Source organism: Calidris pugnax, unplaced genomic scaffold, assembly GCF_001431845.1.
Source record: "Calidris pugnax isolate Ruff unplaced genomic scaffold, ASM143184v1 scaffold39, whole genome shotgun sequence".
Classification (NCBI taxonomy): Eukaryota; Metazoa; Chordata; class Aves; order Charadriiformes; family Scolopacidae; genus Calidris; species Calidris pugnax.
The window spans coordinates 5,569,706-5,641,794 of NW_015090828.1; the positions used below are offsets into that span (position 1 = coordinate 5,569,706).

At 39.9% G+C, this 72,089-nt stretch overlaps 1 protein-coding gene across 1 annotated transcript; it reads right to left on the reverse strand.

Moving 5' to 3' along the window:
* Positions 1-27,838: 27,838 nt before the first annotated feature.
* Positions 27,839-48,000, reverse strand: TMEM26 (transmembrane protein 26). The gene is made up of 7 exons (XM_014940383.1): positions 47,669-48,000; positions 44,400-44,478; positions 38,167-38,280; positions 35,320-35,540; positions 34,210-34,286; positions 31,168-31,606; positions 27,839-31,112 (listed from the first exon to the last, which is right to left on the reverse strand). The coding sequence occupies exons 1-6, from the start codon at positions 47,857-47,859 to the stop codon at positions 31,191-31,193; spliced, it is 1,098 nt and encodes a 365-aa protein (XP_014795869.1). The 5' UTR covers positions 47,860-48,000; the 3' UTR covers positions 27,839-31,112; positions 31,168-31,190.
* Positions 48,001-72,089: the final 24,089 nt, after the last annotated feature.

Consider the following 72,089-nt stretch of genomic DNA (forward strand, 5'->3'; position numbering starts at 1 on the left):
TCGGAGTAGTGTTAAAGCAGCCCCTCTCAGGGTGAATGCCCTGAGAGGGCATCATCATGCCCTGCGAGCAATTCATTCATTACTAAAAGTAATAGGTCTCCTGTTGTGGAACTGGCTGCAGGACTGCATGTTCGCATGAAGATCTGCTTAGAGACAGCAATTGTGCCAGTTTCTCACACAGAGAGAAGGGGAGGGGAAGATACCTAACATGTGTGAATGCTCTACAAGTAGCATATGTTTTATATCTTGGGTTTAGGATGATGAATGCATTCTTTTGTGTGTGTTAGCAGGATTTTGTTTTCGACACGTGGTATATGGTATCTCAAATGTTACATCATTGGATGTAAAAACACTGTATACTGACAACTAGGATCACAAACTTGGTATGTGTGATGATGGTCTCAATTATAATAATTACATATATATTACATATATGTAGAACATACATAATCATGGCAGTCCCTTGATCAAATTTTCATGCAATTTTGCAAGATTTTTTTCTCTTCTAGGAACTATATCCTTATGCAAAATATAACTGCTCTGTTTTTTTTGTCAGCCCTGTTAGTGAGGCCAGGATAAATAATACATTACTAATTCAGTGTTCCTCCACGCACCCAGAATCTGAAAGAGCTGAAAACAGTGTTGCTGATAATGTAGATAGTAACATTAGTTCCTGATTATTTTATCATTACTTTAATAGCATGTGGAGCCATTATGCCAGATAGCTGATACAATTTTGAGTGTGGTTTAAAGAGCAGTAAAACACTATCATTCTGTTTTATTCAGGTATGAAGAAGTACTACTATCATGAGACTGCTCTTTACCTTCTCACTGCTGCCTTCAAACCAGGGCAGCAAGTTAATCAGCAGCCCCTGCGGCACCCGCACTGCCTGCCCTGCCAGGTAACTGGCTACAGGGACAGTGCTTTGTACAGGGTGGTTACAGTTCCCAGTGCCATCTAGTGGTGCTCTTCCTGAAAATAATTGGAGAAAGGGACATTGAAAGAAATTTAATTTTCCTGTATAATTTTCCACTAGCTTGGTGGATTCTTCCTATGTGAAATGGTTAAGAAACTGTAATAGGTATTGGTCTAAGCTCAGGGGCAGACTCAAAAAGCCTCCCTTTTATACCCATGCATGTTCCTCTGCGCTTGCATGGGCTCCAGGGTGGCACTGGGATTAGGGAAAGGCTGAAGGAATGGGAAATTGGAGGGATCAGAAACATCTCAGAGTGCCTCAGGGGATTTTTAATTTCTGCACAATGCTATGGTGTTTCCATATACCGTCTTTCCATCCTTGTCCTGTTCTTTGTTAGGGGCTAGAAGATAAGCTAGCTGAAAAAAAAGGCTGAGGGCTGCCTATTTTCCTTTACCAGAAAATTTTAATGAATTCATTTTACCCGATGAAGCAAACAGCAAGAAAAGCCCTATTCTTTTGCGCCTGCTCTTACCCCTCCCTCCCACCCATTCTGCCAAGGCCTCTCTTAAAAGCTCCCTTTTATATCTCACAGGCATATGTTTCAATTTTCACTTGCTGGGTGTGATATTTGGTAACATATGGATGAGTCATATTAATAACTTATTGAATCAAAACATAAACTGTCCTCAATCATTGCTGTAGCCTTTATTCTTGTGGTAGCACCTGTCCAGTCTTAATCACGCTGTACTGTTTACTGCACCTGGGCTTTTCTCAAATGCGTTAGACCTAGAAACCTCATCAGTTCTAGCTCCAGCAGGAATATCTCTCCACTCTTGATTTCCTGAAGTGAATTTTCAATTTAGGCCAAGAAAGGGCTATGAAAATCCTTTAACACAAACCATCTGATAAGTCTCTTTTTAGAGCAACAAGCAATGAAAACTGTGGGACCAATTTAAGTAATATTTTTACTTTCAAAATAAAATATTGGCAAAATATAATATAAATGTTAAGAAAACAAACACTGAAACTGTGTGTCAACACAGTCACAGCTGCTATAAGCAATATGAGAGTATTACTCTGCTGAAAATTTCTATAGTTTTCCAAGCCATAGAACACTGTGAAATCTGTCTCCAAATGAGACCAGAGTCAACTCATCTCATATGACCAAGTCAGAAGTCCTATCCTACACTAAAGTCTATATTTTCGCCTGCATAAAATCCTCCTACCAGAATACAGTGATTCCCAGATGTTGTTCACAATGAGATCTCAGCTTCTTCTAAGTCTCCCCTCACTGTTTCATGGCCAAGATGGCACAGAGCTGCTTCTCCAGTAGGAAAAACTAGATTCAATGATGCATTCCTGCAGGTGTAATAAGAGCAAAGTTCATTTTCTCCAGAAACACTTGACTTTTGTTGGATTATGAATTCCCGAACTGTCCAAGAAAACATCCTTACTCCATGTCCCCATTTTGGTTACTTTCTTCCTAGCTGACCAGATTGTTCTCGTGAGAAGCTGTACAGGAAGCCCTACAGCTCTTGTCCCTGGCAATGCTGAGAGAACGGTAGGAGCCAGGTGTTTTGATGCATTAATGCTTACAGATATATTGCATGTGATTTTCCACCAACATGTGTATATCAAATCAAATATTCTAGGACAGATTAAAGTATATAAGAGGATATATGAGCCATTTGAGAACCTAGAGAGGCAACCAACCCTTTTGGTAACAGAGAGACTCCTAACCCTGAGAGTCAGCTGGGAGTGTGATTCACAGCTGACAAATCAAAAAGGCCCAGGAGAAAGAAAGGAGAGATCAGACATGGTATTGTTTAGATGAAGGAAGCTGCTTTCCTGAGAGCAACAGGATGACACTTCTCTTGGGTATCAAAGAGACAGTGGAGATTATTGCTTTCTGATTTTTTTTGCAGGGTGGAGTTGCCATGTTCTTTTATTTGGTGATGATTTGCACACAAAGTAATCTATGGTACACATCATCCTGCTGGCAAGAGGCAGAGCCAGCATGGTTCTGTACAGGTTGGGTAACTTTGCTCAGTGGCTGTTTACTAGCTGCGCCAAACTTAACATGTAACAGTCCATTCTAACCAGGATTAATATTTACTTTGCTTCTGTTTCCCTTTTTCAATGTTTTATTTGAAGAGATTTTTTTTTTTCTTTTAGCTGTTCTAAAGCTTTGTTAAGCTGTGGGAGGTGGTCATTGTAGTATCTTGTTGAAATATTCCTGGGAATATCTTTTAAGACAAATTCTTATTACATTAATTTCTACTGGATTGAATTTTCTTTGCATTTTGTACTACCAGAACCAGTTCTTGTTTTTATAATGATATTGCTACAGTTCAGGACATACAGCCAATGGAGATTTGTTTAGATTTTCATGTTTAGGGTTTTCTTTAGAGCTTTCATTGACACAAAAGGAAGAGGAACAATTTCTTGGTGGGCAGCAAAGCCATTTCATTTCAGAATAGGGTAGTCTTAGCCTTAGTCTGAGAACTGCAATCTTTCCCAAGGAGGAATATATTGCCTTTTTTGTGTGTGGAAGTGCACTCAGCCCTGACATTGGATTATCTTTTAGTGCAGCAGACATCTAAACCTGTTGCTAATTTAACAGTACTAGACAAATTAGTCTCATCTTTATCCTGCAAAACAAGTCACTACAGATATTTATATCTCTTTAAAAAAAATCTGGTTTTATGGGAAAACCCCCACTCCTTTTTCTCCTTTTTGACCTCTCTCCTTTGAGCTTACTCTTCCATGATAAAATGTTGAGTGCAGAACATTCAGGCAACTGATGTGGTAGAATAAAAGTTCAAGAAGGAGGATCCCCTATTTAGGTAGTAAGAAGGCACAGCTAGTATGCTTTCTTCACCGAGGAAGCCTTTTATTTATGGCCTATATACCAATGATATAAAAAAGCCCCAAAGGAAAACAAAAAAAAAAACCCATATAAGGTTTATTTCCTAAATACTGAAATGAAGCCCAAATTTCCTCTGACTAGGCTTCTGGAGTATTCTAGAAACATCAATAGGAAGGAGTACTAAGATGCTATCAAAGGAGATCACTAAGATAAGTGCTTACAAGCAAGTGCTTATAAGGGCACTATAGCAAGTGCTGTGGGTTAACCCCAGTAGACAGCTAAGCCCCACACAGCCACTCGCTCACTCTCCCACAGTGTGGTGGGGGAGAGAATCAGAAGGATAAAAGTGAGAAAACTTGTGGGTTGACATAAAGACAGTTTAGTAAGTAAAGCAAAAGCTACACACACAAGCAAAGCAAAATAGGGAATTTTTTCACGACTTCCCAGCAGCAGGCAGATATTTAGCCATTTTCAGGAAAACAGAACTTTGTCACACGAAATGGTTGCTTGGGAAGACAAATGCCATAACTCTGATTGAGTTTTTTCCCCAGCTTTTAATGCTGAAAGTGACATCGTTTGGTATTGGATATCCCTTTGGTCAGTTGGGGTCAGCTGTCCCAGCTGTGTCCCCTCCGAACTTCTTGTGCACCCTCAACCTACTCAGTGGCCAGGGCAGTGTGAGAAACAGAAAAAACCTTGATGCTGTGCAGTTACTGCTCAGCAATAACTAAATCTTCAGTCTGTTATCAACACAGGTTTGGTCACAAATTGAAAACATAGCACCATATGGGCTGCTATGAAGAAAATTAACTCTATCCCATCCAAAACCAGTACAGCAAAGTTTGTGATCACCTATCAGAGAATCAATCTGGATGTCATTCTGAACAGAGAATGATGGAGTTGGTTTGGAAACCAAAGGATCATCCAGGGGCACCACAGAGCCAGTTTCTGGAAGGATTACTGCTGCGGTCCTGCTGTGTACCAAAGCTCCAGCTGGAAAGGAGTTAGCCCAGGGCTAAAACCCAGTACATGTAAATCATTCTTGAATACCATAACCAAACAGCATTGCCCCACGTAGGAGATTAATCCAGCCTATCATCTGCAAAGGAATAACCAAACTGAATCTAGAAGGTGATGTGCTGTCATAGCAAAAGTTTAATCTGTAATGATGAGGTCATTCCAGAGTGACTACAGCAGGTACTGATGGGATCTGAACCTCTAAGTGACAAGTAGGTTTCAAGTAATCATTTCAGTGGGCTGGTTTCAGTCATATTCACTCCAAAAAGTCCTTTCAGAAGGCTCAATTCTCAAGGCCAAATGCAGCATCTGAAAGCAAAGTTTTAAAATGCCTTTTTTTATTATTTTTATCTAGCACAGACTGGTTCATGAAGAAAGAAATTATGTGCTTTCCCTGGGCTCTCTTGATGTAGAATTTTATTCTGTAGCAGAGATTGTGGTTATCGGTGCCTGTTGCTGAGGATGTTCATTAGATATTATCAGTTTCAAATACAGGAAACAACCTTTGCTCCTACTTATTTTTGTGGGGAAAAAACCTGATAGCACATTATGATTGCTAGTCATCAGTACTCTTTTCTGACAGTTTGGTCATGTGGCACATCTTAAAGAGATGCTTTTGCTTAAAGGACAATTCAAGTATATATATCCAAGTGTGACCTATGGCATGGTGGAAAATAAACAAGAATTCAGAAAAGAGGTAGGACTTTCTGATTTGTGTTATTCCTGAAAGCTGTATGTATAATTAATAGTTTTTAAGGGATTGTGTTGGTTTATTACATTTTTTTCCTAACATAATAGATAAATTGCCTAGAAGTTAAGAGGAAGATTCTATCAAGTGGTGATGTGAATGCAGATATTAAGTGATGCAGTACTGCCAAATTAATTTTGTGTTTAAAACACTTTTACACTTTTTAAGAGTTTGTATCTTCTGGTATCTGTGCTGGCAGTTTGAAAAAGAGAACAAAAAGATGATAAAAGATAATAAAAATTAGAACAGCCTCTACTGTTCTTGTTTATTGTGCTAAGGGTACTAATGAATTAATGTTAGACATAATGATTTTACATTTAGAAGGTGACTTGCTGCAGTTTCAAAATCAGCCTTTCCTGTTAAGTTGGATCTCTTGTCAGTTTATTTAATCTGTACCGTAAAAAACAGCAGTAACAACCAACAGGGTGTGGATTAGAAAGTGGTGTTTCCCAAAAGCCTTGGAAAATACTGCCAAAGCCTGAAACTCAATACACATCTTAGAGCATATAACTGTGCTTAGGCAATGAAGCCTTCAGTATTATTCAGGAGACCTGACACTTTTTTTTTGTGTTTGGTTTTTGAAATGTCAGTGTTTTGTGCATAATTAGTAAATTAACAAGTTTCTAAATTGTGCTTATTTGTTCCATTCACTTTAGCCTATTTGCTGAGAAATCATTGAACTGGGTAGAGAGTTAAGTTTATGGAAGCTTTCATGAAACAACTTTCCTTCAAAGCCTGTGGTAACACTGTTGATTGTCCTAAATGGCATTTAGCTCCTTTGGCCAGTCTGTCTTCTTTTGCGGATATAACATGAGATGTATAACAAACAAAGCAGAAATTCGGATTGAGAGCAGCCCTGAGGAAGAGGGCTTGGGGGTGTTGGGTGAGAAGCTCGGTGTGATCCAGCAATGTATGCTGGCAGCCCAGAGACCAACCACATCCTGGGCTGCATCAAAAAAAGTGTGGCCAGCAGGTCAAGGGAGGTGATTCTGGCCCTCTACTCTGCTCTCGTGAGACCCCACCTAGAGTACTATGTCCAGCTCTGGGGTCCCCAACAGAAGGAGAACATGGACCTGTTGGAGCAAGTCCAGAGGAGGGACACAAAGGTGTTCAGAGGGCTGGAGCACTTGTCCTATGAAGACAGGCTGACAGAGTTGGGATTGTTTGGCCCGGAGAAAAGGCGGCTCTGGGGAGATTCTTATAGCAGCCTTCCAGTACCTGAAGGGGGGCTATGGGAGAGATGGGGAGGGACTCTTTACCAGGGAGTGTAGTGATAGGACGAGGGGTAACGGTTTTAAACTGAAAGAGGGGAGATTTAGATTAGCTATTAGGAGGAAATTCTTTACTGTGAGGGTGGTGAGGCACTGGAACAGGTTGCCCAGGGAAGCTGTGGATGCCCCATCCCTGGAAGTGTTCAAGGCCAGGCTGGATGGGGCTTTGAACAGCCTGGTCTGGTGGGAGGTGTTCCTGCCCATGGCAGAGGGGTTTGGAACTTGATGATCTTTAAGGTCCCTTCCAACTCTAACCATTCTATGACTTATGTAATGTACACCTAGAAATATTTCCATGTGGAGAGCATGGGGTTTGTCCTAACACCCAGAATAAAGACTGTTACTTTAGGTGTCCCTGCATGTCCCATCTGTTTTCACCTGAGCCTTCACACATATTTTTATGGTCCATTCATTTCTCCCCAGAGTGATGAATGGGAATCAATAGCAAACCCTTTCTCTGTTTAATAGATTTCATCAGACAGTATAAATTTACTCACAAATGAATATCTCATAGAAACTGTTTGGGTTTCAGGAAACTTGGACCAAACTACGAGTTTTCTGCACAAAATGCTGTGTAGCAGCTGCCTTGCTTTTGATACTGGGAACTTTCTGGTGGTCTGATATCTTTGCTCCAAGGAGCCTCATAACCAGGGGTCATGATCTTGTCTTCGTATGGAATACTCTGAGAGCCTCAGCTCAGTGAGGACTCTGAGGATTTCTAGGCAATTCTTACCACAGTATGGGAAAGGAGCTAAAAAGTTCCTTATATCCAAATGTCCTGAGTTGCTCCTAGCAGCGTAGGGAACCCCTGGAGATGGACAAACACATCCTTTTTTCCCCCACATTAAAAAAATAAATTCAGTGTGAATATTTTTCCACACTAAAATGTTACTTTTAAGACTTTTTTGTGTCCACAGGAATCTTTGAAATGTCAAACTTTCTTACTCAGCTGACATTAAGACTTGGGAGAGTTTTAAGCTCTAGTGGGTATGGTTAAGAAATAACACATTCTCAGCACTGAGACATGATAATCTATGCTTTTCAGAGACTCTTGTCTTGTCCGGACCCTCCCACTCCTTGATGCTTATTTATAAGGGCCCACACTAAATAACAACTATCTTTCATCTTCCATGACACAAGCTGTCTTTTTACAGCTGGGAAACTGAGGCCCAAGAGGAATGTCATTTGCAATGACATGTCTTCAGAAAGCTTTCTGGAAAGCCTGGCAGTATCTTGAACTGATCTGACTCACGATGCCTTCCACTTGCTCTTCCACCCACGCTCCAAAAAATAAAGAGTCCTCCCTCTCTCAAAGGAATAATGCTGGTAAAAGTTGTAAACAAAATACTCTACCTTGTATTCCTTTCTTTCTTTTTCCGTAGCTAATCTCTGGAGCCTTTTAGTGGCTCCGTATTCCCATCACTTAAGTCCTGGGCACATGGAAAATTTCTCACTGTTCTAAGGAGGAAGAGATGGGAGGAAGTTGCAACCACATTCTCACTGTTAGAATGAAGGAACTCTGTCTTTGGCCAGGTTCTTTTTACCTTCTTTCCAATTCTGGATTATGTTTTTTTCTCAGAAGCTTGCCTTTGAGTGCAACTGGCAGGAGTTTTTGCGTTCTGGTTCCTTGCCAAGGTAGGAGTCTCAGCGTACAGCCATGCTCTCAGACCTCGGGGTCTAACAGCCTGTGCTAAGCTTATGATTTGTGCCCTCCTGCGTCCAGCTCTGTGGCACTGCTATGCAGTCAGGTTAAGAAAGGTGAGAGTATAGTCCTGTAACACAAGCAGAGCATTTAAACATGGGGTTCTTTTGTCTTTTTATTGTATTCATAAAAATGTTCAAGTGAAGGTACAATAAAAAAGAAGAGTGGCTTTATTAAAAGCGAAAAAAATAAGTTTGTAAAGTTGTTCCAAAATCTCCCTAGGATTCACCAAATGATTGGAAGGCAAAGGATTAAAATAAATGTGAAAATAGCTGAAATTCAGAGCTACTTATAAGATACAGACAGAAAAGTACTTCTATGCATCAAAAGAATAAAATGTCCATTTTCTTTGCTGGGAAATGTGCTGTGGTTTGGTGTTCAGATAGTACCTGATCTGGACCAGCTGTTGGGTGATGCAGTGGCTTGAAACACAGACCTGAGCAAAGTGTAACAGCTCCATGGAGATTCTGTGACAATAAGATAAGTGAGGAGCCAAGACTCTCTTGATTCTTCCCCACATGGAGCTTAGCCCTTGGGTGGTGGAACTGTTGGAAGAACTGACTTGCTTTTCCTGTGTATTGATTTCCATCCTAAAGGTGGTAGAAATCATAAGACTCATTGCTTCAGGTTTTGGTGCTCGAGTGTCAAACATGCTGTGAGTTGTAAGAGAAGCATATGCAACTGCTCTTGCCACTTTGGAGCTATCAGTACCTATCAGTGGAGCTCATGTCAGAGGTTTCCCCTTGGTGTCTGCACTAATAGGATCTCTCTCCTTTAGCTTGCTGTTTGTTTTCATGAAACTTGTAGGAATTTTTCTGTTCAATTGATGCTACTGTGCCAGGTTTGATTAACAGTGGCTACTGGGTGTCCAAGTTATTAGGGGGAGAAAATGGTGGCAGCAATGGACAGACATGCAAACATTTGCATAGGGTGATCACTCAAGTCTTGTTTTCTCATGTGTTCTTTTTCCTTTTTCTAAAGCCAAAATGTTTCTAAACTTGGCATGAATTTCTGAAGAGTTGGCCTGAAACTTCAATTTCTTTGTCAAATCGACTATTAAAAGATTTTCTTCCAGTTCCATCCAATAGCCTTGGTTACTTCTCATCGCAGGCTGGTAAACATTTTGATGAGTAGTGGCTCTTTTTTATTCCACCACCCAGACATACAGCTCATGTTATGCTATAATTCAAAGAGCCTTTTGTATCTCAGAATGGAGGCAAGGGTATCAAGACAGCAGGTATCCTAGGAGAAGACTAAGTGTCAACTTCTGTGCCTCATGCAATTTTAAAAAAAAGTTATTTTATTTACTTGGAAGAGACATATAGTTGGGCATGACAATAAAGAAATAGGACAAATAATTTGTTGAGTTACAAAAAAATCTACATCAAGCTCACAAATGTATAGTGAAAACAAGACCCTCCTTTGTTTTTTCTTATAATATGTGAACTTGATATTAAATTGAATCAATGTGGACCCAATAAAAGGAAATACTGCTTTTATTCAGTGTCTGGTAAGTCTATTTAATTCATTGTCAAGGAAGGTTACTAAGAGTAATACTGTAGCTGGATAGTATAAAAGGGCTGAATAATTTTATGACCAATAACATTTCTAAGTCCTTAAGCTATATGAAATCTCATGCTTCAAAAAGTACACTGATAGCAAACCACTCTTCACCACTCTTTTTTTCCTCTACATCAATGGCTAGATTTTGGTTTCAAGGTGCTTTCTGCAGTAAAGAACTAATAAGACAGGATTACAGGATGAATTGCTGAAAGTAACTTGGTAGTTCCATAGTTCCTGTCTATTGCGTGCAAAAGTGTTTAGTTTGAGAGACTGTGAATTCTGTCCTACATATAATAGTAAAAGAAGGATAAAAAGTCTTTTTTTGTTGTTTTTAATTCAGACATTTTAACATTGTTAGTTTCAGCTTCAGTGTTGTATCAAGGTTTGTAAGGGGTCTAAATAAGCTTCTCACCTGTAATATATATGCACTCCTCTTTTGAACTACAATGACAATTTCATCTTGCCCCAAGAATTCCAGTTCTCCAAGACATGATTTGTAGCTTATTTGACATGAAATAAAAATGGAATGCTTTTGTCGTGCTTCTCACACAGCCCCTTTCAGATTAATTCAAGAAGAGAAATACACTTTAGTGGGTTTCTTATTTTTACCAACTTCTAAAAAGTTTCAGTTCATCTTAAGACTTCCACTTCAGTCAATCTTAAGTCACTTCTTATGCATTCTTAGGTGTACTAGACTTCTAAATTCTTCTTTTCATTCTAAATAGCATTTTAAACACATGGCACTTGATTTTGCTATTGTAATATTGTCATTGGGGTTCTCATGTCCAGCCGTGAAGGAATGTGGTTGTATTTCCTGTAGTAGAAGTCTTGAAAAATTGCATTCAAATTATAAGACTGTGGGCTTTGTATTATTCATTTGAATCTTCTTTTTTTGGGGAGGGCAGTTACTGTGAGGGGAACAGTTTGTAAATGTAATCTGTACATTAGGATATTATTCATTGTGACTGGCATTTGCCTCTTTCTCCCCATATAAACCAATCTAGAGCTGAGACAAAAAATAAAATGAGAAGAATCTGAGAAGATGCAGAGATCTTTTAAGGATGGGGTGAAGGGAGGTTGCTTTTACTGTGTAACCTGTTGAACTGTCAAAGTTCCAGGCCAGATGGGATTCATGGCAAATGAAGATGAGGAAGACACATGTGAAAGGAAGTAAAACCTCTGACAGTAGAATAGCTCAACAGCTATTCTAGATCCACTGTAGTCATATGGTATTGTGACTTTCATAGAAGTGTTCCTTTGCCTATATGTGTGTCTGACCTTTCTTTTCTGTTCAGAGTGCTTGAGAGAGAAGTAGATTGTCTGTTGTTTTGTGTGACCCATTGATTACACCCTTCAAAATTGTTCCATTTATAAAAGATTTACCATCAGTGAGCAATATTGTTACATCAGATATGACCAGAAATGTCTGCATTCTAATGCAGTCGGCTGAGACGTAAAATTACCTGTGATTTTCAATAAGTAATGTCAATTTCTGGAGGTTTGTAGGATCTTATTTTTCATGAAATTCACATAACTTTTATTTTTTTTTACTGCTTGTGTCTCTAGGACTTTTCCAGTTGCTGTAGCAGGTTTTGATTAGACATCTAAAAATACAGAAACTGCTTTGTTGCGATCAATTACTCTCTGATTTAAAAGTGCAGACACTTGAGACAAAAACCAAAATATGACTTGACATGGTTGGCTTTCAACACAAATAGAAAGTAGTCACAGCAACCTACTTTGTTATAGTTCATGATATTAAGAAATATTCATTCTAAGAAGTTGGATGGGTTTGTGGCCATGGTGTTAATTTAGAAAAGAGTAACTTTGGAATGGATTGAACACATAATTAGCTCAGCTGCATTGGTGAAGCTGAAGTGGGTGAAGTGTCATGCCAAGGAATCTTAATTTTCTGTAAGGTATACCAAGTACTTCTTAGATGGGGACAGAATTTCATTTTGTTACAGTTTTGTAGGAAATTCAGTGAGCATTGCTTTTTCCAGGAATAATTTAGATTTCACGTCCAGAAGCATTTCTGTTGTGTTTGTACGAAGGCAATATGACATAAAGTAGAAAAAACCCACAAGAGTGCTATAGCAATGTATAGGACATTTCCTTACCACTTTTCACTGCCCTAATCTGATGATCTGGACCATTCAGTACTAGTGACACCCATAAAACCTGATGGTCTGTTGATCTAATTCTATTTGATCCTATCTCTTTCCCACCCTGTTGGCAAGGAGCGCTCACATGCCAAGCAGTGCTGTGTGTGAGCTGACGTGCTGCAGCAGCACTCTGGGGAGAAGCTGCCATTTTGGTTCCACAGTATGAAATTCCATCGTGTAATAAGTAAAAGTGTATTCCAAAGTGTAATAAGTAAAATTCTCTGTTGCTCCCTTAAGGAGATGACAGTGTTTTAAATAATAAAATGACAATGCAAAGACCAGAGGGAAGAGCTGTCACAGCCTAATTGAAAGTTCGTTATGCTGCTTATACCATTATCGTAAAACTCTTTATCATGTGTCTGTAAATGTGCAAATTAAAAACCCAGAGGTAATTTTGTATTTTATCTGCATGTAAAAAGATTGTGAAATTATCATCTCTTTCATAGTTAAATAACTTTAACCTGTATGGTGACCTTTGAATATGCAAATAACAGAGCTTTGTTGGATGGAATACATTTTGTTAATTGTAAAACGATAAGTGGAGAAAATCTGAAGAAAACAGGAATTCATTTTGAAGTAATCATAGTGGAAGGTTTATGTGATAAGGAAAAAGGAAACGTTTTATATTTATGTGCAGGCTCAGAAAAATGATTGTCTACTGCTGTTCAAATCTGTGACTCTGCAGCTGTAATCAAAACCAGCAGGAGAATTTCTAACTTACATCACCAGCAGCAAACTTAGTGAATACATAATGCATGCCCAGAGACTTAAAGAATTTCAATAGGCTCTTAGGTAACAGGGCTTTTTTTTTTTTTTTTTTGTTCTCAGTTTGTAAGACGTCTTTGAAAAAACTAGATGCTGTGACCATGAAACTGAGTAATAATTAAACATTTTTCTGCAGGTCAGAATGATCATTTTCACATAAAGAGGAGAGAGAATATAATGAACATGAGGAGAGAATTAGTTGCTCTTAGGCTTCTTAGGCATAGTACAAGTTGGTTTTGAACAAATCTGGTCTCTTGTCAAGAGAGGCACACTGACTTGTGACTTTGCTGTCTCCAGGCCTGCTCACCTCTCTGTGCCCGTGCATGTGGGCACATGAACATTTTAACTGTGTCTTGATTTGGTGATCTCTGGGATGAGGTGTTCTCAGTTTGTAAGACGTCTTTGAAAAAACTAGATGCTGTGACCATGAAACTGAGTAATAATTAAACATTTTTCTGCAGGTCAGAATGATCATTTTCACATAAAGAGGAGAGAGAATATAATGAACATGAGGAGAGAATTAGTTGCTCTTAGGCTTCTTAGGCATAGTACAAGTTGGTTTTGAACAAATCTGGTCTCTTGTCAAGACAGGCACACTGACTTGTGACTTTGCTGTCTCCAGGCCTGCTCACCTCTCTGTGCCCGTGCATGTGGGCACATGAACATTTTAACTGTGTCTTGATTTGGTGATCTCTGGGATGAGGTGGGTTTGGATTTCATTTTATCCCTGGGACCTGACCAGAGAGTTCAGTTTACCTCTCCAGAGGTCTACAGTGGGAGTCATGAGCTGCTATATTGTTCCAGCCATTTTGGGGTGCTCCCACATATCATTACACTGCTGCCATTAGAAGCAGCAAAGTTTAAACAAATGTCACCACTGATCTCAAGGGGAACTGTTGTAAACTGTCAATGTCATTTGTAGCGGAATTGCAAGCATAGGTTTGGGAAGAGCTGGTAATAATACCTGCATAATACAAAGCTTTCCTCAAGGGATACTCACTTGAAGGTATGATTAATAGTTAAGGTAGAGGAATTCTGTGTTCTTGGCCCATTTACTGATGGTATACCACTCACTGGCAGAGTTAAGATTCATGACTCGGCATAGCAGATTTCTGTATTACTGTAATAATGGTGCTTTTTAGGCAGCTTGAACTCTGTTGGATTATATATAAGAAGGAACAACAGAATCAAATTCAAACTGTAAATCTGGGTGAATTCTATTAATGTCTTTTTATAGGCATTTACTTATTTTCATAATTTCCATATTAACAAATGTAAATTACATTCAAGTCTTACTTTCATCTCTCATTTTCTTTTCAGAGAGCATTTATTCTCCATTGAGCTGTACCGTGACCAATTCAGATTTGTTGCTTTGAGGCTGCATTGTTTGTTTTGCAATTCTGCTCTGGAAAATCAGAAGATAAAACCCTTTTCCTTTGTCTCATTGGACCCTGCAAAACTCACTCTTTCTCACAGAAGATCTTTCTGATTACTGCTTACTATGTAAGTTTTGACAGGAAGTTAGACAGACTTGGAATTAAGATTCCAAGGGGCTGCAAGCATGCTATGTTTTGACTACTGCATATGAGTATTTTTAAATGCTGCAAACTATGCTGTCAGTCAGAAATACATCATATGAGCAAAATGGGCTTTCTCTGGCTAAAGTGTGAAGGGCTTTATCAAGGGACACAGACATTTTAAAAAGGAAAATCCCTAAAGACAGAGTTAGTCTGAGTGTCTCAAAAGAGCTGACAGTAATGTAAATAATTCTTGAGGATATTTTGCTGTAAATACTCTTTTATAACATTCTTATGGTCCGTGCTGTAAAGAGAAACCTCTTAGGTTGTTATGTTCCAAGAAGTGCAATAAAGGTATATGAAAGTAGAGAAAATTGAATTCTAACATGTAGGCAAGTTATGGACCATTTGTTGAAATAGTCTCATATTTGTACCTGCCCTGCTAATGTTTCTGCTCAGGGAGTGAGAGCAGAAGCTTCAGCGCTGCCATCGCAGAAGTCAGAGCAGTTGAATTTTCTATCAGTTTCTTACAAACTCCTCCCTATGGGTTATCACTACAGAGTTCAGTACTTCTGTTGTTATCTGCTTTTTGTAGGCATCCAGATCATAACAATATAATGAAGGACCTGGTGCAAATTCAAATGTAGGCCAGAATCTGTTCCTTTCACTCATGGAGCACAACTAGTTCTTATCATCATTCTATAGCTCAAATGAATGGGAATTGCTTAGCTTACATATTTCCTACTAAATTAAACCTGTAAACTACAAAGTATCAAGACCTTGAGGTTTGCTGGCACAGAACAGCATGTGATTATGCTTGACAGTTAGGGGCAGCTCCTGGAACATTCTGACTCTAACTCATACCTTGAAGCTGTAGGGACATAAACTGTTTTGGTGGGGTCAGAAACATACCAGGAGCTATTCCATCTGTTTAACTGCATAGATGTTCACATTCAAGGGTCTGGAACTGTTCAGGGGCATCATTTAATTTATTCTTACACTTCAGTGTTGCCACAGTGGGTGAAAGAACTTCACTGAAGAAGTAGAATCAAGCTACCCATCCACTGCCATATGTGCTCCTGAGAGTACAAGCAGAGTTCTCTGGGCAAGAGCAAGCTGCAGGGTTGTTGTGTTCTGAACTAGGATGCTGCACAGATCAGCTTCAGGAACCCTTAATAGAAATTTACTTGCTCTGCTGGAGAAAGCTTTGTTAGATAAGTACCTCTTTGTCCTATCTTGTATTTCAGCTTCCTTGGCAAAAAAGGTGACCGCAGAGATGGTTGTGGTGGTGTTTGGATGGCTGTTAATGGAAAAAAAAATTCTGTGTGCTTTTATTCATTTTTGTGTTGCAAAGATAGAAGACTGCAAAAGTTGGAAACATGAGCAGCATAGTAACACATGTTTGGTACTGGGTTTTGGGGACTATGCATATGCCAAAAACTCATTTGTAGCCTCATACTGATAGCAGACTTATCCCAACAGGAAAGTCAAAGCCTGCAGACTTCTGAATCGGAAAGATTTGAATTCACTGTTGTTGGTATCTGCTGATTCCTAGACATGTGGAGGGAGAAATTCAGCTGGACCAGAGTAGGAACCTTTCCTAAAAATGTGTGAAAAACTCAGTTTCCTATAGTATCAACTTGCTTTGGGTTTCTACTAGCAATATGAAGACATCTGAGGGAATCTATTTACCGTTGCCATTCCTGGAATGGAGATGAGCTGGTGAAGGGAGAAATGCAAGAAACAACTTCCCACACATCTTCCTGTTCTTGCTGTTCCCAGAGAATGTGAGACCCCATTTGACCATTGCTGATTTGGACAGTATTCTTATCCATTGGAAAAGAAAAAAGGAATGCCTTCCTACCAGAAACCAGGATTAACTTTTCAAAGAAGCTACAATCCATCAGTGCACTCATTTACCTTCTCACAACGGAAAAGGTAATTGTACCTCTGAAACTGTAATGTTTTTAATGTTTGCCATTATTAGGTATAAAGTGTAGTCATATACTAACAACTCTTGTGATAGAATTGAGAAGCAAACATATTCTTCTTATGCAGAAAGGCTGTGTTAAAAATGGGAATGGACTATTACAAGAACTTAACAGAAAAAAAATATCTTTTCCACCACCATATGGTTGTGATATAACACAAAGCGTTTTCCTGCCAAGATATCACATTACAATGGCAGGCTGCCAGTAGCTTCTCTCTTCCTCATTTAAACAACAAAAATATCAAAAAACTTCTTTGGCTGAACCAAGCTGTTGCTTATAAACGTATACTATTGGCTAGTACTCAATCTACATGCTCAGTTTCTCTAGAGAGCCAGTTTATTTCACTGTGTTTTATTCACAAGAGTACTGGAAAATGGCTTATCCAGCTCAGATGCTCTAGGACATTTCTTTCTGTTCCTGGCTGTAGAAAGAAGAGGTCTTGCATAGCTGCAGTCACCTGTCCTGATTGCTAGTTCCTGCTTGAACAAATGCTGATGTTGGTGGAAAACTCAACCCATATTAGTCATCTGTCTTTACATCTACACTTATGAATGTGCAGCTTGAAGAGCTGTGAAGTCACTATTCTCCAGATACTTTGGCGGGGTCCATTTGTTCACTACAGCTCGGACTAGGAAAAGCCTGCTACACTAGCCCTTGTCTCTGGCATAACAAGGATTTGTTGTGGGATCTGTGGTTGCTGTCTAAGGCTACCTTATGTGATTAACATATGTGGCATCAAATTATACTTTCTGTGTGTTATAACGAGGAGACTGGGAACCTTCTTTCTTGCTTAATCCCTACCAGTAGTAAAAGCATTATTGTTTAAGCACAGAGCCTAAGGTAGTCACTAATATCCCCAGCATCAAAGCACATGACCAGCTAGGGATACTGATTCCAGATACAGCAGTGTCCCACATGGATGCTGATGTGTGTTAAGGAGGCATTAGGCCTTTATAGCCATTGATATCTGTTCCTCTGCCTGAACTATCTACCTCTAGGAAATGCATCTGGTAGCCTTCCCTAAGTCTTTAATGAGGACATGGTTGTATACTGGCCCACATCTTCAGATGGTATAAACTATTACAGCTTTTTTGGCCTCTGCACAGACGTCTCCTATTTTCTACTTCTGAACCATATATACCTGTACTAAGTAAAGTGATGTTAGATGTAGTTACTTTGTGACCTGAAAGCACATTATCAGTACCCCAGGATATCTGACTTCATTATTGTTCTGTCTGTCTTTATCCACACCTTTGTTTCTGTGTAGTTCCCTGGAGATTGTAGGAATATATCAAATCAAATAACTGTCCTTCAGGGGGCAAAACAGTATTTGCAAAATATTGAATGATTTGTCTTTTGGCAAAATAAATTCTTACTGTGTTTTCAAACATTTCTGAACTTTCAGCCTTGCTGAGCATAAGAAAGGCTCCAAATTTTCTTGTGGTCTTCACATCCTGACCAGCTAGAACTGAGTGCAGCCCCAATAGATGCTCATATTGCATTACAAATAATTTTCCTCAGCTTCACTCAGTTTCATCTGTGTTAGTATTAGTCACAAGTCATTGCATTTTATGTAGACAGACTAATGTGATTAGCCACATTTAGATTTACCTGTGTGCTGAATTGAGCTGCATTATGTTGCATGGATTTTAGGTGCAAATGATATGATTGTTGATGTCATCTCATACTCTTCTTGTATGTCTTTTCTCCTTTTAGTAATAACCACATTGCGTTTTATTTCAGCTCACCTGGGTGAAGATTGTTCACGGGTTCTTTTTCTAATACAACTAATGTTGTTGGAAACCTTTGGAAAACAATTATTGAGTCATCTTAGATATTGCATGAATCTTTGACAGTCAGCTTTAACAAATAAGGAATGAAAAATGGAATGATAGATAGAGATCCCCATGGTTGTTGGCTAACCTGAGGGGTTGCCATTTTCTTGCTGTAAAGAACTTGAGGAAGGCATGACTGTGTGAGCTGTAACAGGTCTGTCATCCTCCAGTACTGGAACTCTGGAAATCTCTGAAGATGTTTTATCTCTGCAAACAGGCCGCTCTTCATTTGAAGGTTGCAGATTCTTTGCTCAATTTCTTCATCCATGAGTGATCCAAGGAGTGGATCTGTCACTTACTGAACTTAATCTAACAAAATCTCTTTTTCTTGCAATATACTGAACCAAGAATTAGTAGTTGGTCTAACACTCCCAGCCTACAGTGTGACAGCTGGTGCTATTATCATAGAAGCCCTAGTCTTAGGGCTAGGCCACTAGTGTTAGGTAAACTACAAGTGAAAAAAAAAATCCCAAACCCAAAAATGTTCTGTTCATTCTCCTGAGCATTATGGAAGCAATCTTTTCCCCAACATTGGACACTTTTAAGATTCAGCTGGACAGGGTGCTGGGCCATCTTGTCTAGACCATGCTTTTGCCAGGAAAGATTGGAACAGATGATCCTTGAGATTCCTTCCAACCTGGTATTCTATGGTTTAATCTACCACTCTTTTACATGTCAGCATGAATGCTTGTTGATGTGCTATACACAATGATAATAACATCTTCTTCATACCAGAGGACAGAACTTCACATGCAGAACCACGGGACAAAGGGGAGGGAGCCTGGGGGAGAGCCCAGCAGCCAAACATGTGGGTCACATGGACCCTCTGGTTCACTGTTAGAAAGCTGGGAGATCCAGGATGAAGCACAGCAAATCGCTGCTAACTAGAAAATAAGACTTTGTAAGATCAAACTCTGTCAAAAACATAGAAGTTGGAGACTGAGAGGCACTGTCCTTTATATAAATAATTACTGTCAGAAAAGATCATCGATCTGTTGAGACAGTTATGTTTCCCCGAATGTAAGGGGCAGCTCAATATGCTGTTGTAGCTGTAGGGCAGCATGAAAAGGAAACGGCCACTATTGACTATTCTGGAACTATAGTCTGACAGACTGGGATGGTTCTAGAAGAGCTTGACTGCACAGCTGTGTTTGTGCTCTTCATGTCTGGCTTCTATTGTCTCCCTCTCACTGTGTCTGAAAATATGAATATGTCTATATGGAAACTAATGGAAAACTTGCTGAATCACTTGGTATTCAGGCAAGCTATGAAGCACTAAAGAAGTTTATATGTTGTAAAAATTGCCAAAGGAAAATGAGAACCTTAAGTCACTTTTTAAGTCACCTTACAAAAACCCCCCCAAGTCTCAGATCTGTGCCTAAACCAGTGATTTAGTGCCATTTTTTTCTTCTTCCCAAAAGCCAACCTGACAGTGCTAGATAATCATCCTTTTTCTGCCTATATTTGAATGCAGTCAGAGCCCAAAGTGGATGAGGCCAAAGGGGTCCGGACTGTCATTACCATCTGAGATCCTAGTCCTCTTTGTTATTAAGGGAATACAGAGAAGTGGGGAAAACAGTGGAATACTGGCAGAGCTGCCCTCTTCTGTTTTCTGCTTGGGGAAAAGGTCCCTTTGGTCAGTCCTCCACTCGTTTCTCACCAATGTCTCATAATCTTTTGTTCCAGTTGCAGGCAGCTATTTTGGATAGACTCGTCCCACTTGAAACAGAAAGGGATTCTGCTGCTGCAGTTCGTCCTTCCTGGGAAATTTTCCAAGTGCAGGCAAATCTGAAGAGCTTGCTGCTGTTTCGTTCTATGTTGTGCACTGAAGGGAGATATCCTGTCATATTGTGGGAGTCAGCAACAGAGAAAAGAGAACTTCAGGTCAGTAATGATCCGTTAAATGCAAGCCTAATTGTTCAACAGTTAAGTATAGAAAGTGAGTATACAGTTGACCTAGCTCTTTCCAATTAGGTTATGTGACTTGTCATTCAGCAGGCAGTTAGGCAACACAGCTGAGTTAATGCAACACAGCTGAGTTAATGCAACACCACACTCTGCCTCTCTTTTCCCTACCTCTGCTTCTTAGTTTTCTGATGAATTAGTAAATTGAATCAAGGAGCTGCTAATTGAAGTCAGGTGAGCCCCAGGAACAGCAAGAAGGGAAGGGAGGGGCTTAGTGAATAGACAGTTGAGAGGGTGAAACTCTTCCTATTGCAAGCAGGGAATTAGCTTAGTTTAAATGCTTGTGTCTCTGTGTTCTTGGTTTCTCAGGTGTTGGACGTGAAAGGGATGGCTCTGATGTGGTAAGAATATTTCCGTTCTTCTGTGTTAGTAACCAAGTTGTGAATTCAGAAGCTGTTTTACAAAATGAAGTTTTCCTATGTCTTTGGTCAGGGCAGACTCAGAAGGGATGGAGATGTTGATCATAATATATGTAATCCTGTGGTGAGGAGAAAGGGAAAACAAAGAAACAGTTTACCATCTGCTAAATTGTCTGCGTCAGGAGTCTTCATTTGTATCCTGAATGCAGTAAGGAGGAAGTAACCCTTTCTAATGGGACTTTGTCCTATTTGAGTCTGTCCTGAAGAATTATCTGCAGATTTCCCATTGACGGGACAGCTGAAAGCAAGGGCATGATGTATAGGTAGAGCTGGTGAATCCCTACCCATCTTTTATGATGTTGAAGGTGTGTGGTGTGAAGAAGTATGTGTTACCTCATGGTTGGATAAAACTGTGCTGAAGCTGTTACAAATTATGGTAAGCCCAGGGTTAACCAAACTTCTGCCTGCCCCAGAGTGAGGTCCAAATGCATGCTCTGTTTCTAACTGTCCAGCTACTTTTCTCTCTGCTTCCCTCCCAATGCTAGTAGCCTTGTACCAATAGCTGTGTATGTATAAGAAAAGTGCTTCCCAATAGCATCTGATATCATTTGAAGAAGTTATGGTCCCTCCCTGTGTCCTTGAAATGTGCAGATTGAGGGCTTGGCTATATGTTCTTGTACATAGCTGAGTCAAAACGCCCCGTGCTATTGTCCCTTCTCCCACACCCCACATGAGTATTTGCTTCTCATAACAAAGAGGTATCTCCATTCACAGTAGCACTGGCTTCCACTAAGACAAGGGTGCCTGTACATCATTTTCTATTGTTCTCCTTTAACCAGTGTTCCCAATTGATGTGAGATATAGTGGGAAGGCAGTGATGCTTGGACTCTACTTGCTTTTATTTTCAGTTTTTCCATAGCTTTCAGAAATGAATGTAAGTAATAAGGGATCCTTGACCATGAAGCTCCTTGGAACAAGGCTTTGTGGGAGCAAGGGGATAAGAGTAACCTCTAAGGACATAAAAGTAAGGTAGAATGAAGAGGATTAACTTTCCTTGTTGACACTATGACTCAGTAAAGGACTTTTTTTTATTTTCCTTTTTTTAACCTTTTTAAACACTTGTAGAGAGTAAGATCCTACTTTCCATTAAACTGTTTAGCAGTGACTCATTCTAGAATAAATCCTTTCATGCTTTAATTTGAGAATAATACTGTCTTTGCTGCTGCTTAAACCTATGATCTTGCAAGGTACTTATGATAGCTGTTTTGCTAAATCTTCCACCATGCTGTGAAAGTGTGGGCTATGTGTTGAGGGGTCAGGCTAAGTTTTGTTGGGTTTTTTGTTTTTGTTTTTACTTTTTTTGTTGTTGAAAGTGTGAGGGCAGTATAAATCTGAGGTAAGGAAGTAGTGCAAGCAACAAACAGTTGTTACTGATGACAATAAAATAACCAACAACGAGCTTGAAGATTATAAATAGGACATTACTCAATAGAAATTAGATAATGGGAGGCTAGGGAGTGTAAAATATTGAACGTGGAGAGCTCGTGGTGTTTCTTAACTCCAAGAACTTGTTTTATACTCTGTCTTGGATATCCATATGCCATCTTGGAGATCCAAGAGTGGCTGACGTACTTCAGACCTTTTCTTTTAACACTTAACTACGGTGGGATTTTCTCTAATTATGGGACAAATGGTGTTTTCTCAAATTTCAGGGTAATTTCTAGTTCCTAGGAGTCACCAGTTCTCTTGGTGCAGCACAATGAAGTATGTTGCTATTCTAAAAATGTTTGGTTTTCATGTGATATGAATAATTGGTGCTATTGCACATCTGTTGAGTCCACAGTGACAGGCTTGTTAAATTGCAAAATGGAAGTTTGCTGAAGTTCATTATCGGAAGCACTTCCATAGAAAAGCCACTTAGAGAACTAGGTAGGTGCATAGCTAGTTCCTGTTGTGCTTCTTTACAGGCCATATTTTCTTCCGTTTTCAGTGCTTTAAAGAGCTAGCTAAAAGGACAGTTTACTGTAAGAAAATTCCATCCAGGATGAGTTGTATGAAGGAATACAGAAATATTTGGCACAAACTAAAATGTGATCAGCTGAAGGTTTCTTAAAGGAGGTCTCAGGCTTGCTCAGCTCACTTAATTGAAATGAGGAGGCTTGATGTAAGCTATTCCATCTACAGAAATAGACCTTTAAAATACAAGTGTACTACCTTAAAGCTTTTCTGGAAGAAACAGTTCTGTTAAGGAAACAATGCTGTAAAAATCTTCCTTTCTCTATTTTTGTTCATTTAAAAATGATATTATTTCTTATACCTAGTTGATGAAGTGAAGGGAAAGACTGTAGCTTCTGAATGATGTTATTGGTAATGGCATATCTTTTCTGAGGTATTGCTCTATGGCATTAAGGACCCCAGTAAACCTCCACGAGGTGAGAATAAAGCCTTTTCCAAGTCTGGTTTTATGATGTTGACTGTCTCTGGGCCAGTCTACTTCTTGTGTTTCATTCCTTCTTTCTGCATTGGAAAAACTGGTGTAGCTGGTATTTTTTTAATAAGGAAATGGACATGAAATCATCTGATGGGAGCACTGCTGAGATAACACACTTAGGGAAAAAATAAGGAGCCTGTTTAAAATTCTTTCTTGTCCAATTCTGAGTCCTTTCAAAAATCCTTGAAAATCATATCCAGACAGACTCATGTTAATTTCAGGCAGCTAAAGGTTGGCTAATGTGGTACATAGGCCACAGGCAGAGTCTTCTCCAGGAGCAGCCCAGTCTCTTAGTCTGCTCCTTCGTAATGGTGTGCATAGGGTAAGCTTGCTAGACAGCCTTTTGATTTTGAGAGTTTTCTTTTGTACAATTTTAGAGCTTTGAATTTCTGTTTGCATGTTTACATATTACTTCAGCCTTTCCTTTGACTGTGATATACAACTAGCATTTAATTTTCCAGCCTTCAAAAGATTTGCCTAAGTGTATCGTCTTTTGATAGAAGGTCTCTCTTCCTTTCATTCTTCTGAAATTTCAAAGGAATTGTCCAACTTCAAAGATCTCTTTTGAGCATGTTTACTTATTGTGGGTTATACTTATAGTTTCTTTTAATTGTTTTCTATCTGTGAGGTTTTTGGGGCCATGTCTTTGCTACTAGTGAGGTCTAAAGACTTTCTATGTAGGAATTAGTGTTTCTTTATATTATAAACTTTAGAGTTAGTATTTTATGAGTAAAAATACAATTGTATCTGAATTCTGTGGAAAAGAATCCCATACCTTTAGTCACATTAGCTTTCAGTTCTCAGCACTGATCATTTGAATTAAAGCATTGAAATCTGACCCTCGGGTGCATATATTTGTCAGAAGTGAATGCTCTTATAACTGCCATGTGTTATTTGTATATGGATTCTAGGAGGATGTTAATGGAGGTTTTAAAGTGTTCTTAGGCCCCCGCATTTGTGTGTGCCTGTTTCTGACCTCTAAAGTTGCCCAACTGATAATTTCCCTGGGCTTTTCTCCTGATGATCTCTTTAACAGGTTTGTGCTACAATGATTAGTCCATCTTCAGCAGTTCTGGTGACTCTTGATTTGTCTCTGTATGCAGCCATGATATCTCTGCTTTGTCAGACATCTCAAAGGGAACTGCCTGCCTCTGTAGTCTTTGGGTTTCTCCTGAGCGTTTTTTCCTTCTTGTCTGTTGTAACCTGAAAAATGATAATATTTTTATAAGAGATGTAGGGGAAAAAAATAATGCTGGAAAATATATTGTGATGGAATTGGAATAAAAACTTTGTAGGATGCATATGTACTTTTTCCGTATATTTTATAGAGATGATTACGATCAATTATTTTCAAAACTTTAAGAGAACCTTGCACTTTTATTTTAACTTTTATTGTAATATTCTGTTTATTGAAAGTGAAATTTTATCCTTGTTCTCTGTATGTGTGTCAGCAGTCCCTACAGGGTTATGGAGTATTCTGCTATTAGGGAATACATCCATTGTAATCAGCCCTGGCTACTGCAGAGTGTATTGCTATCCTTTGAAATCAATATTAGTATAAACTGATGGTGGTATAAGAGAGACTAGACTGTAGCCCTATCAGTTTAAACTTTGAGAAAGATAATAAAAGGAAAATACAGTAGTGAAAACTTAGTTTCATTATATCTGATTTCAAGCTAGAGATCTGCGAAATCACTGCTTGATTTGTTTGAATGTTTGTGGATTGCTCTAACCTGGCATCTATTAGTCATTTAAGCAGTCCTTTATAACCACCACTATCTTTTGACTCAGTTTATTCTTCTCACCTTTCTCAAGCCTACACATTGCACTGCAAGACTGTAAAAGGTGCAAAAATTTACATAACAGAGTGCTAAGGGTATTTGTCCTTCTAGAACATACTCTGCTGCAGCACAAGTACCTTGTAGTGTAGAAATTGCCATAGTAACTACTCATTTCTTATTGATTAGATGGATAAAAATTCTCATAATATACAAGCAGAATAACTTGCTGGCATATGGCTTCAGGCTACCCCTGTGGCAACTCTTACTTATGCATTCTCTCCTTTTTCTGCGTGTAAGAGATTTTTTTAATGAATTAGTATTCCTTGGATTAGACCACAAAATAGTCCTTTCTTTTCTGCCACAATGGAGCTTAAATTTTAAGTTAAACTTGATATGCAGCTCACAAGGCAGAATACTAACTCATATTGGTTTGTTATTGGATCAGGACAACTAGATTTTACCTCCACGTGAAATGTGGAAGGAGAAAGGGGAAGGAAAGAAGAAAGAGTTCTCTTCCCCCTCACTTACAGAGAAAGCTAACAGCTTCACAGAGCTGACCTCTAATGAGTAAAGGAGAGTACCCTAGTTTGGCAGTTGTGACAAATAGTTTTGGAAGGTGCTTCTTAAAACATTAGAATTGATTGCACGAGAAAATGAATACTGGTTTTATGTTTCCTTTGTAATTCTCTAGACATAGTAATGATCTTCAGCAGTGGCATTGTGAATGCTTACTGAAAGCAGGATTAGGCCTACAGTGAGTTATAGCGTCTGACAACAGTCTTGGTTCAGGTACTGTGGTTGCTGAAGGTACTATTGTCTCTTGTAAACCTGAAAGATGCTCCAACAAAGCTTCTACCAAGTTTGTTGTGAAAGACAAGCTTTTTGGGAATTCTGCTGAGGGACTGAAATTATGAAGCACTTAAGAACAATGATGGATAAAATTAAGCCTAACACATTCCTCAAATGTGAAACATCAGTTTATTGAGAATAATGTAAAATGAAAGAAAACCAACACTCAACCAGTTTTTACACTGTAAATCTATTCTAAAGCTATTCTGGAGTCTTCTGTGAGGCCTAGGCATTAGCTATGATTATATCCATTTTGTATGATTATTCCAGGATGCTGTTAGTTCACATGTATTAAGAGATTGAAGATTTTAGAGCAATTTTCAGATCTTCCAAGCTGCTATCACAGAGGATACCCTTGCAGGCCTGCTTTACTTGGCTTGGAAGCCTTTCCCATTAAAATGCTGGGTTAGTACATCCTTTTTACATTCTACTGCCCTTCAGCTCCCTTATTTTTACCTACAGTCTGAGAGCCTCATTTCAAACTTCATATGACCTTAAGATTGTTTGAAGGAGATATTAATCCATAGGCCTACAGGAAATGGTGTTGCTGTTTCAATAAGCTAGTTCTTCACAGAAAGACCGCTCAGGAAAACATTCTTTTCTCTGTAGTAGGCTACAAACAAATGGAGGAAGCTCTTTGGCAGCTGTAGATACCTTCCATCTTTAACAGGAAGAAATAGGCTTGGCTCTTCTTAATCTTTAATTGGCCTGAATTCTTGTGTGCTTTTGTAAAAACTTTCACAGGCAGCAGTGGGAAGTTCAGGGTCTTTTGTCTGCACACTGAGATCTGGATGGTGGGCCCAGAAAGCAGCTGGAAATGTAGACAGGGAAAGAACAGCAGTTTGTAGAGGATGATGTAAGAGTTTAAGCAGCCAAATTAAGTTTTTTATATTGTTACATCACTTTCCCTTCCACTCCTCTAACCCAGTATAAAGGGAGAAGATAGGACCCAAACGAACCCAAATTAGGAAAAGTTTTCCTAGAGCTTTTTAGGGTCACTTGCAAGATAGACTCTGGACCACTGGAATTCCTGTATTAGCAGCTTGCTGAAGGTCATTGGGGTCGGGGTGGCTGATGAGAACTCTTCCTGTGCTGGCTCTTGAAGGGCCAGGGTAGGTTTCCAGAACACATCTTGTGTGGTTTTCTCAGCTATCAGTATCTGTTCCATTAGGGATCTGTATCACTATTTTTCCTTGCTGGCGCAACCACCAGTCTTGGGTAAACATCTCTGCTGCTTCTGCAATGGTGACCTCTTATTGCCTTACCACTACAGATTAGGAATAACTTGCTTTCCTTCCTCATGCAACAGTGTGGAAAAAATGGAGAATTGAACCCAAAGACTAGAGGGACAAGGACCCTTCAACTTGGTGATTTCACACCTTGTCTATTTTCTGTTGACAAAAAAACCACAGTGAAACAGTCTTGTGCAATTTTAGATGCTAGTGTTCTTTTGTAATGCTCTTTACAAAAACTTTCTTTGAGGGGTAAATAGTGATTGAGTAGGCTTCATTCAACTGAGTAAACCTTCATGGAGAGAATATTCCAGGGAATTTACAAAACTTTTTTTTTAAATCAGTATATTGTTCAGTGAATGTCATATGTTTGGTATTTAGAGCCTTAAGCTTTAAGGTATTTGTAATGTTCAGGTATTTCTGTAAATGTTTAACAGACATCTGCAGAGATTCATCAGCAGTCTCGCACACAGAAATAAAAGCTATATACATTAGGGATTGCCAGGTGTGAATGGGTATCTAAATGCATATATGTATTTGTGTGCATCTGTAAAATGTGTCCTGCATGCCGATATGAAACATATCCTCTCTGGGATTACACTGTGACTTGCATATTTGGAGGCAAAGGTTCTGAATAACTAAGAGCCTATCCAGAATCAGGTAGAATTTACTGCAGTTGCTCTGGGTTTTCAAAGCAATGGTTGCAGTCAGAATCTGGCCTAAGTAATTAAGTTATGAAGGATGGAAAGGAAAAGCAGCATGTGGAAGATGTAATTAATGGGAACATATAACAGTCAGCTCTCACATAATAAATTGGCAGCTATGCCTGAGGTAACTGCCTTTTATTTGCAAAATACAGTTGGAATTTTTTAAAAGTAATTGCACATTTTCTTCCATTTCCACATGGTCCCAGAGAACATAGTACAGTACAAATACCAACAGAAACGCAATAAAATCATGTTTGTTGGTTGGGGTGTTTTTCAGGCTTAGGGCTATGATCTTATTTGAGCCAATGTCCAAAGGAAAGGAGGAATACGTTTTAGCTCAGGAAAAAAAAAACAAGTGGTAAAACATTTTAGGGAGGTTTAATATGGAATAATCTAAAAAGACAAGGCAGGAACAACCAGAATAAATAACGATAGATGGCTAAATATCTATTTGCAGAAGAGATTTAGTAACGTAATTCTTCTGACTCAAGTAAATAATGGTTAAGATAAATGTTCTGAAATCTTTCCATTTTGAATGCTTGAATTTTCCCTGTCTGAAAGTTTATTGCAGCTCTTCCTGAGTAGCTAGCATGACATCAGTTGTTCTTTAGATACACCACAGATGCTGGCAGATTTTCAAGAAAATGCATACTGCCACTTGCCTAGTGCAAGCTCTGGAAAGCTGCAGGATGACACAATGGCTCCCCACACCCAGCTGCTGATGCAGCCGACACAAACAGCCTGCTGGAAAACAATGATGGTGTCTTCCCTTTCCAAAAAAACTTGGAAGAGGAAGGTGAGGAGGGGTTGCAACTGGGGTTTGCCACTGTGACCAAACAGACAAGCTACTAGACTTCTTAACTCACTTTTCCAGGCTTCTCAATGAAGTAGAAGGAACTGCACATCATTCCTGCTGCTACCTGGCATATGTGATTTCCTTCTGCGCACAGGTGGGGAGTTAGACTACTCACCCTTTAAGTGCTTTGTTTGTCTCTTTGGGTTTTCTTTTGTTTTTAAGCAATCTGTTTGTTGTCACCCCCAATAGCAAAGAGGAAAGGGGAAGTCCAGATCTAGTCTATCATTAGCATGAGGGAGGATCTAATTTATTTTGTCTGTGAGTGAATAAGGATGGGATCTAGGATAGGATCTAGTAAAAACCTAACATTGGAGTGAGTTCTTCTAATCAGATTTACTGTGAGAAGCTTTACTGCTGTTTAAAATGGAACAACCTGAAGACCAGGAAATATAGTTCTCTGTAAAATATTCCTGCTGTAACTAGTCTCTGTATTGCTGGCCCCAGGGGATCTTGCATTTGCTGCAGGCTGAGCCTCACAGGCAGTTTGTTGCTGAACTAAGCCCTTTAAATAGACAGCAAGTTTTAAAAAGTACGTCCTGCAATTTTTGTGCTGATGAATTTAGAATGATGTTCTAGCAAGCTCAGTACACTCCAAATTAATTAGCAAGGAACCTTTAAACAGGATAATTACTATATCAGCAAGTGGTAAACTCAAAATGAATGTGAGTAGTCCTGGCTTGCATCAATAGGGAAGAGATGTGTTGCAGTTCTACCAACTGATTCTAAATTCATCCTAGTGTGAAGGGTTTTAGACAGCACAGCTGGTCAGCAGCAGCACTATAGCTTTTTTGCTTCTAGACTTGAATTAAAATCCCAAATGAAGTTGCATTCCAGCCTCCATATGTCTATTTCACAACACCGTGGTGAATGGTGATTGGCTTCTTTTTAATTTCTGCTGGAAAAATGCCCAAAATAATAAAAGCAGGAGGTGTTGCACATTATTGTTAATGTATAAATGTTAGAAAGGGCTATGAAGCATAGGAGACTTTCTTCCTTCTCTATGGCTGTGTGTTTTCTCCTTTCATAATGGAAGGGCCTGATCCTGCCTAGAAGAGTAACAGCTCACAAATATAAGCACAGGTTCACATGTTTAGGGGGTTGATTTTTTTAAATAGGTTAATTTTTCAAAGACTAAACATGTCATTGCTTATCAGGCTATGGATAAATAAGCATATGACTCCTGCAGTGGTGACAGAAACACTTTTATTCATTCCACAGACCACATTCTGTCTTTAGATAGTGGAGGCTTCAGAAAATAAGGTTTAATTAAGGATTTTTAATAAGGGAAGTTACCTTAATTAGCTCACTTTATATTTGCTAGACTACTTATACTTTTCTGCACTCTTTCAGAATAGATACAGAAATTTGTAAAAGCATCTGCCACTTCCTGTTGGAATATAATTTTTAGGCAGACTTCCAAAAATTGCTTGTCTTACCTTCAGCTTCCATAAGCTAAGCACAGCAAAGTCAATGGTCTTGTACTGATATAAAGTGTGTTCTTAGAAGAAATTATTCAAGCCCTATGTTGTTCACTCCAAATGACAAAGTATTAAATGAATAGTTATTAGCCATTTCTTAAAAAAGGATCTTGACACTCAACAGATTAGACAATCTCTCAAGTTATTTTATGGGACCTTGTGGTGCTTTATAAAATGTGGAGCACAAGCTGGAATCCTTTTGTCTAGATCTTGTCAAACTCAAGTGGTGCCATTTTCTTTCTAGTTAGATAGTCTGCCTGACTCAGGCTATTCTTAAAGATCATATAAAACGAAAACATTTTTAAAACTTCTCAACTGCAAGCACAATGAAAGCTGGTGTGTGGTGGTGTTTTTTTTTTTTTCTTGTAAGGCTTAGGTTATTCAGACCAATCAGGTCCTAAGAGACAGTTTTGTTTATGCCGTTTCATGGTGTTGCACAGTTTTTAACTGAATCCAGCCAAGGATGAGGTAACGTTTGAATAAGATTTTCTTAAATTTCTTGAATGAACAATGTTTCGATGTCACAGTAACAGTAGAAATCTGTCATCCCTCCTTCAATTCCATGTCTGCGCAGTTGTTGCTGCTGAAGTTGCTTCCATGCACGGTGGATCTATTGTTCATCACACTCTAGTTATGGCCTGACCATTGAAGCTGGGCTGTAGTTGAGCTATGTGCTTTTGTACTTCCCATAATGGACAGGCTTGTCCTTCTATTTGAATACATGCGAGTACATAAGTTAGCACAGTGCCACCAAAGGTAATAACCAATTTTGTCAGTGTGCCGAATTTTTCTTGCTACTACAAACTATGGCTACAAAATCCCTGTGGATAATATAATAAAGAACTAGTCAAAACCCAGCATACAAATGGATAGAAAACAGTCCCATTTCTATGACTCTGCTTCAGAAATTTCCTCTACAATTTAGAAGAAATTATTAATCTCTTGGTGGAAGAGATGACTTAGGCGGTCGCTCAAGGTGTGTTTGATCATAGAAATAGGGGAAGCCCTTCTGAAGAAGCTGTGAGAAATGCAACCTCTTTCAAGTCAGTGCTCACTGATTTTCTGATGGAGCTTGGGAGGAAATGCAACCTCTTTCAAGTCAGTAACTGTGCTCACTGATTTTCTGATGGAGCTTGGGATTCCTCTTTTGGAGGAAAAGCAACAAACTCTTTCATTTCGTTATCTTGGTCAGTGGTAGCATGAGTACTAGCTTCATAAGGCTCGCATGGGCAACAGCCAACTTCTCCTTTCCTGCTTTTCTGCAGAATGGTAGCACGAAAGTCTAATGTTATCACTGCCAAACGATACAATTGTAGAGTCACAACTAAGATATTCTTAGCTGTAAAAAACACCAACATCTGATTGAATATTCTGAAGTGTCCCATCAGGATTGAACGCACAATGAAGAAGGGACCGTCCTGTATGAAAAGGCTGACCCCGATGTTCCACAGTTCTGCGCTGTACCTGCACAGCAGAAGGCTGGGGATCCGTCTAGTTGATGCTGTTGGTTTGCAGCCAATATGCTGTACTGGAAATAAAACACATTTATGTTAAAACAACACTCTAAAATTGAGCCAGGACTGGCCTAAAGGGAAGTTACGAGCCAGGATACCCTGGATTAGAAATGAATTAAACTTTGAACAATTCAACATAAAGCATATCTCCTTTCTGGGTTCTGTTTCAGCAAAACACAGTAAGCTCATGTTAAGCTTACTGTGGTCCACCAAAAAGGACCAAAACCCACTTCCCCTTTTCTTTCCCACAAAGCTATTAGTATTTATACACTTCTAAAACAAGAAGCAGAAGTAGATCACCTAATCTGTCTGTAACAACTTCCCCAGATGCTTTTCTGGTAAATCAACATGCTAGGCTAGTATGTATCTTTAAGATAAGAAAAACTTACTTTGCTGAATGGGAACAGCCTGAGCTGTAGCCCTTCACTTTGTTCCAGCCTTTGCAAGACCTGGGTTTTAAAAGATTCACCAGAAAGCCACTGTCTTTTTCATGTGTAAGAATAACTCATGTCATTGCAGGGCAATATTGAGCATTATGGATAGGAAGAATCTGTGGCCACTGCTTGCTATGTAAGAGTAGAGCCACAGTTACTCACACTTAGCCACCTGGCTATGAAATTACACACAAATGTTGGATCTTGCATTGATGTGTGCCCCTTGGCTATGAAAGTGGTGGTGGGGGTGGTGGGCTGGAATGCTCTTTGTGGCATGGTGTCTAAAGAAGGATCATCGGAAGAGTTTGTGTGGGGTAGATATGACTGTCTCTTATGAAAATGTGTGTAGCTTAACTAACCTGTCTCTCAGGCAGTGGGATTTTATTCGTTTAAAAAACACAGCTACTTGTGATGCAGTAACAACCTCCAAACGTTCCAGCTTACCAAAAGAATTCTGTTGTTTGAGTAAATGTTACAGGGGGAAAGATTCGAGTGGAAAATGAGTTGTAGAATTTAGACATTTGCTGAATCCATTAGGCAGAGCTTCAGCAGCAGCTAATTTTTTAATGTTTTTGTGCCATTGCTGCTTAATAGTTCTGATTGCGCTGCTGTAGTCCAATAATAAGTGCCTATAAATTTCTATTTTATGTCATGTTTGATGTGCGAGTAAACATACTGATGCTTGAATAAAAAGTACTATCCGTGCAACTGTATAGAACTACCTAAAATAAACTGTACCCATGGTAGATTTCAGTGCAATGTGTGTTCAATAACTTAATTTTTAACTGGTAAATGTAATTAAATAAGCAGAAAAGCAATATCCACAGGTTATGTCACTTAAATTCAAACTGCTTAAACAATCACAGCATTAATTTATTTGGGAAGTGGTGATGTGTATGGGTGATTTGGGGTTGTTTTGTTTGTTTGTTTTTTAAACCTGAGTTTAAATACATTCTTTAACAGAATGTATTTTACCAGTAACAAGAATTTTAGCTGTGATAAATCTGAAATATGGTGGCATCAGTTTTTTCAGGAGGTGAGCTGCCAAGCTGGAATGCTGAAATATTTTAATAACTTCATGGACAGCACTAGATTTTGTTTTCAACACTGGAGAAAAGGCTAATGAAAAATTCCTGGAATAATTATTCATTATTTTATTCATTTATTATTTAAATCAGTGTGTCAACCTAGTCATCAATTTTATATAAGGTGCTAGTGGGGTTAACCTGTCTCTGGACTGGTATAGTTGAGTTGCAAACTGGTAGTGATTGGAGGCTGAAATGGTAGGAACAGATGATAATTGAGGTGGCTACAGATGATAATTGAGGTGGCTTTCACTATTCTTCTTGGACATAGAATCATAGAATCATTCAGGTTGGAAGAGACCCTTGGGATCATCAAGTCCAACCATCTACCCTACTCTACAAAGTCCTCCCCTACACCATATCCCTCAGTACCGCATCTAAACATCCCTTAAACACATCCAGGGATGGTGAATCAACCCCCTCCCTGGGCAGCCTATTCCAATGCCCGACCACTCTTTCTGTGAAGAATTCCTTCCTAATGTTCAGTCTAAATCTACCCTGTTGGAGCTTGAAGCCGTTCCCTCTTATTCTGTCTAGAACATGGAGAAACACTTTCTGCCAAGGGACTAACACTGGCCTGAGCTGACTGAATGTTGGGCCTTCTAGTTTAAGCTAAGGGTGCAGAGTCCCAAGATGATATGGTCCTTCGGGTTCCCTGTGAATAGGTAATATCTCCTGTGGTAACTGCTGCTGTGCTCTTGGCTGTGCCATCCTCTGTGGTTAACTGTAGCCTATCTCTCCATAGTGTAACCTACCCAGACTGGAGCCGTAATATAATCCAAGACCAGAGCTAACTTGAGAGCTTGTATAGTGAAGTTTAAGGCAGTAACAGGCAACAGCAAATGCTCCAATACAATATTGCAAATCTAGTTTTTTCTGGAAGTAGAGAGTTTTATCAGGGAGATCAGAGGTTAACCAGAAACAAGCTGTTTCCGCAAAAGAAACCACAATGGACTTTATTCAAAACCCATCATTATCATATGAACTGCTCTCCGTCAGGAGCCCTTGGTATAGCCTGTAGCTGTGCACAGCTGCAAGACATGCCAGCAAAAACTTAAAGAATTTGTTCTCCTTTCTTATCTATGTGCAAGTACTAACCTGCAAGATCAAGTGGAAACTGTAGCATACTCCAGGTCCATACAGCAAGAATTGCATTTATGAGAGCATAATTCTTCCTATGGGAGGGGGAAAAAAAGGGTAACAGTGAAGATGGGGATAACAAAAATGTTTCCTGTAGTATTTGGAATGTAACTTTAAGGGTAATTGAGTGAAACAGTGATTAAGGCATGCTCTTGAGATGTAAAACTAAGGAAAACAGAGGCACCTTTTGGTATAGAATTTTTGCTGTTCTGGTCACATGTTCTAGGTGTGGAATTATACTAAACATCTGATGATAATGTTATAATGATAAGCATATGGAAATAGACTCTGTGGTTCAAAGAGGAGATTCTTTACTCTTGTAGTGATTACACATTCCTTGCAAGCCTGCAGCTTCTCTGCCAAGTGGGAAGGACCTCTTTTCCTGCTGCAGAAGTTTTTCTTTGACATTTAAAAACATAAAAGTAATGTGTCTAAGAGAGGATGAACCTCTTCTGTGATTCCTTTTCTTTATGATAGATGTTCACAGCTCATCCCTCGGTACTGTGAGGGGGAGATGGTCATGTTTTCCCTGGGAGAGATCCCAACCCTGAAAATTCACACCAGACCATACCATTCCCTTTCTTCTTATCTTTGAACACTTTGTCATTCTATCATGAAGAAAGTACATACGAGATAACCAAAGGAGCAACTTGGCTAATGAATCACTAAAGCAATCTCTAGTTGCTTCCTTGCTAGTCTAAACTAATTCATTAACCTGAAAGAGGCTTACTGTGTATCCAGTGTTTCAGCTCCTATAGCTGAAAGAACTGAGGCTGCGTAGCAGTTATGCTAGTTGTTTGGCTCTTTGTACCCTTTTGGTGTGACGGATGCAATACACTGCTCTGCTGGCAACAGAGAAGTAATCCCTAACAAAGCTCACAGGACTGTTAGGTCTTCTAAAGAAAGAAAAGTAAGAGTAGGAAAACAGAGCCCTTGAACGTAGCCTTTTGTTATCTGTGGGAAACACAGTTCTTCTAGTCTGAACACTACAGATTGCACAAAGAAATCTTTAAACAAAACAAGTATCTTGCACTATGGAAATTATTTATGTCAGCAAATAGTCCTTACCGAACATCTTCGATGTCCAAGGTTTCACTAGCAAATTCAAGTATATCTGCTGCTGTTCCCACAAACATGAGAAGCAGCTGAGACAATTGATCCCGGGTGATTTCAACTCCAATGGGAAGAAGCCATCTCCCAACTACTAGTAGCAGTAGAAAAGTCTGATGGAGGGCCAGTGTCCATACAGTCTCACAGATTGTGGAGAGCTGATTCACAAAGACTTTAGCCTGTTTAAGACAACAATAATCTACTGTAACTTCAGGAGACTGACATTATGGGTACCTTCAGAGATGTATTCATCCTTCAGCCTGCTTTTGTTCTCCTTCACATTCTATTAGAGCAAATAATTTCTATGTGGCAGGCAGAATTTTGAAATGGCATGTTAATACAAATTTCAGGTAATGAATAGCAAGTCTTTCTCTGTCTACTACTCATCCTGTTCTTGTTTTTCAGCTGAGCATTATCCTTTGCAGAACCATCACGCAGACACTTTCTAAATTCAGTTACTGAGATTTGGAGGAGAATAGTTAGAGGGTCTCCTCTTCACACAGACTTTTCCTGCCATAAGCAGCATGCTGTTGGCCACTTTCACAATATGGTTTTCTGAAATTATTTTTTTGTTTGTTATTTTAAGTTTTAATTACTATATGAGGGGTTTGCCCAAATAGACAAACAGTCCTCTCTAATTGCTCTGATATTGTAAGATTTCTGCTACAAATAGGAAAAGGTGTCCCACCGTCTGAATGATGTGGTGATCTATTCCCTCGCTTCCATGACTGCTGTCTCTGGATTGATTGAAGTCTTGGTTGCTGACATTCACCTGAACTGCTCCGGGCTCATTACCACAGTACTGTTGTGAACAAAAACATCACACCTATAAATATTTAAAGGGTAGGTGTCAAGAGGAAGGGGCCAGTCTTTTTTCAGTGGTGCCCAGTGACAGGACAAGAGGAAATGGGCACAAACTTGTACATAAGAAGTTCCATCTAAACATGAGGTCGAACTTCTTTACTTTGAGGGTGGCAAAGTAAAGTGGAGTGTCTTTCTCTGGAGACATTCAAAACCCACCTGGACAAGTTCCTGTGTAACCTGCTCTAAGTGAACCTGCTCTGGCAAGGGGGTTGGACTAGATGATGTGAAAGTCAGTTGATGGTTACAAAGGTACATGCTCACTCTGAATGAAATTCCCCTCTTGTTCAGAAGGTGGAAATTCCTCTCATGAGGGGAGGGGTGATGTGTTGGTAGGTCCCTTAGTAGGATTGTAATGTAGAAGAGGATGTAAATTCAAAGGCTGATGGGGCATTTGACACTTTCCTGCTGTTAAGACCACACTCTTTGAAACTGATCTGCCTGCAGCTCTCCTGAACAGGTTACTGCATTTCCTACATAGTCTTTCTCTAGCTAAAGCAGTAAAATAAAGTAAAAATTGGTCATGGTCAGTCCCTATATTCAAACTTTTTCTCAAATTATCTGCTCCTCATCTCTACTATCCAGAAAAAGTTCTCTAACAAATGCCATTGTTTTGTTCTTCTGTATGACTTCCCTCAAGGCTGAAATGAAGAGTTAGGGTAGGATGTTAGGGTTGTATTCTCTGTCCCTCCTGCCCTTGCTTCCCCGAGCTGTGCCTTATTCTGCAACAAAATTCATAATGTGAGAGGTAAGATTCAGGAATAATTAAGAAGAACAGGCCTATGTTGTTGCCTACTCCTGCAGAGTAGAAAACCAGGTATTTTTACCCAAGAATCCAGTGTTCTGTGAAATTGAATGTTGGCTAAAACACGCTGTGACTTCAACTGCAGGAAAACCAGCGGTGGGACTGTGTCTTGCCTGAGGTCTGCAGCACTGTGCTGCTCTTCTGCCTTCTTCATAACAACCCCTTAACATCCCTCTTCATTGTGATAAAAAAGGGATAATTAGAAAATCAAACCATGCTGTTGTTAAAGACACTTATCCTGTCCTATTTGTGCCAGAGATGATTTGCATTTCTTCACTGGGCCCCCCACCACTTTATTTCTTGGGGAGCAATTTTTTTGCAACAATTGGAATGTGTTCTGGTGCATACTGAGTAGCTGTGTTCAAGGTAATGCCTGCCAATATAAAGGGAACACTTTCCAGCAAATGTCACATTCTAGCAAATTTCAGATTCCATTCTATCAGAGGCCAAGTAAATGTTGCTCATCAGTGTTGCTCAGTGTCTGAGTAAATGCTGTCTCTTGCTTGACCTTGTAGTAGATAAACAGAACAACTTCCCATGGACTGAAAAATCTGGGGAAAAAAAGGCAGTACTTGTTGCTTTTATAATTGGTGGTAAAGGCTCTTAAATTGCCTGCTTGCCTTATTTGGACTGTGGGTGTGACAGCATTGAAAGATTGACACACAGATGTGGGGAAGATGATATTTCCATTTGGAGGAGGGAAGTCTAAAGTTCTAGCCATGGAGACAGTGAGACGGAAGGGCTGGTATTCTGCCCGGTGGCAGGCAGAATTTTGAAATGGCATGTTAATACAAATTTCAGGTAATGAATAGCAAGTCTTTCTCTGTCTACTACTCATCCTGTTCTTGTTTTTCAGCTGAGCATTATCCTTTGCAGAACCATCACGCAGACACTTTCTAAATTCAGTTACTGAGATTTGGAGGAGAATAGTTAGAGGGTCTCCTCTTCACACAGACTTTTCCTGCCATAAGCAGCATGCTGTTGGCCACTTTCACAATATGGTTTTCTGAAATTATTTTTTTGTTTGTTATTTTAAGTTTTAATTACTATATGAGGGGTTTGCCCAAATAGACAAACAGTCCTCTCTAATTGCTCTGATATTGTAAGATTTCTGCTACAAATAGGAAAAGGTGTCCCACCGTCTGAATGATGTGGTGATCTATTCCCTCGCTTCCATGACTGCTGTCTCTGGATTGATTGAAGTCTTGGTTGCTGACATTCACCTGAACTGCTCCGGGCTCATTACCACAGTACTGTTGTGAACAAAAACATCACACCTATAAATATTTAAAGGGTAGGTGTCAAGAGGAAGGGGCCAGTCTTTTTTCAGTGGTGCCCAGTGACAGGACAAGAGGAAATGGGCACAAACTTGTACATAAGAAGTTCCATCTAAACATGAGGTCGAACTTCTTTACTTTGAGGGTGGCAAAGTAAAGTGGAATGTCTTTCTCTGGAGACATTCAAAACCCACCTGGACAAGTTCCTGTGTAACCTGCTCTAAGTGAACCTGCTCTGGCAAGGGGGTTGGACTAGATGATGTGAAAGTCAGTTGATGGTTACAAAGGTACATGCTCACTCTGAATGAAATTCCCCTCTTGTTCAGAAGGTGGAAATTCCTCTCATGAGGGGAGGGGTGATGTGTTGGTAGGTCCCTTAGTAGGATTGTAATGTAGAAGAGGATGTAAATTCAAAGGCTGATGGGGCATTTGACACTTTCCTGCTGTTAAGACCACACTCTTTGAAACTGATCTGCCTGCAGCTCTCCTGAACAGGTTACTGCATTTCCTACATAGTCTTTCTCTAGTTAAAGCAGTAAAATTGGTCATGGTCAGTCCCTATATTCAAACTTTTTCTCAAATTATCTGCTCCTCATCTCTACTATCCAGAAAAAGTTCTCTAACAAATGCCATTGTTTTGTTCTTCTGTATGACTTCCCTCAAGGCTGAAATGAAGAGTTAGGGTAGGATGTTAGGGTTGTATTCTCTGTCCCTCCTGCCCTTGCTTCCCCGAGCTGTGCCTTATTCTGCAACAAAATTCATAATGTGAGAGGTAAGATTCAGGAATAATTAAGAAGAACAGGCCTGTGTTGTTGCCTACTCCTGCAGAGTAGAAAACCAGGTATTTTCATTAAAGCAGTAAAATTGGTCATGGTCAGTCCCTATATTCAAACTTTTTCTCAAATTATCTGCTCCTCATCTCTACTATCCAGAAAAAGTTCTCTAACAAATGCCATTGTTTTGTTCTTCTGTATGACTTCCCTCAAGGCTGAAATGAAGAGTTAGGGTAGGATGTTAGGGTTGTATTCTCTGTCCCTCCTGCCCTTGCTTCCCCGAGCTGTGCCTTATTCTGCAACAAAATTCATAATGTGAGAGGTAAGATTCAGGAATAATTAAGAAGAACAGGCCTGTGTTGTTGCCTACTCCTGCAGAGTAGAAAACCAGGTATTTTCACTTCACCCAAGAATCCAGTGTTCTGTGAAATTGAATGTTGGCTAAAACACGCTGTGACTTCAACTGCAGGAAAACCAGCGGTGGGACTGTGTCTTGCCTGAGGTCTGCAGCACTGTGCTGCTCTTCTGCCTTCTTCATAACAACCCCTTAACATCCCTCTTCATTGTGATAAAAAAGGGATAATTAGAAAATCAAACCATGCTGTTGTTAAAGACACTTATCCTGTCCTATTTGTGCCAGAGATGATTTGCATTTCTTCACTGGGCCCCCCACCACTTTATTTCTTGGGGAGCAATTTTTTTGCAACAATTGGAATGTGTTCTGGTGCATACTGAGTAGCTGTGTTCAAGGTAATGCCTGCCAATATAAAGGGAACACTTTCCAGCAAATGTCACATTCTAGCAAATTTCAGATTCCATTCTATCAGAGGCCAAGTAAATGTTGCTCATCAGTGTTGCTCAGTGTCTGAGTAAATGCTGTCTCTTGCTTGACCTTGTAGTAGATAAACAGAACAACTTCCCATGGACTGAAAAATCTGGGGAAAAAAAGGCAGTACTTGTTGCTTTTATAATTGGTGGTAAAGGCTCTTAAATTGCCTGCTTGCCTTATTTGGACTGTGGGTGTGACAGCATTGAAAGATTGACACACAGATGTGGGGAAGATGATATTTCCATTTGGAGGAGGGAAGTCTAAAGTTCTAGCCATGGAGACAGTGAGACGGAAGGGCTGGTATTCTGCCCAGCTGTAGCCTTGTGGGACTAATCTCCCTGGGTTAGTCCTTCAACCAAAAGAGAGAGAGAACAGCTTGTTTAGGGGATGTTGCAGGAATGAAATTCCAGAGCACTAGTTAGAAGCATTTTTATCTGGTTGTAGAAAAAGTCTGAAACCAATGGAGCCCAGCCCCCAAGGTCAAAGTCAGCCCTTCTTACTAGCCCCTACAGGCAGTGTGACACAGTTGGTTGAAGAGACCATCAGCTAAAAATATTGCAGAACAGGGGCAGCCCCCCCCGAATATTAAGGAGTATCTAACTTGCAACAGTAGCCTGGGTAGGGTAAAGGGATTATTAGTTTGTGCTGAGGAGAAAGGCTAATGCATCTTGAGATGTTTTGGTTTGCCATTAAAGCTGCATTTAAGCCCGCTCCTCGGGCTCCTTGCCTGGTCTCGCAGGGGTAAGACAGCCGTGAACTTGCATCAAACTTTACATCAGAGTTTGGAAATTTCTTGTTTGCTTTTGAAAACCCTGTTGCTCAGAGAGGAATTTGCCAAATTTGAGGCAGAACCCATGTAGGGCAGCCTGCTGCATTTGCTGTATGTGTAAGGACAGTGGAACTCCCTTCCAAAGCACTAAGAACTCCCAGCAAGTAAATCTGGATGAAGGACAGGAGTGAAATGGGAGGTAGGAAGGTGCCTCTCAGCAGATGCTGTGGCTTTCCCCAGGGCAGCAATACCGAGGAGGTGGCTCTCATGGCTCCACAGCAGCTGCTCTGCATAACCTGCACACTAGGTTAGGGAGCCAGCAGACATGGAGGAGAGCACGCCACAGCTTCCACGTGGCTTGCAAGGGGGCATGCTTTTTTCTATTTTTAATTTTTTTTTTGTCCATAGTGGCACAAAGGTACACAGAATACTTCTTTGAAAAAAATCATTCACTTCATGAATGTCTCTTGTAGGTTCCTTACGTAATTTTTGTAACCCCCTGTTAGTAGGAGTAGTTGCTATTTCAGTGTAAGGCTCCATGAACCTGACTGGATGGATCTCCTCGGGGCTGGGTCTGTATCTCTTCTCAACTGCACACAGGCAGGAAATGGAAAACTGCATCTGCAATGCCAGTCATTTTAAGTAAACTGATTTTTAATTTAAGCATGTTCATATCTTGTTTTGGTTTATTTCTCTCTGAATATTTATTAAGTGGTGATTGTGGTGGTGATTCACTTGAAAGTTTGGAGAAGAGCCTTTATTTTCATCATGTATATGCATGTAAATAGGACTGTTGGTGCCAGGCATATTTGCTTAGCCAATTATGTATGTGCAGTGACTTAATGGGAATGTGACAAGGAAAAAGTGAATACTAAGTTTCACAGGCAGTTGATAAATGTGGTTTACCTCTTTACTGCTAGAGCCCAGTTACTCCTAGGTATCTCAAGACTGTGCACATAGCTAAACAAAAATGTTTTTTTACTGTGGAAAAATAAAGCAGGAAGAAACTGTATACATCTGGCCCAACTTCTAGCTTGGTTTACTTCCTTTGTTTCTTCTGAGATGAAGCTTAGATTCATCTGATTTATAAAACATCTAATCAAAACTGAAAGTGTGTTGCATGACATGGTGGTGTCCTATTGCGTGGCCTGCAGAGAGCTCACTGTCAGGCCATGGGGAACTCCTGAAACACTCAACTAATTGAGCCATTTTCTCTCTGCGTGTTATTCACAATCCATTATTCTCAAATAAAAACGAGGTTAGCTAAAACTTGCAGTTGGTCCAGCAATGAGTTGGTAAAACTGACAGTTGAATACCAGGGCAGGGTACCCTTAAGCCTCTTAATGCACATGGCAGCCTGAGTGGTGGAAGGTGGTGGAAGAGGCTGGTCCTTCCCTGGAGCCAAGCAACAGGTACTTTGCTTGCTCTCTGCCATTCCAACCTTTCTTGCTGGAAATAGTGTTCCCATCGTTATAGCAATGCGTGTGATGTCACAAATTCAAAGTAGCCATGACTGCTTCATTCTGCTCATTCAGGAAAGGCGATATGTAAAACAGGGAGAAAGCATTGCTGAAGCTGTTTTCCATGTTTAGGAAGATGCTGGATATGAGAGGGGAGAAATGGTGAAAGATCTAAGATCACTTTTCTTAAAAGTGATACGCTAGAATTTTAGCTGGTAAGAGAATCCCACCTCGGAATAAGGCTGAGGGAATAGGCAGTACAATTGTTCAAATTATGGTGGTTAAAAAAAATTACAAGGTTTACCAATTATCTATCTTATTACTGACTGGGAAGCCTATGTCATCTACAGCACTGGTAGTCAGGTAAGCCCTGCAGAAGGTGGCGAGTTACCACTTTCTGTAGCACCAGGCATTTAAAAAAGGTAACAGATATTTGTTTATCGGAGATCTTATGCATTATGAGGACAGAATGGTGTTGTTTTTTTTAATGGATTAAATGGTTTTAATGTTCTTGCCTCTGTGTTTTGCAGACAGCAATTTTTTCTCTCAGTACAGTTCAATTTACTTTATAGTCTCTGCCAAACATGTGTTTCATCCACAAATACTTTAGTGCAAAGCAGCATTTTCTATGCAGCCAGTATTTCACCATTGATATATGAATGGTATTACTCATGTCCAGTTTTGCAGTACAGAGAGGCAGAATTGGAGGAAGGAGAGACTGCGTATTAGCACGTGCCTTAAATAACAGCACCAACACAAGCAGTTGATGTTTCCTTTTAAAGATTCAACATGAGATCAAAGTTCTACTGCCTTAAAGATCACAAAGCGGTTTCATGGTGGATATTTTAAATGTGTGGATCTAGCAACTGCATAATTACCCATTCTGTTTGCATTATTATAAGGAAAATCCCAGCAATACTTTAGTGTGAGAAGTAATACTAGTCTGGGTGCTGTGTTTGAGATTAATTGTTAGGAGGGCTGCTCCCCTTCTGGAGGTATTGTTTTTGAATCTATTAGATTGTGTTTCTAGAACTCTCTATCCTATCTCTCCAGGTATAAAGTAAGCTGTTAACTTGATATACTCCCTCTTTAATTCACAGTAGCAGTATATCAATAAGAACAAAGTATGCCATGTTCTAACATCATTTTGGGAAATAAACTGCTGCCTTTGACTACAAAATTAGCCTGTTTCTTGGACCAGATTTAACTATGACAAATGTTCTCAATATCCACATTACCTGTCTGTGACTGTTTAAGGAGATTTGGCAAAACAAGAAGACAATAAATTCCTGCTGCTGTATTTAGAAAAAGCCTCAGGCATTTTCAGTGTAAACACAATTTTGAATATTTGATTATGCTTCTGCGGGCTCTAACAATGTTTCAAAGGAGAAAATGAGGCACTATGTCTTCTTAGTCTAATTTATGTATTTTCTTCTCTTGGTTTTTGCTCTTGTTCCTATCGGGCCCTTTTCTGCTGTGAATGTTAAGACACTGCACATGTGCAAATGTTGGGACAGATAAAACCCCCTTTTTTTACTGTATGGAAGCGCTATGGGGACTTAAAGGCAACCTGCATGGGGAGGTGGTTCACTCAGCGTGGGCTGCTGGGCTAAGTGGCTCAGTTCTGGCCCTAACTGACTCCACCTGTCAAAAGAACAATTACCTTTAAAAATGTTACTGTGTGTTTTAGTCCTGAGTTGGAATCCAGGCACTCCCCTCACAGATTACTATACAGCACAAACAAAGAAAGGATGTGAACACTGACAGACAATTTACTGTGTCAGCTATCTGTGACTATGCTTCTAGGTTGCAGCAAGCAAGAGGTAATTTGAGTTTAAGACCCCTTTCACTGATACCTGTCTCAATTTTGGCTTGCTTGGAGTTGTGATACCTGCCTGTAAGTGCTGTGAAACTCATACTTTATTTTACAAAGGCCTCTAAAGCAATGAAATTATTTCATCATCCTGAGCAAGATGCAAGCTGGTAACCTGGGGGTGAGAGGCTGCTTTTCAAACTTATAGTTCTTGGTTCCCCAGCCAAATACAAATAAAGGGTCTCATTTTTAGCTAGTAACGGGGTTCATTTTTTGACATTTTGGAAATGCATGATAGTCATAGCATAGCTCTAGCTGGATTGGGAAGACCTACCAATATAAAATAGAAAATTGGAACAGGACCTGGCAGACTTCTGTGTGTATGCCCAAATCCAACCCATCAAATAATGCATCAATTTCAAACTAGTCCATTTTGTCTCTTAATAAATACCTGAGTCCCATGATGAATTTCTAGTAGCCATAGTGATGGTACTGTGCAAATCAGATATAAAAATATTGCTGGTGAAAACCTGTGAAGGAAAAGAAAAGATAGCTTGATATTATATCGCATCATAAATACCACATATCCTATCATCTATATATTGAAAGTATCTTGTGCCTCCTACCATATGGAATATCAAGAAATAGGGTAACTGTAAATAAGAGTTGCTATTCTTGCTGAATTCCTCATGCTGTCAGTATTATGAATCATAGGTTTATTTGCACATCCATCTAAGATCATATGTGGAAGTTCATTTAAAATATCTTTTTAAGAATTAACCAAAGGCATTTTGCTGTTTTTATTTCCATCTCAGCAGTCTCTGTACTTAAAATAAGAAAAAAGCCTCTAGCTAACATGCCCTTTCTGATTTCATGAAGGGTGAATTAATACATTGAGTCATTTCACTGAATGATGCTGGGGAAAAAGGCTGTTGATCGGAATCCTATGCATTGACACAGGGAAGGTAGAAATAGCATCAGTTTGCCTAAAACAAGCATTTCTTCAGTAGGAGGTCTTTCAGTGCAGGCTAAAACAGTTTATGAAAATGAGTCTTGGCCTTGTTTCCCCATTTGTGCTGGCAACTGTGTAATTCTTTAGGATTTCTTTCTCTAGTTCTTCTCTCTCCCTGTCAGTCTTCTATGTAACTTATGATGATGAAGCTTTATTATCTTCAGCTTTTTGAACTGAGTTTATTCAGAAGTACAAAAGAAGTTTCATTATTCCTCCTGCAAGCACTGATTCTTGTGAGGGTTGCTGATGTTTTCTCACTAAACACGTGACAGTTTTTCATTTGGGGTGACCTTTTTGGCAATTCCTATCCTTTTGGAGTAGGAATGAGGTGTCTGATGCCACTAATGTTCCATCTAGCTCTGCCGTAGTATGGAGTAAGCATGGCTGCAATGCTGCCGAGGTGCACGGCAGCCTTTGCGTCACACATGTCCTGGCCCAGGACAGAGCAGTGGAGTCCAACTCGGGATAATTGCTTGATTCCTTCTGGCCTCTCATGGATGCATTCTGTAGTGAATTTAAATTGCTTGTGAGTACGTAACTGCAGCAGTGTTTTGGTCAGATGTTGTTGCATTTATTGTTTAATACTATCCTTAATGTACCTTTATTTTTGTAATCATTACTTTTCCACTGGAGACTAAGCATTGAGGAAAACAAGACCCCAGCTCCTCAGGAAAATGACTGGATTGCTGAGCTGCTATGAAATGTTTCAATCAATCCCCTCTAAATAAGATGGTCCTGACTTGTGTTTTTCATTTGTTCTGTGGGGGAGAGGGAGTGATAGTGTGTTTTGGCAGTGGGTTTTTTTGTTGTTTGCTTTTTTTTAAAAAAAAAAAAAGTTAGTGATTCTGTGGGATTTAGCCTGGTTATTTTGGGAGAGAACACACCTCTCATTTGAATGGAGAACTAACATGTTCCACAGTATTTCCTGTAGGACTTGAGCACATGAAAAACCCATCCAGCTGGCAGGTTAGCAGAACTGAGCTAATGGTACCAGATCAGGCCAGGAGACTTCAGGGGCTCTTACTCCGCCTTTCTTTCAGTCAGAGAAATCTAGAGGAAATATTATGTGGCCAGGCCCACAATAATACTTTTTCTCCATGTGTGTCACTTGGTTTTTTGTGCTGGTGTAATAGGTAAGTCTTCTATCAATAAGGACTGGAGAGAATATGAGGCTTTTGGAAGTGGGAGAGTCCTGTGGCACAGACTGGATTGGTGATTGTCTATGGAGTTGTTTCTCTGAACACAGATGATACTGCTTGTTCTGAATGTGAGTGTTTTCCATCAGCACAAAAAGTTGATCTGATACAAATAGATGCTGGCCTTTTGTCGACAGTTCTTACCTATAAACATACTTTACTGTGCTGCTTAAAAGTGCTGGACCACGTCCATTTTCAAAATTTCCCTCCAGCCAAATTTAGCCCAGCCATCTAGCACATGCATTCATCTAAAATACGTCTGCTTTGTGCATCTATTTTTCTTTGGATTTTCCAAAAGCTGCCATAGCAAGTGTTCCTTCATGAAGTCTTTGCTGCTGCCGCCTCCTCTCCCCACTGAATCAGGTCTGCTTGCTCTGATTCTGTCTTACAACTGTGGATTTGGAGCTCTATCTGCTGCTGTTAAATTTCCTTGTGTCCCAGACTTTATCACAGCTTTTATTCCATTCAGATTTAGAGCATGGAACACTTGTGTGAATTGTCACACAACACTGCTTCTGTTCTTATAATGAATTTCACAGGTTGCAATGGCCGGGAATTTAAGATCATACTTCTGGGTTTATTTTAGTCCTGGATTTGTCCCAGGGCCTGCCTGCAGTTTGAGCTTTTAAAAATAAAAGGTCCTAGTAAAATCTTGACAATTAGTTATGTGACCACTTCCTTTTTACAGAGCATTTTTTTTGGCTGACTGAGCGCTGATGAGCTGTAGATGACTGCAGTAATTCTTCAGATGCATGTAAAAACCCATGTGCTTGGGCAAACTCTGCTATGACTAACTTTTTTGTTTATTTCTCCGGCAGCCTTTCATGCATGAAAGTTCCCCTCTGGAATAGCCTCTCAAATCCAAATATTTAAGCCACTCTTGCTGTATTGCGAGAGGGGTTGCTGCTCATTTTTTATTTGTCACCGAGTTTTGGTTCATGCACTAGCGTGGCATTAGCGCTGTTGCAAGTAGCAGGGACAGGGGATGCAGTCCTAGGGAAGGAGGTGCCAACCAGGGCATGTCAGGGTGGGGCAAGAGATGCAGGGCATCTGTATGGAATAGCTTTTGTGGGACCCCCAGCACCCTTCTGCACTTCACGCGTGTTGTCCCTGACATGTTGCTTAGCGACACAAGGAGTGTGTGCCCCCTTCTTCCCCAGCCCACTGGATCAGCAGCTTTAGAGCCACGTACCTCTTGCCTGCAGCTACATTTCCCACATTTTTCAGCTGTTAATATGGATAAACACACACAGACCTGTACAGAGAGTGGCTCCCAAGTAGTCTGCTGCAACAATGACCCTCCTGAACGCCGTCTGGATTTGGCAATGGACTAGCCAGGGCTTTTACCAGCTTCCCACCCCCCCCCCTCCCAGGTGGAGAAAAAGCAAATCCCTTGGCAGCTTGGCAGAGACCAAGCCGGGACAGCGCTGCTACCAGGCAGCCTCGCATCTGCGGCAAAGTACATGCAAAGAAGCAAGAGGGGCTCCATCGGAGCCGGCGGGATATGCTCACCATTTGTAGCCTCTGCCTTGCTTAAACTTGAGAGTGAGCCCTGTCTCCAGGCACAGGAGAAGATTGAGCAGTGCCAGCAGCCAGTACTTGGGTTCTTTCTTCACTGCGGTTACTCTCCAGACCCCGATGAGAGAGTGCAACACAAAGAGCAGGCGAGTGACCAGAGCATTGAGCAGCACCATCAGCTCCATCCTGGACCAGTCCCCCTCCCCTTTTCCCCGCGCCGCAGGGGCCCAGTGCTTTTTAGGAGCTCTGGGAAGTTACCCTGGGAATCACTGGGAAGCGTGCGCGCCACAGGCAGGCAGATCTCTTCTCCTCTTCCATCTCCACAAAGGGGCCCATTATAACAAAAAAGAAACAGCATTGCCCCTCCCCCAGACTTCCTGAAAACTTTTTAAAGGGAAGAAAAAAAAAAAAGAAAAGCTCACTCTGGCTGGCTGTAGAGGTTTGCAGTGCTCGGTACAGCTCTCACCGAGCTAAGGCAGGGGTGTGAAGGGTTTCTTTCTGTCCACTCTGGTATCTGCTCAAGGACTAAACATCAGGGAGGTTTCCATCTCACCCAGTTCCCATCTCCCTGCTGGCCTCACTTGCTGCTCTCATCTTGTAGATTTCTAGCAAAGAAGCAAAATGTAAGAAGTGTTATTAATGTGAATGTTCTTTGCTAAAAGCTCCACTGTGTTATTGAGACTGCAAAACCCTCTTTCCTCTTCCCTCCCCCTGAAAGATATAATTCATATTAAGAAGCTTTTGAAATTGTTCACTTAACACTGCAATACAGAAAGCAGAAACTGTGTACTTAGTTCAATATTGTGCTTCCTGTGTGTAACAGGGTTAAAAAGCAACAGAAATTAGAAACACTAACAAGTACTGAAACTTACTCAAACTACTGTATTGAATAATATGCACCCTACTTCAGGACTAAGAGGCAGCCTCAGAGAGAAACTCTAGAAATCAGGATGAAATCTGGGCTAACACTAATGATACCAAATAGGCTAATAGGGGCATATACAAAAAATACCCACAAGTTCAACTGTTAGGTCAGTTACCTCTAGATTGACTTTTATTTTCTATAAGAACAGTTCATAATGTACAGAGTATGTTTAAAAATTGCTTTGACATTTCTCATAGTGACTATAAAAATTGAATTTACACTTGGGTAACCAAAGAGGAATTTCTTCTTGATCAAGATTGTCACTGTGTTGCTCCGGTTTTGTGTTTGTCTTCTGCCAGAGCACTTAAATTGAGATAAACCATTGTAAAATACAAATGGAGAATCAAGCCCATGTAACCTACTGTGGTGCTCCAAAGGTCCTAACTTCCTAGCTGCTTTAATTTCAAATATCCTGTTCTACTTTAAATGCAAGGAAATACTCTTCTAAGTTATGACCTTTGTAAGAAGATATTTTTCCTCAATTGCTAAGATCTAAGTTTTCCTCACTACAAACTCAAGCCTCTTTCTCTATGAACCGCTGAAGCTGGTGCTGGCAAGCTGATATCCTTGGGGGTAGAGGGAGATGGGGGAGAAGACTACTTAAAAAGAACCCTGCCCAGAGAAAAAGAAAAACAAAAGACATTCCACAGTGTAGATCTCTCACTCAGGAAATGCCTGAGTAAATAAATGGACTGTGCAACATGCCTTTTTGAAGCAACAAAATGAAGTTCCTCACACTCGGAGGAAAATTAAATCAAGTCAAGGGCCTACTACTGATAATCCCTTGCCAACAGCCACCCTGCCATATCATGCCTTGAGTGCTGTTGGTTCGCACCCCTTCCGTTGGTATTAAGGTCAAATCTAGTTAAAGAGGAAACAGGGAACAGACAGAATTGAGAGATTGTTTAAACAAGATATGCCTCTGTGAGAGTGCTTGATGTCTAAAAGATGACATGAGGGAACTGGCAGGTCTAGTTGTTCGTGGAGATCCTAACAGCGCAGATGTCACAAACTTGGAAAGGCGGTGATCAGTGGGACATTCCCATGATATCGTGTATTCAGGAAGGATGCAGTGAGCTTTGCTGATAGCTAGTAGTTCTGCATATTAAAGACACTTTGGAGCTGAACTGACTAACAAAATAATCTCATCAGTGAACAATCCAGACTTCACGTTGGTGGAAGTCCCAAATTTAAGTAGGAAGAATACATAATATTGACTCTGCTTAGCTGACCAGTGGACCATGCTGGCAACACAACAGGCTGAGTAGAGGGAGGAAGTAAGTAGGGGTGGAGGACTTCAGTTATTCAATCTAGAAGAAGCAAAAATTGCATTTTGTGGAGCAGCTGGTTCAGGAGTTTGTGAGGGCAATGCTAGACTTCAACCCTCAGTGTTTGACGGAGTATGATGTAGTGAGTAACAGCTGAAGAGCTTCCCTGAAATGGGGATCTTACCTACTTAGACTCAGCATGCTCTCCGGAGTAAGACAAGCCAGAGTTCTCTGTCATTGCTGTGCTCAGCTTCAAAAAGGAGAACTAGACACAGATCAGGAAACTTGTTGAAAGTAAGACAGATGGAGGACTTAACTCTTCGCAGGGAGTATGGATGCTGCTTCAGTAAATCACATAGCAAGTGCAGAGAAAATAACTGTGTATCCAGAAAAACTTGAGAAAGGTTGAAAAGAAGACAGCAATGGCAGGGTAGGTGAGATTGCAGGAGCAAGAAAGCATCCTTCAAAAAGCTGAAGCTGTGTCCAGATGAAGAAAACTGAAAAGATTATAAACTCTGTCAAGTAAAATGTACAAACATGTTAAGGCTGGCTGAAGGACTGTGAGGGACAATAGGCAAAAAGCTCAACTAAAATGTCTGTTGTCTGTTCAAGCACATTGTAAACAGGAAGTCTGCCAGGGAATTGATAGGTCAGTGGATGCTCAGGTGGCACAAAAGCCCTCAGGAGGAGATAAGGCTGTGCAGGAGAAGCCAATGAACTCTTTGGAGTCCTGGTGTGAGTACGGATGTACATTGTGGCACGGGACAGCATTAAACCTTATAGAATCAGTGGGGTTCTTCCTTATAGTGTTATACATACTAGTGTTCTACTAATTACGTGCTTTTCATAGTCTCTACTAATTTGCAACTTACAGTTGTTAGGCTAATTTACCATGGGCTAGGGAGTAGTTGGGGGAGAAACTTTGCGTTCACCTTGTTCTTGTACTCTTTCCCTGAGCATGGAGTTAGGTCTGCTGTTGGAGGGGGACAGTGGTATAGGTGGAACTTTGCTCTGAGCCAAAATGGCCACACTAGTAGAGGCTTTCCAGTCTCTAAAGAAATTGACCTGGAGAGAGAGGAGGATGGTTTATACATATGATTGGTTGGTAGTGTTGGTTGGATCCAAGCTCAAAGCAAGACTTATGTCTGTAAGGAGCGGTCTGCTAATGATATACTGTCTCTTTTTTTCTGTCTGGATATTTTGTCCATGTGGATGCTAAAAACTGTTTGTATCTGGGAACCTTTGAGAGTTAGATGCTTCCAGATGAGCTGCTGTACTCTGGCAAATCCTGGACGCAATGGTGTGAAAATGTGCTGTCATCTAGGATTTTCATCCAGAATACCATGGCAGGAGCTACTACATGTCTCTTCCATACAATAGCCAATTGCAGCATGTCTGATGTGTTTGGGAAATCTTAAACCTTACTGTGCCCTCAGCACCAGTGACCTTCTGAAGGAACAGTAGATCTGGCATTTGTAAAAGAATCTTCACACATGTATTTGTCTAACTTCTGCTTTTAGGCTGTCACTATGTTGATTTCACTGAACAAACACCCTAACTGTCAGAAATTTGAAAACACACCAGTTCCCAAGAAGAACCTAGCATTGGAGATGGATTACAAGTTTAACACAAGTCAGCAGTACTATGCTGTTGTGAAATGGATGGTCACATTAGTACGGAGGTAGAGAACTGAAAACTATAAAGTTCCTGCTTTCCTCTACTTGGGAAGGCCTTAGCTGAAGTGTTGCCCTATTCTTGGTCAATAAGGGAAAGTCCAGTGGAGAAGAGCAAGAGTGTTTTCTATAGTAGGAAGTCAGTAAATTGCACAGACAAATTGTTCATTTTTAAATGGAAAAAGTGATGTCCTTATTAGGATGCAGTGCTTATAGAATCAAAAGACCCCTGTTCAAGCACCTGGAAGACTCCAGTTTAGAATGGAGTGCAGTGGTTGGAAATCCTATGAGGAGGAATTCTGGTACAGAAGTTCTGGGGGTTTTGGTGATAGTATGCAGTGGGTTTTTTGGGGGGGAGCTGTGAACGAAGGACAGAGTTTTCAGAATTTATTCTGTTACTTACAAACTGGAATGTTTTGGCAGTGAAATTTGGATGTAGTGGCTATCTGCCATCTTCAGTTCAAGAGACTTTGAACATTTTATTTACAATGTTAATAAAGAAATAATTATAGGGTATTAAGCAAGTAGCTGAAAGAGACTGGGGATGAGAATGGGTCATAAATTCAATGTAAGTCAGCAATGTTGTTCCGCTATGAAGGAGGCACACTGGGATGTATAAACAGACCTGTAACCTGCCAGATGTGAGCTATTACTTCCGCCTGCCTCGATGCTGGGAAAGATATCAGCTAAACTATTCTAATTCAGGTGATGCATTTCCAAGCGAGAACTGGCAGGATAAATTGTCCAAGAGATGAACAAGATTGCTGAGGAAAGAAAAAGGGGGTGCTGTGATTCAGTCTAAGAGAAAACTGAGGAGAGATAGAAATGGCCAAGTGTTCAGGAAGCTGTTTGCAGAGACACCAGGAATAGCCTGTTTCCCAGTCCCAAATCGTAGGGAAGGAAGTAAAAGGCTTAAACAGCAAGAAAGATTGTGTTTGGGTGCCTGGAGACATATCTTACTAGTAAGGACAGTGAAGCACTGAAATAGATTGTGCAGAGAGATGTCGAATCTCCATTGTCGCAAGCTTTTAAGCACAGATTAGGGAAACATCTGTCAGGAAAGACAGCAGCTGAGTTGATCACGCTGTGGGGCAGAGGACTGACTAGAAGATCTCTGGAGGTTTCTTCAAGTCTTGCCTCCTATGGCTCTAAGGTTTATTTCTTTATTATCTGATCATTGTCTTGAGTCTCTGAGGAAGTTTCTTGCTTAAATTAAATCTACTTAATTTTACTTCCAATAGGATTCTTAAAGAGGAGGAAATTGTTCCGTTTCCTGAATGCTTGACTGCAAACTGTGAATAATTATGACAGCCTTCTAGAGAGATCACAACTAGTGGCAATTAACATACATGTTGAAAGGAATGGGAATGATTCAGTTTTACATGTGAAACAAACAAAACAAAAAAACCTGATTTTTGGCATAAGTGAAGCCTGAGTCTTGCTGATCAAATGCAAGAGGGGAAAGACAAATCTTTCAAAACATGATATGTGGTAGAAGGTACTAGCTAGCTTAGTAAGGGTGTGAGGGGAATGGATAAAGGAGTGAAAAAACAGTATAAAAAGATTAGCTCTCCAGTAAAGAGCCAATATGATTGCAGAAGCATTAAAATCCCTGCAGGAGATTTACTGAGGACTCTGCCCTGGATTAGAATTTGATATAAAATAACTTAACTGAAGTCATACAATTTCTGTGCCATTTGTAGCTGAGTTAATAGCATATGTTCCTGGAGGATTACAGTCAATGATTAAGGAAATTAGGTTTTTGTTTGAATTTAATTTAGTTGTATAAAGCTGCTACAATAATTTACAGCTTTGATATTTAATATTTAATAACCCAGATCTTAAAAGAATTCAAGATATAGCAATGTCATTATATATTGAAATATTATCCCCATAAGTCATTTATATTTGCTAGTTGATAAGAATGTTCATCAACTAGATGGGCTCAACAGGAGCTACTTGATAAAAACCAATGCAGTTTTACAGGTGGTGGTGGGGAAATCTTTCTATATCTGTTATCCAGTAAATCATAATTCACTTAAAAAGAACTTTGCTGTCTCGGTTTCAGTAATCACAAGAAGGTACCCTCTTGATAGTTTTCTTTTGTCTAATTTCCTAGCTTTTGGTTTCGCGAACATTACAGATCCCATCACTTCTTTCATATAAGCCTGCTTCTGCCCCTATTTATAAAAATGATGCTTTCCTCAGTCTCCAATTCAGCAGACCATCCTACCTCTGTTCAGAGAAACGGATTTTCAGATGGGGATGTTCTTTTACATGCCTCCAGTCCCCTGTATTTTTGAGCACCTTTCTATTTGCCACCAAGTTTGCATGAGCCACATTGATGTGGTCTAAGTCCCACGCTGCACGCACAGCACAAGCTGCAGAATCCAGTCTCAAAATATATTTGTACAAGCTTATAATTCAAAGTGCAAAACTGCACTGTGCAAAGGCAGAGAGCAACAGGCTTCCAGTGGCCAGCCTTTATTCTTGGTTTCTCTCTTTCCCCTCTATAACCTGGACATAATTTTCATTCCATGCTTCCCTTCTTGTGCTTGTAGTCATTTCCCTCCTCCTTTACCCCCTTCTTGGAGGATGGGGTGCATCAAATGGTTGGCTGTTTTGGATAGCTACCGCCTACTGTGGACACTGCCTTCCAAGACACAGACCGTGAGCTTGGCACAAACTTCAGTTTTACACATTGTGAGACCAGCCTTTTAGAAAGCAAGGTGAAAGCACTTACTACATGGCATCGTCAATTATTAGTGGGCATGGGTCTGCAATGAGCACTAAGCTCCTGGCCATGGTGTCAGATGCTGTGAGCTGGCAGAGCTCCACTGGCATCAAAGCTTCTGCAGCCCCAAAATATAGCACAGAGGGGTATGTTTTCCCTTTTGTTTAAATCTAGGGGAAAGCATATGAGCAGTTTATAGCTCTCTACATTTATACATCTTTTCTGTTGGTTTTATAGTTCGGAAAAATGCCTTCTGGAAAGACCATTTTTTCTTAAAGAACTAGGAGTGGGAAAAACAGTATCAAGTATTTTATTAGGATTTGTAATTCCTCCTCCAGTCTGGGCTCTATTTCTGAGAACACACAGGAGTTCTGCAGGCACTATTTCAACCATAGTTAAAGTTACACGCACCAAAAAACTATAGCATTCATCCTCAGCAAAGAGGAATACTTACAGCTTTTGCCTTGGAATCCTTTGAGTGGTGTCTCTAGCCATTCTCTCTCCTGCTTTCTAGTGTGAGAACCCTGTGATGATGGAACAGGAAGCATGTTGTTCAGGTTTGGGGCATAATGAAATGGTGGTTGGGCACAGGTTCCCAATGCAGCTATTGCTGGTGAAGAGGTCAGCTCCTTGCACACATGGAACTCTAGGCATACAGGCAAAACATTTCAGGTTTTGTAAGACAGTTGTCAAGAGAAGTTTGTGAGCTACAGGCTAATGGCACTGCTTTTGTTTACACTGTGGGTACCTCTGTGTAGCATCTTACAGGTAAGTTCTTCCTTCATGATCTGAACACAATGGGATTTCTATGAAGGTAATTATTATGGCACCAAGTCTAAGGCAGCACAACCAGTCAAACTGATGCAACCCATGTCTCACTGCAGCTTGATTTCCTTGGTGTCTTGGTAATTACTATCATATGCCTCTGATAAACTCAAAACATAAGTTAAAAAGTTTGATCAGTTGGCAGAATGCTGACTATATTAAAAATACCCGAACACTTGTAATGTTAGTGCTAGGTACATGAGAAGTCAGGTCTCTCTCAAAGCCAGTCTGTATCTTGTCAGGGGAGTCATGGAAGGACACTGGCTTCTCTGCACATCTGCACCTGATAAATAGTGTCGTTGTCGATATCTTCCTAATATTTTCTATGATAGGATGGCTGTGTGAAGGCCATCATCACTCACAAGTTAAACAATGGTACTTGACTATAGTCCTAATAAGCTACTTTCCTCCCTGGGAATATTGGCATGTTAATGATGATATGTGTATATATATCTGTATGTATATATTTTGTCTGTCCCCTGACATGCTCAGGATTTAATGAAGAAAAGAGCACTGAAGCTGTGTACAAAACTCCTTAATATTTCTACAAGATAATTTGTCAAGCAAGCAGTCTCTGTGTTGGAAAGGACTGAAAGACTGGGCTGTACCACAAAATACAGGTTGGCAGGCTGGGAAATTATTGCATGAATGCAGACAAGGGGAGGGGGGCAGAACAGGGAAGGGGGAGAGTGTAAAGGAAACAATTCTCCCCTCCACAAAAACCCCTCAGTCACAATCTGCTAATCATATTCATCATCACTGCAGTAGAAATATAAAGACATGGGCCTTTGTCCGAGAGCAAGGCTTCCATAAAGCTGTCAAGATGCTTAATTATGTTCTTCTGATGCATTTCACTGCTGCAGACCTCTAATTAAAAATAAATAAAAAGAAATAAGTATGATTAGCAATACTCTTCTTGAACTGGAATACTGTATGAACTTTCCTGTTCTTTTGTTACCAGGAAAAACTTCCTAAGGATAGAAATTTCCACATCTTTGTTGATTGCAAAATATATTCAATTTTACAAACAAGCTTCTTCCCAAAGGCTACAGTTTCTGAACAAACCATCTGCTCAATCATTTTTTTTCCTAGCAAAAAGAGAGGCTGAGTGCCAGAATTTTTTCTATAATGTTTACCCATAATTTATTAATACCTATCTGACACCTATAGAGATTTTCAACTTTTTTATTGAGTAAAACAATATTTTTTTAGTTGTCAGACAGTATAGAAAAAATTGAGTTAGCACTGTTTCTGATCACTCCCACTGTATGGCTAACAATGCCAGCTTGTTTATAAATAAAATCATCTGTTGCCTTCTCTTGAGTGCTTTATCCCATTGACTATACTTCCCTTGTCCTTTATTTGAGACATCTGTCTATGCTGGTCCTGGTATACATAATGACTTGAGAGACTTGAATAAGGAGAGCTTACATGGTGTAATAGGCACGTACAAATGTCTTTTGGAGCTTAGACTCAGCAATGTCACAGTGTGCTCCTAATGGTCTTTAAACTGCCTTGAAGTAGAATGTCAAATCTCAGTTCTGCTGAGGGGGGAGGAAAGTAACACAAGGGAAAACCACTCATGGAAAAGCCAGTTTAAAAAGGAAAAAAAAAACCAACACAAACACACACCACCACCCCCCACCCCCCCAACCCCCCCCAACTAATGATCCCAGAGAATGGCTACTAGTTGTCATGAATTTGCTGAATGTGATAAAACAGTTTGAAATAGCAAAATCTTATTTGACAGGAGAATTTTCAGCATCTGACAACAAATAATAAGGAAAGGTTTTAGACTGAGTTTTTAAATTATCTGTTGACTTTTCTGTGTTTGGTATATACTAGTAACAGTACTGCAGGATTCAAATGAGAAGACAAAAGGAAGAATCTGTTGCAATAGGTTTGGCATTTGTTTAGGGCAGCTTTCCCTTCAGAATCCTTCAGAGAAAAGTTTAGGAGTAAATAAGAGTATTTACTGTACTAAATCACAGTCAGAGGGCAAAACCAATAAAGTCCCATCAAGCTTTGTTTTCTTTTTTAAAGAACAAAAATTAACCATTTCATCCAGGAGTTTCCACGGGAGTGTTTTGGCTATGCCAGCTTCTGTTAACAGTTTCAATGGGAGAAGATGGTCGTACTGCTCTTTGAAAGACCTTGGGTGATTCCTACTCTCCAGTAATTCTATTGACTAGGAGCTGTGGAGTCCCTGTTCTGGAAGTTTGACTGAGATCTATTCATTTAATGTTTTAACATTAACTTTGTAGAAATCAATGTTTATACAAATGTAGTACATTTTTAGAAACCCTGCTAATGGATTCTCTTTGTCAGCAATTGAATCAGAAATCTGGGGCTCTTTTAGAACAGGAGACGTAAGATTCTGTCAGTTCTCTACTGGGAAGTCCCTTTCAGTGTCTCAAAGACATACAGCACAGTTCTAATGTGCTTGTTGGAGGATTTGAGTAAACAGGTAACTTATTCACAGAAGGAGCTCTTATTATTTTGATTGCACCAAGTAAACCCAAAATCTTTTGAAATAAGCCCATGAAAATGTAGTGCTCAGTCTCAGCACAAAGAGCTGACATATTCATGAGTTCTACAAAAATGGACCACAATAACAGTTACATCAGAAAAATCTTGCTTTATTAACTACAGCCAGTCTGTGTGTATTGGATGTGCAGGAGGTCTGTTTTTGGGGGTGTGTGTTTATTTGGTGGAGGTAGGAACCAGAGAAAGAGGTGAGTGAGGATGATGGAGGCCTGATCAAGCTGTCCAGACCGACTTGTATTGCACAGAGATGCAATAAAATGCCCAGAAGCTCAGGATCCTGATTTGCAGTTCTCTGAGCTGAAGACAATTTCCCAGTTCTTTCATTTCTGTGGTGAGTCAGGAAATATTTAGTACTTTTCTTGAGAATATTGTGAAATCTTGGGCTTTTCTTAAAGCCAAGCTCTGGCAGGAAAGAACTTTGCAACCCTGAGATTCAGAAAAGCCTCTATTCTTTAATGTCACAGGATGTGTGGAGAGGATCTGGCTCCCGATCTTTCTAGCAGGGGATGTTGCTTTCTGTGACCCTGAATTGCCATGACTGTTGTAGAAGTTGGGTAGGTAGCACTTACTCAGCAGTGGTAGATACCCAGGAGTACTGAATAAAGCCAACTATTGGTATAACATTTGAAATAATAATTGAAATTGAATACCAAATGAAATCAATGTGCCAAAACTGAAGCACTAGTATGACAGAGTGAATGACATATAAGCGTATGATTTATAAATTGTCATTTGGCATCCTTTGACTAAACATAATACATGAAAACTATGTCCATGTTCTGAGATACTGATGTTGTAATATAGATGGATGGTACAGTAGTTTTGGACTGCTCCAGTTTCTGCATAAACTTTTAATATATATTTAACTGATTAACTCATCTTTATGGCTTGACAGGTGTTTTTTTCCCTTAACTGTCTTATGCATGTTTGATGGCAATAATTAACTACCAGTCTGTGAACTGTCATGCACAAATGAAATTGATAGTTTCCAAATATAATGCATTTTTTGGTGGAACCTTGTCCATTCTAGAAAAGAGACAAGCTTTTTTGTAATGCTCATGGTTATAATTATTATTTCTTAACTTGTTTATTACATTAATAGTACAATATGAGGAGGACTATGCTGATACCTCTCCTTTATGATTCTCATATTTTGTTGCTGTATCTTAATAGCTTTCTTGTGACACCATTTTATTCTGCACAGTATGTTTAACGAAACTATCTCAAACTGGTTTGCTGCAGATCACCCATTCAAAGGATTAAAGGGTAGTGGGACTGTCATTTGAAAGTTGAATAAACTTTCTGGCTGTTACTACAGACTGTGAGAAGTCATAGGAGAAAGTTGTTGTACCAGATGTAGAAATTAGGTGGTGTTAGTGTATAACGAGAGGTCAGTTGTAGCTATATTAGGAGCACCAAAACAGGCACAACTTGAGATACAGGTGCCTCTTTCAGGGTAAAGGAAGGAATGAGCCTGGACAAGGGGAGTTAGACTCTGAAAGGACTCCTGCAGACTGTGGCTACAAGTTCAAGGATCTTGCAGTGTGGTGGCTGGATGTGCATTCTAGAACTCATAGTAACAGTCAGTTCATGAGCCTGATGAAGAACCAAAAGGGCAAGACATGGTTGAGATTTAAGATAAAGTAGAATTGAAACTGTACCAGTGATGTTGAAGGGCAGACTTAGAAATGTATTGGGGTGAAAGAGGATTTAGGGATGATGTCAGTAGTGAAGCACGAGTTAATATACCTAGCAATAAATGGACTACATTGTGCAGTATCCTAAAGGGACATACTACATACTCTGGAGAATGTGGATGAACTGTCCACCCATTCTTGGCAAGCTCCATGATTTTGAAGTCCTACACACCAAGGTTAAAAAACTGAACAATTAAAGAATGAGGCTTTTGGGAACTGAAACCAGAGATGCATTACGCTGTAGAGAAATATGTTTACAATCAAAGAGAGTTGGCTTCTTGTAACCTGGAGTTCTGGCTCTTCTTTTTGTATTCCGAGGCAGCTACCCAGAGGAAACAAAGAACCCATAGGATTACTGATTCAGGGGTAGCAGAGATGTTTTACAAACTCAGCTGGGGGAACTGGATTGGTGTTTTGTGGTGTTTGGGGGGTTTGTGCTTTTTTGGTTGTGTGAGGGTTTATTGGGGTGGGTTGGTTGGTTTGGATTTGCTACCAGCTGTACTGCAGGTTCATGCAGGCATTCAAAGTCATCCTTTTCTATCTTCTTAGTAATATAAATAGCGTTTTGGTACCAGCTTTTAAAAATTTTTTCTTTCAGTAGTGCACCTGACCTCTTCAATCTGTCACTACCAGAAGCTAGTGAGGGGGGGAAGAGGTTATGCCCACGCTTACTCTTGATGCCATTTACTTCTTAATTTGCATGAATATCGCATTCCAAAATGAGGATTTTCTTTATTTTAAGAACAAGATATTTAGTCAGTGTTACCCATGTATCGTACACTAGTAATACTGGCAAGAGGAGAAATGTCACATAAGAATTTTAAGTAAGGGATACTTCATGGAATATGGAAAATATCATCATAAGTCAAAATAATTAGCCTTGAAAAACTGGCAACTACTACTGCTATAAATACAGCTGCACCAAAGAGTTTAAAAAAGATGTCTCCATGGAGGTATTTAAAGGTATTTTAATACTTCTGTCACTACAGTAACTACATGCCATCCATGGGTACAGTCATAAAATGCTCACACGTATAAGAACTAAATATGAAATATCTAATAATAATATAAAAAACATATATATCTTTCTTTTGCCAGGTATTTATTGTATAAAAAAAGAAACATCCTTTAAAATACAGGGTTTGCATCCCCAACAAACTTGCAGGGACTTAAACTGGTGGCTCTGAGTGGGTTCATTCAATTTTTTTTTTTTTTTTTTTTTTTTTGTGTTACCCATGTATCGTACACTAGTAATACTGGCAAGAGGAGAAATGTCACATAAGAATTTTAAGTAAGGGATACTTCATGGAATATGGAAAATATCATCATAAGTCAAAATAATTAGCCTTGAAAAACTGGCAACTACTACTGCTATAAATACAGCTGCACCAAAGAGTTTAAAAAAGATGTCTCCATGGAGGTATTTAAAGGTATTTTAATACTTCTGTCACTACAGTAACTACATGCCATCCATGGGTACAGTCATAAAATGCTCACACGTATAAGAACTAAATATGAAATATCTAATAATAATATAAAAAACATATATATCTTTCTTTTGCCAGGTATTTATTGTATAAAAAAAGAAACATCCTTTAAAATACAGGGTTTGCATCCCCGACAAACTTGCAGGGACTTAAACTGGTGGCTCTGAGTGGGTTCATTCAATTTTTTTTTTTTTATTTTTTTTTTTGCATTAGCCTCCAAGGACAAGCTTTTAATGGAGTTTTGATCTCTTGTATTTGCACATAAGCAGCTTTGAGCTCTTGCATCAGGGTAGGAAGAGCTGGTCAGTGGCTGTTGCTCAGGAACCTTTTCCATACACAATGGCTGCATGAGCAAAGCTACCAGCATAGGAAAGGCAGATGTTTTGGCACATAAACCATTGCTCTATCATGATGGTGTCTACCACATTGAAAGTGGTTTAATGCTTTGTTGTGTGCTGGTCTGAAGCCACTAAGGAAGGAAGCTAAATATCAGACTAAAAATAGGTTGATGAATCAAAACCCTCTTCTGGCTGTGGAGGAGATGTAGACCAGGAAATCTCTGCAAATGCCTGGGGCAAAAGGATAGAAAGGATCTGGGTGTGGCCTTACTATTTGTGAAGGATGATGCTGTATCAACCCAGGTTTTCAAGGACAGTCCTGTAAGCCACCATTACATGTGACAACATGATCAGTTACTGTGAAATTACACATTGAGCGTGCATTGCTAAAGCAGAGACGAGTTTTCAAACACTTCCTTATAGATAAAATACCTCTGGCCAAGTTTGAGATAATGGAACAGAAGCTTCATGTTGCAGTCCTGGAACAATCTGGATTTGGGCCAAGAGGTACAACTGAACATGCTTTAGTAAAACTGTGGGGATGATCCTAGCAGGGAGGGACTCACCCTGGGTTTTGACAAGCATTCTCCAAGCTTAACCAAGTCAGTTAGTCTGAGGCTGCCTTGGTGGATACTGGTGAAAGGCTGCATCTGCAACTAGAGCAAAGTCTTCCCATTCCAGTCCTTGTCCAGATGTATAGTCCAGTCCTCTGCAGGCAACTACAAAGGTGACACACAATCTATATTTGTCTTTTTCTACATATGACCAAACACCTGTCCCAATACCTTTCCATACCACTGCAACGTGGCATAGTTAGCTTATGGTTGAAGAATAGATGGGAGAAGCTAAACTTCAGCAAGACCTTTGTAGATGCCCTTGTGATAAGACACCTTTCTAGGGGAGCTTGGTGATAACCTCACTGTAAAGCTTTGAGAGTCTCAGAAGCTCCAAAGAGCACAGGTCTCCTCACCACCATGAGCTCCCTGAGCACATCGAACCCATCTTCCCCACTTCTCTGACTTACTATCTGGCGGTGATCAAGCTCTTTTATTCAGAGACCCATGGCTTAGGCTCAGGCCTGCTAAAAGGCAACTGACAGCTCTGTGGTTGGCAACTTTCTCTTCAATCCTAATGGAACATCCTTATGATCAAGACATGGGCCTGTGCCAGAAAGCAGACTTTCCAAAGGGGGCACTGTAAGACCATGTTATAAACTTCCCCAAGGGCTAGGGACCCTCACAGATATCATATCCTGCTCCAAGTGCAAAATGCATCACTTTGATCTTGGTTCCTCTAAGATAAACATGTAGCTGTGTGCAGTTTTTTCCTTTAATTTCCTACCAAAACAAAACACTTCACTGCAAATGCTTTTCCCCTTGAGGGAGGAAAGTACTAATGACACATGACAGATGTTAGTCATGGTTGCTTCATACACTACTGGAAGGCACTTGGGTGCTGCTATAAGAAGTTTTAGAATAATGCAACTGGATCTTAGATTGGTATTTAAAGTTAATCACTGGCTTTCAGTTTTTTAGCCACTGAGTTGACAATTATTTTCAAGCCATGTGAAGGGCAGATCTCAGGCAGGAAAATAAGTTATTTTTCTGCCCGAGATGAGTGCATTAGTAATAGATGAGTCATGTTCAAGGGAATTTGAAATCCAGTTCTTAATGGTGAGGTATGAGAAGGGCATGTGTGTGAAGGGGGAGAGAAAATTCAAAGAGCTACTGAGGGAAGCGAGTCTCTAATGTTCTTCCCTGGCCCACTTGCAGTGTTGATAAAGATGCTAATGGACCTCTGTTGTGCATGTATCTATTTTGATAACCATAATGCAGAGGGGGAAAAAGCATTAAGTTGAAGTGCTGCTTCTCCAGTCTGAGCTGTTCTACAAAAGTCCAAACTGGCCTCCCAGCTTAAATGCTGGGCTCAGATATTAAATTCTAGATACTGTGCACATGGCATGACCCTTGTCAGAGAGAAGTTTAGGGCCTGTAATGTTCACCTGTTCTTACAGTCATCTGGCAATATCTAGGTTTTAGTTTTATTTATTGTAGAGTGAGTAAATGCAAACACAAGTAGGATAAATCCCAAAGGGAAGTTCCCATCCTAGTCACAAGGTTCAGCAATTCTTGTATACAACCTAGTTCTTATATACAACCCAGTTATCTCTTTCCCAAAGACTTGCAGAAGTAGATGGCTTAGCTGCTAGCTAGCAGATTTGGACTGTCATTTTAGTTGAAGACGTATAGCACAAAGTTTTGCATGCCTCGGCAAGAACATCTGTTTGGCAGCTGCTTCTGGTTTCAAATCAATTACCACATCCTACCTCCCCACTGTTACTAAGAACTGCAGATGAGAGGAGTTAGCTGTGGCTTGCTTCCAGTTCTGTTGTGTGATCAGCTTGCACATCAATGGGACAATCAGAAATGCAGAGAGCACTCACTAAATTCGGCTTTTTAGCTGTCAGGTAATCCACAACACAAAATTCTATAAGAAAATGGAGTATATGCAGGAAGTATTTCCAAGCATGTTTGAATTGACCATTCATTTTCATGTTTTGAGGAGATAAAATGTTATCCAGTATCATGGAAGAGACCTGAGCGTTTCTCAAGTCCAATAAACATAGAAGCAGGTCTTTAAACACCCTGTGAGAAATCTACCTGCTCCATATGAAATGATGCAACGTCACTGTTCTTATTTGCCCTTTGTAAGAGGAGCTATCTCTGTAAAATGGCATTTAAAAAAAGGACTTGTTGCTGGGAAAATTTTGATTTTGACTTGTTGCCACATCTAGAAGGGCTTACCACATGATCAAGGGATTTCCCAGACCCCAGCTTGTACTAGCTTGTAGGCAGTCCAGGCAAGATCACCTCCCATCGTGGCCAGCAGGGTTGTGCTGCCCTGGGGGGCTGCTGACTACGCAGGGCTGGGGCAACCAGGGTGCTGAACCCAATGGCACTGGGCTTCAACCACGAGTCAAGTTCTGTGGAGCTCTACAATTGCAGAGCACTGCGATTCCTCTGCTCCACTCCCCCATGGGCCTGAGGTCTATCTGCAGAGTTTGTGACTCATGGTCATGTGAAGCTTTTGCTGTGCTGCTACTTTCTTCAAGTACTATGTACTTACCCAGATCTTTGCCTGCCTAACGCCGGGAACGAGGAGGAATCCAAGGCGCAGGGGTGACTAGGGAATGGAAGATGGTTTAGAGAGAGGGAGGAGCTGGGGTGAATTCCCATCATATTTGCTATACGTGGGTATGAGCCCCAGTGCTATTGGTGCATGGTTTCAGATATATCTCAGATGGCACATGAAAAAGTAGCAAATCCTGGCAGGTACCCCGGTTTGCTTGGAAAAAATACAATATTAAATATTTTGTGCAATAATTTAGGAGTAAAGACATCTTTTTAAAGAACAAGGGCTGATACAGATGATTTGGCCAAAGTCCAATTGCACAAAAAATTCCACTGTTAAATTCTTTGGCTGTCATAAGTGAGCACTTGTCTGTCTAGTTGTTTGCCCAGTAGCTTGAGTTCATTTACTTCAATGAGCCTTCTGGGTGCACAGCAACTGCAGAAATGGAAAACAGGTACCTGAATGCAGCTTTTCCTACTGATTTTGCTCAGCCTCTGAGAGAAGTACTTGCTGTTGAAAGGAAACTTTGGAAAAGATGGAGGATATGAACAACAGGATTTGGTTTCAAACTACATGAGATGAGGGTACACGTTATCACTAAAAGGACTCTAAAAAGAGCTATCTCTGAAACCAGTTAGTAAGGCCTTTTAATTGGTGGGGGCATATTTTTAAGGACCTCTTCTTTAATCTTTTATGGTAATGAGGTTCTCACATCTACAATTCAGCAGTGTTCTCCATACAAATAACTAGTTAAAATTCTTAATTAGATTATAGTGACTATAGGAAAAAGTTGTTCTAAAAGTAAAATTACAGACTGTTATGACTAATGCTGTACAAATTAGCATAAAGTAGCTCAGACCAAATTATTCCTGAGAGTTTGCAATTAGGCACACCTGCTATTAGTGCACTTGCTAAACTTTTATCAATTAATCATTACTTCCTCGAATAACAAGAACAAAACTGAATGTTGTGAATATTGTGAGAATGATTAATTGCTAGTGGTAAATTGCTGACTAGCTCCATTATTACTTCTACTTTAAAGATTTTCAGAAATGTGCCTATCAGTTTTATGAATGCATAAATTACACTAATGTACTCAGTATCAGCTGGATTATTTTTTTTCCCCCCTACTTTGTTGGTGACATCTGTTCTCAAACTTGCCTAAGTCTCAGAGACTTTCAGAGCATGAACTATGTAACAATGTTATTTTTACCTTGATTATTTTTCTTTCTCTTCTCTTTTCCAATATGGACCTTAAACTCAGACTCCTAAATCCTAACGCTAGGACACTAAATCAATGGCTTTAATTCTTTCAAGTACTGGGTATAGGGTAATTCCCATCATCTGAAAACACTGACCTTTGACATCCAAAAAAATCTTTAGTGTTGTTAACAACATTGCCTATACTTATGTGTTTGTCCCAGCTTTATGGAACAATGTTGTCTTGCTGCTTTTTCAATACATACATTAATATATGAGAGAGTATTATGCCACTAGTGTGTAACTAAAGTGGATGTTCTAGTCTTCCATTTTTTAAGAAGTCTCTATTTCCATAGGTCTTAGACATTCTGAAAAGGTAAATGGAGTAGAATACTAATTAATGGTTCAATAATTTGTTATTTGAAGGCTTTTTCTTTACACTAACCAGGGGTTAGAGTAGATCTTAAATTCTGCCAATTCAGGAGTACTTTTAGTCCTGTGTAATCAGAGGCATTGTAGCTTAATATAAATTGGAAAAATCTAAATTGGAGAACATGTCATTACAGCTGTTGAGTGAAACAACAGCAGATCACTAAAATGTGTGATATTATGTTACCAGATTCATAAGAAATATAGGAAAATCTGGAAATTATCAAGAGATACATGAAATGCTATGAAATGGCTAGAATTGTTTATCTTGGCTGTTCTGCGATGAAGTCACTACATGGATGGAACAACTCTGAAGTGCAGCTTGTGAAAACTGCCAGATATTAAGATTTCACAAAGTTGAGGGGAAAAAAAAAAAGGTTGTAAATCAGCTAGCACGGGAAGAAAAAAACCCTAGATTTTTGACGTGCCTCAGATGTAAATGGAGAACATACGGGTGAAGGGCTCTCCTCGTTCCCAGACCATCACAGTTTTAAGAGCCACTTTCTGATAACCCATTTAGCTTCCTAGAGGAAAAAATGTACTTGTAAATTAAGTCTACAGTTCTTATTATATTGCTGATGAACAGGTACTGCTAGTAAATATTGCTTAGATTACTTAGTCTCTTACAGTGGAATGGAGACAACAGAAGAGCAGCAGAAAACATGTAGCTACCATTTAAAACTAACCTAGCACCTGAAATGTTCTTAAAGCTTTATGAACATAACGAATGAGATAATAGCCTTTGTCCTAAATGTTGCAATCGAGAGTCTTGATAGGGTGTTGTGGCAATTCCTACTGAGTGTGACAAGCTCAGTGACTTTCTGTGAAGGGCCCTTTCATTTGGCACACTGGGCTTCCAAGAAGCCCAGCTGGAGACAGCTCCTGCAGTCAAGGATGGCTGGAAGGCAGGCTAAGTTCTGTCTGCAGGGCCTTTCTAAGGAGTAAAAGCAGTAGATTCTGGACCGCTTCTCCCTGTCTTTTGGGTTGAAGAGGAAACTAAGAGCAATGGGACACTTCTGTGCAGTTACTTCAAGTCAGCCTTGAGCAGCCATGATCATCCAAAGCCACGTTCCTCTTTTAATGCTGTTCTGTCCAAACATCCACGTATCTTCAGGATCCATTGTACAACAGTATGTGGCAGAGCGGATCTGCTGTAAAGAACTCTCCTTTATGATTGCGTAAATTAACGATTTGAAGGCAAATACCATGGTTACATGAGGTGCTTATCATGTTTCAATTATATATATATATGCACAAGTTTCAATTATTTCATAATACATTTATAGAAATAAATATAAATTAAAATGTTTTACTGAGAGCTTATCTTGAGGCATGTGAACCCTGGAGGTGCACACTGGAGCCCTGCAGAGGAAGCCTGGCAATCATCAGAACAGAGGCAGCCGTGTAATGCATAAGCAGAGTGAGGGGGTCAGTAGCAATACCCTTGGGAAATGCTATGAGAACATTGGCATCATGAAATTCAATAGTCATCAGAGATTCCCCTTGATTACTTCTATGATTGTTAAACTAGCCAAAAGTATAGTTTCAGCAAACAGCAATGAAAATGACAGGGAACCTAATAATGATCATGCTCAAAAGTATGAAGATTTTTGCTGTTTCTCATGATGATGTTTCCTTATCTCCCAGCTGAAAGGCCAGGTGCTTTTGACAGATTCAAGTTTTCTCCTTCTACACCTTACCAAATATAAGACAAACTGAATTTGTGTTTTTAAATGAGCCATTTTTATAAGATGGCTGTGTGCCTGCCATCTCCTTTTCAGTAGCCTCAGGGTCTGTAAACTTGTTTTCTACCTTTCTCTCCCTGTACTGACCTTACCTGTTCACTGCACAGCTTTAGCAAATGACGTTGTTTTATGTATGATACAGCGCTGAAGCCTCAGAAGAATTGCCTTGGTTACTTTACTATACCCTGTATCCCACTCATATTTCACAATGCTGCAGGTAATAAATAGCTTTGGTCATGACAGGTGACTGTCACCGTAACCCTTACTTGAAGCTGCTACCACACCATAATGAAAGAAATAGGTGCTACAGGCTGTGGTCAAAAGAAGGATAAAAAAAAAACACAACTGAAATCCTTGGGACAGATGTTGACTATAGCAGCACTGGTTTTAAAGAAGCTGCAGTGATCAACACGAGTTGAGTATATAACCACATAAGGATATATAGGTCACCAGGGAGCTGATATTTCAAACAGTTCTGCTAGGCGTTCCCTTTGGCAGTTTTGTTGGCCTAGTTGGGAGGAAATAATGAGGAAAAATAAAGTGATTCAAGTGACCACTGTGTGGCACTTTTCTCTCTCTGCTTCTCTATATTTACACAAATCATCAAATATTTAGTTTTAGTAATTCTAGATGCCTGTTCAGTCCCTTCTCTTCTAAACATAAGGCAGGAAATGTCACAAAAGTAGATATTTTTCATGAGAATTTCAGCATTTCCCCATTTGGACTTTGTTGGAAGTTCTGCTACAAAAGCTATTCTTGTAATACTGCCACTAGATACTTCACCAGAATCAGAGAGAAAACAAATAGGTATCTTAACAAATATTTCCCCAACAATTGTAATGCACGTTTACTTTGTTTTAGTTTTTAGACCAAAGGATGCAGCTGCTCTCACTTTACTAAGCTAATTCCTCACATTCTAACTGCTATAGACTTCTCTTTTTAAACTGTGGTGCCATGTGGCTGCATTTGAGTTATGCTCATAGCTCATTTGGAATGAATGAATTGTAGTTGAGAGCTGGCCCCGAAATGTTGTACTAGAACAAGAGCTGTGCTTTGTGTTTTGGTTTTTTTTTTTTTTTTTAATGTGTGTGTGATTCATATGCAGGGGAAAAATCAACATAAATATTGGTGGGCACATACCCAAAAATCATCTTTATATGCCAACGCTTATCTTGTTTGGTTCTGTTTTTACTGATCTTGAGGCAAGTGGTGTGACAAGAGTTCTTGTGCTTTCCCAGCAGACAAATGGCTCTCCTCTCTTGACACTACCCCAGTGCCTCCATTTCAAGTCACGACAGGGATGTAATCAGAATTGGAGGTAGTTATGGTCCTCAACTCGCTGGCTGTATGTTCTGATTAGAGCTAGTTGGTGTAATTTAGAACAGCCCCATCTGTATGCTAGAATGCTCCAACCCAATCTGTGGGGATGGATTGATCCAAACCATTAAGGGCTGAGAGCAAACTCTTCTGCCTTCAGAGAGCATCTGAGTATTAAGGAAAAATTGTTGTACTTCAACGGTTTTTGAGAATGTTCCTGGTAGCTTGCAAACAATCATGTATATGTTGCCATTCATACATATTTTAACATTTTGTAAATCTAACCTTTGGAATTCTTTCAAATTGCAGTGGTATTTGGTTCAGTTTTAGACTTATAAGTCTACTGGGTGTTTTTTTTTTTTATTGTTCTGTACCAACTAACTGCTGGCCCATTTTGATCAAATTCAATACAGTGATAGAAGTCAGAGATCATAAAGTTTTTAATGTTTCACCAACCAGGAGAAAAGCCGTTGTATCACTTGTTAGATATCAGGGAAAGTCACAGAAATGTAGGAACAGCTACAACCAAAGTTTGCATGCACCTTTCCAGATCTTGAAGTCAATCAATTGCAATACACCAATCTTAAAGAAATCAGTCTGTTACCCTGATAGTGTTCATGGGGCTGAATAAATTGGTTTCACAATAGCACCCTTTCTGATCTTTTATCTGTGGTAATATAATTGTTGAAATTTTTTTTACAGAATGTCTCTTGGAGATTGTCAGTTGCTCAGTATCACCATTTATAAATTTGTGGGAATTTGAGGGAGGTCTTTGAAATACTGTTGTAGCTGCTTAGGACATATTTCAAAGACTTCCATAGCACTGCAGAGACCAAAATACATGACTTACTGAGTAAATGTAGCTCGTGTTAATTGTTCTTGGACCTTAGTTTTAGCAATATATTGTGTTTCCCTTTCTGAGAGATCAGTGTAGTCAATAATTTCTTTGAATATAGGAAATAACTGAAATCCAAAATTGGATGTCATTATAATAGACATCTTAGGAACCCCACAGAACAAACGAGATTAGGTTATGTGCACAGGCCTTGTTAGAGGTGACTGACTCTCTTCCTTTCCCGAAAAAGTTGTTTTACTTGCACACATGCGGTGCTAAGTAATTGCCTTATATCATGAATCCATTTTTCAGTACAAATTGGTCTCATTAAAACCAGCGAGTGAGAGTTAGTATGGCAAACTCATCTGGAGAAATGTGTTGCTTCGTGTAAACAGGCAGTCTTAGATCTGCCTTGGCTGGCAAGGCAAAAGCTGCAAGTACTCTGTTCCAGCAATAACAATTACACTGCATACCATGCAACAATATGTCATCGCCCCTTACTTACAGCAACATGGTAAGGCTCGCTGATATTACCAAACCTCTGAAAATACCTTGGAAACAGTTAAATTTCACAAGGACAAACTTTATTCCACTGTACCCCTGCAAGTCATAAACAGCAAGAATGCTGTAATTTCTCAGGTGAGAGAGTTAAGTGTGGTGAGTGTCAGCATGATTTATAGATCTTGATTTGTTTAGGCAAAGGGCAGTGTGTCTTTGTGTCATGTATATGTTGTGCATATCTGCAGAGACAATCAGTATTTGACTTTACCCTGTATTCCTGAGCAACTCCGTGCTCAGTACTGTTTGCCTTCAGCAAACATTCTTCACTGCTTTGCATTAAGTATTTTCAGTGATTGATAGTTTTCTTGTTCAAGGATTGATAAATGTGAATCTGCTTTTCATCTTGGCCTAAAGGGACCCTTGATGGAGTGGAGCTTTTAGGGCTGTTTTTTCTATAAGCTTTGAAAAGAGACTGAAAGACTTGACGTTGAGTCACTGGGGAATGCGAGTTATAACGTGTGGCTCGGTCTATCACTCATTATGTAGCATAATCAACTAAGTGACCAGTTCTGATGGGAATAAAAATGCTGTCAGTTTTCTCGGAGAACATCAGTGGATGAATATCCTTCAGCAGACTTCTAGCCAAACTCCAATCTGAGAAACAAACTATGCTGTCTTTATGAGTGAAGAGCAAAATCATGGGAGGCTTGTGGAGAAGCAGTGGAAAAGAGCAGTGCAGAGAGGGCATCTATATGCAGATCAGAGCAACTATTTTGCCAGGTCTTCAGCAGTAGCGGTTCTTGAGGTCTTCACAAAGAATAGTGGTTTGAACTGTAGAAAAGCACATCTGCAAGGTTAGATACGTGTGAGATCTGTGAGTCAAATCAATGGAGTCTGTCCCAACAGTATGTTACTGAGAAGGGATCAGTGAGGGAGGACATACTGATACACAGTGATTCCAGCACCAGCCTACAACATGCCAGGGCAGTAATTCCAGTTGTTGCCTCCTTGGCAGAAGGTAACTCCAAGCCTTCCTGCTGCTTTCACCCTCTTGCTTTTCCTTGCTGTGTTTGCCCAAGTGGTTCTTGAGCTCCAGGTCCTCATTCCCTGCTTCAGTGTTAGGCTGTTCTGTGAGGAAGGCATCCTGAGAGCAGGTATACAGCACCCCAGTTGTTCTCTTTGCCAGCCCCTGCTGTCCCTGGCTGGTGTGGCCAGCCCAGCCACGCTGTGGACAGTCAACGACTTCCAGAGACAGCAGGGGAAAAATAAACAAGGAAAAATGTGAGGCAGGCTTGTTTGAGGGCAAGGGCAAGGAAGATAACTAAGATTCCTTGCCCACAAGGAAAATTTGAGGTATATGAGTAAGTTTGGGGGCTGTGAGCCTTTTATTTGTTGTGATTTAGGGTTCAAAAGAGAATAACCTGTTTCTTAAACCTCTGTGCCATGCATCTAGGGTATAGTTTTATGGACTTGGTTGGTTGGCTTTTTTTAAATCACACAAACCAAAAAAAACCCAAACCAACACAGCAAAAAAAGCTGCAAACCCAACAAAACTGCCAGGAAAAACATGAAGTCTTAAAATAGTTTAAAAAAAAAAAAACAAAAACCAAACCTCAAATCAAAATTAAATAGGAGTTCATATCTGTGCCCTAAAGTTGAAATGTGCAGAGCTTGGAACATCTGAATATAATTTGGAAACAGTATTTAACAGAAGAAGAAACAATCAAAATAAATAGATACTAAGGCTTAACACATAAGAAGC

Bases quoted from the DNA above. Each gene is read 5' to 3' on its own strand.
- TMEM26 (XM_014940383.1), bottom strand. From the start codon at position 47,859: ATGGAGCTGATGGTGCTGCTCAATGCTCTGGTCACTCGCCTGCTCTTT. The intron at 44,479-47,668 runs GTGAGCATATCC...TTTCCTTCACAG, and splicing joins CAAGGCAGAGGCTACAAATG to GTTTTCACCAGCAATATTTT. The intron at 34,287-35,319 runs GTAAGGACTATT...CCCCTCCCATAG, and splicing joins TTGGACATCGAAGATGTTCG to GAAGAATTATGCTCTCATAA.